The sequence below is a fragment of the Coptis chinensis genome, chromosome 1 (genome assembly GCF_015680905.1).
Source record: "Coptis chinensis isolate HL-2020 chromosome 1, ASM1568090v1, whole genome shotgun sequence".
NCBI classification, from domain to species: domain Eukaryota; kingdom Viridiplantae; phylum Streptophyta; class Magnoliopsida; order Ranunculales; family Ranunculaceae; genus Coptis; species Coptis chinensis.
Genome location: NC_141456.1, coordinates 88,222,232 through 88,294,320, shown reverse-complemented (window position 1 = coordinate 88,294,320; position 72,089 = coordinate 88,222,232). Strand labels below are relative to the sequence as shown.

Below are 72,089 nucleotides of genomic sequence, written 5' to 3'. Positions count from 1 at the left end.
GGTGCTGGGAATGGCTCTGAGTCTATGTAGCCATATCCTGCCTAAAATCATGTGATATGGTGTGTTATCTTTTACCACAACAAAAGTTATGATAAGAGTTACCGGACCAGGGGCTACAGGTAACTGGATTTCCCCAACTGTGAAGGCTTTGTGATAAAATGAAAAAAACAATAGTTTTACCTACAAGTAAGCTACGAAATTCGAACACAAGTAAAACTAAAACTGATTTCACTTTAATTATCAAAGTTTTCTACTCTCGATGTTATTGCAATATAGTTTGAATAGAAAATTCGTTCCACTCCTAGTTCTTTAGAATTCACGTTAACTAAGATTATCAGTTCTATCAAAGTCAATGAGAGTACGAATGGAAATTATACTAATCAAGATGCGATAATTCAACTACGGAAATACTAAATTGAGAATATGATAATGAATTAGGGGGATTTGATTCCACCTTAATTCAACTTAATCAACTAACGAGGAATTGTCGTAATCCGAATTATAATGCTTCTGCATAACAATTGGGTGTTTCTAATCCCTAATTGTTCATGGTAATCTCTACCAACTAACAACTAGCATGTGAAGCAATCAAACACATTCTCATGGTGAACTAATTACTTTCTAGAATGGAATAGAATATTATGAACTATTCTACGCTAACAACAATCAAGTTTTCATTAAGGCTTCTTCAAACCCCTCTAATAGAGGTTTTAGCCTTGAATCATTAAACTATCATTTATATATAAACAATAACAAGACATGATAAAAGAATATAAATTTACTTATTTGATTTAAAATGAAAGTCTAATCATGCAAGATTGAATTAAAACTAGTAATGATTATTAACTAAATCTATAAATTAAAGCTAAAATGATTTAATGAAATGAAACTAGAATTATCAATAACTAACTAACTTAATTGATCTAATGAATAATAACAATAAACTGATTCAAAACTGAATTCAAAACAAGGTAATAAAACTAATTAATGGAGTCTAAACTAATTTATTTTCTAATCTAGGTCTAGTTTTTTTAGTCTCCTCCTTTCTTCTTTTAAAGAGGAGAAAGAGATCCCCAATTTCGTGCATGGGCATGGAGCCATATTTTGGGCCGGAAAATCAGGCCCAAAACCAAATTTCTTCAGTCCAAAGAAGGGCATTCAGTTGGAAATGATGTCAACACCATTTTCGTCCACTTTTACTCCTCTTAATGGATCAAGGCTTGGACCGTTGGAAAGCTCTTTATGATTCGGTCGTTTTGACGTATGGTAGGCCCAATTCTGAGGTCTGAGTCCAAAAATATGGCCTTCGGAAGTTCTGTTGATTTTTATGCACTATTTCTGCCCGCGTTGACTTTGACTTTTTGGCTTTGACCGGGCTTTTAAAAAGACTTTTTCTCCTTGAATCTTAGCCTTTAATCATAGAACTTTTTAGCAACCAACTCTTGCTCCTTTATCTCGCAAAAGTGACACATTTCTATAAATAATTGACCCCAATGCCTGAAATACATAAAAGCACGTAATCAGCATTAACTCTTATTTATTACTCGCATAATTGGTCTAAAAGTATTACTGTTAAGGGGTTAAAACTACATTTTTGGGCTCTTATCAAAGCCCCCCCAAACAGCATTTTGCTTGTCCTCAAGCAAATATGAGAAATTAGAATAAGTGACCAAAAATGGGGTTCTAACTAATCTCGTTTCGCCGAGTGCGATTGCATTGACCATATGCAACAAGGCTTTAAACCATTATGAATTCCCTAGTGGACGAGTTATAGCCTCGTGAGAGTTTTCCAGTGAAGGTACTCACAAACTTCATCTATACTACAACGACTAAGAAATACAACTACTGTTTATTCGTTATTCTCAAGTATCTATACATTTCACTAGCAATGAATGAGAGCAATGAATGAGAATAATCAAGTCGAAACCTAAGCTAATATATGCATAATAATCAATCATCTACGAATAAACATATATATAATGAGCAATGCTATGAAATGCACTAATAGGTCCGTTTCTGAAACTTTGGAATAGCGTCCTTCAGTAGGTCCTCACATAAATGTCAAGACAAAAACACTCTAATTTTTCTGCTAAAGTTTCGCTACTCCAGTGTGTAGTGGGCACACTTTACCTTACAATCTCAATGACACACAAGGAAGCCGAAGTCGATCAAAGACATCTGTCATATATTATCACACTATCCTATTCCTAATTGAGCTAGAGGTTTTATTTAGGTGTTGTGGGGATTAGGAGATAGTTTAAGAAGGAAGGAAATGGATATTCAAAAAGGACAAGTCTGAGATAATAGAGTCTTCATATTATGTAACTAGAGAAAACCTTGTTCTTTACTTTTGCTTCTACACTTTGTTTCCATCCTTAGTTATTTTTTTCTTTTTCTTTGGCTTTTGACTCCTTTGATTCTGTTTTTGGAGTTCTATCTCTTTATTTATTTGTTTTTTTATTTTTTTTTATTTATTTGGATGAAAATTTTCTTTTCTTATTTGAAGCGACTAACAAATTCTTGATTTCAAAGGTCTTTCTCTTTTCTATTCTTCATCTCTATTCTCAAACTCATTCAAAGAATGGGTAGGCTGATTTTTATTTTTATTTTGTTTTGTAAAAGGTTAAAGGATTTGCAGTTTATGAAAGGCTAAAGAAAGGTTCAGAGGGGCGACTAGCGGAAAATAATTCATAGGTTTGAATTTCTGGCTATATGGATCCAAAGAGGGCCTAAATTCTAGCTTAGGATATGGTATAGTGATCAAGCAAGTGGACGTGTGATTTCTCTATCCGGAATTTACTTCTCACTTGTGTCATTTCTCAAATATTCCACTCATATAAGGCTTTTAGGCTATATTCTCATAGGATTTGTAGAATAAGTACTCTAGCCTAGATTTCAGAAACTTACTACCAAACAATCATAAATACTCATGTAATATATTTATAGAAAGATGCAAAAATTATTACCTACATATTAACCTAAGTTTCTAAAAACTATTCTAAAGCAAAAGCTAACGTAAACTTCTAGATTATTAAGAGCAGAGAGAAAGAAAACAATACCAATATTCCTATGTGTATAGCATCACTTTTTATTTATTTTTATTTTTATTTTTGAATTTTTGAATTTTTTATAGAAAACAAGTGCATATTGTACATATCTATATCCTAACAGATGCCTTAAATTACGCGTGTTTCTATGCCACCCCCAAACAAGAAGCATGCTTTGTCCTCAAAGTATTGAAATAAAAAGGGTAGAAAAATAGCATGGAAACGCGTGAAATTTTGGAACATCTACAAAACAAAGTTAAAACATACGAATATAGAAAAATAAAAATAGACTCAACTCTATATGAGTTCCACCCGTTATGGGGATAACAAGAATCAAATTGCTTAGGACATAAGCAGACACTAACTGAAATAAAAACTTGCCTCTTATCCAACATTTAGATGTTGTCAACCTCTTCTATAAAGAAATAAGGTTCCTTCGCATCCTGCCACGCCATGATGATTTGCTAGGCTTCACGCCATTTATCAGCTACGATCGCTAACCTGTTAAGCACCACTTGGTCGGATGGGGTGTAAGGTGCAACCTGATGAGGTTATATCATCCACCCTTGCCAAGTCATTGCACAGAAAGATTGAATAATACAATTGGTGGGTCTCACAATGTCAACCCCAACCCAATCCGTGAAGCGGGCACAAAAAATAGGGGAGAAACATAACATAATACGACAAACTAAAATAGGCATAAGAAGGTACTTATGCATCATGCTATGGGCTCGTGCTAAACTAGACATTAGGGTCTGGGGAATATCATAGAGTATACGTCCCCCATCTAAAGCAAGGAAAATATCACAAGTTTTGTCATTCGCAGAAGAATAATGTCATTCCTCTCTAATGTTTAGCATGATCCAAAACATAACAGTGCCCACATTTGTGGACAGGCTTCCAAGGGCGACGTTATATTCCCCTTGGTCCGCTATCTTAAAGATTTATGCCCCATAATGCTCATGCAAATTCTCATAGTTATAAAGGTACATATTATCGACCAAATAGACATGTGAGTCTTGTTTTTCAGCGGGCATAGCAAGTCCAAGAACAAAGGCTATCAAGAACTTGGTAATTTCCATTGGTTTATTCTCAATGGTGATCCGGTCTATCAAAGAACTTACAATTATCATAAAAATAAAATGTAAGTGCCGGAGAATAATGTTCATCTGGTCTTACCATTAGCAGTTCCCAGCCTACGTGTGTGATCACCTCGCGAAACCAAGCACCATAGGTGTCGCTTTAAAACAAATCTTCAAAAGACTGCTCCGGTATGATTGTAAGAGATGTCATCACAATAACTACTCTTTAGAAGAGCTGCAAATGACCCTAGAAAACTCTCAAAAAATCAAAAAAAATTAGGGTTTGCGAAGGTCGTATGAAGCGCTTTCAGAAATAACCTTTGAGGGGGATGCTGGTCGCCAGTCCAAATCGAGTTCAAGGCGTTCAAAGCTTAGGGCACGCCTTTAATTGGTCTTGCTAAGGCGCGGGGCGCGCTCTGTGTGTGCGGAGCAAGATGAAGGGAAAAACAAAAAGGAAAAAGGTAGAGGTTTAGGGTGAGAGATGTAAGTGAGATGTGTGGTTTTTGTGTGTAGAATGAAGCAAGTATATATAGGGTTTTAGTTTCTAAAACGAATTGACAAGTTGCCAAAAAATTTAAGGCAATTGCCGGAAACAAATTATTTCCAAAACCTAAAATGGAAACAACCCATATTCCTTATTCCAAAACAAACCTAATATCTTTTAGATAATAACAACTTCCTAACTCATTGAAATTTCATCCTACCACAATATCTAATCCTAGCCACACCAATATTGGCCACATTCTCAACCAACTCATTGCAAAATTACTTCTAAAATGGTGTATCAGATAAAAGCAATGCTAAAAACAATAATACCACCCCTAAACAATTCGAGAAGGTGAGATTCATTCAAAAATCATCGCATGCTTAGACAATAACCAAATTAAATTCAAATAGAAATTCAAATAACAATTAACTACAGAATTCAAATTTAACTATTAAATTTAACAACTCAATATCCAATCTACTAAAAAAAACAATAAAAACAACATAAAAACAACAAATTTATAGAATAGAGTTTAGGATGGAAATACAAACACCCCACCCCCAAACAAATTTTATAGAACAGAGTTTAGAAAATTTGTTTTAAACGTAGGTCTTTTAAAGTCAGATTCCTGAGACTTCATCTCTAACATATGTATATAATGAACATGCAGTTTACCATATATCAACAGCCAAAATAGTTGTGGATCTTGCCATAAATAATTAACATGGAATGCACCCCCAAGCAGAATCAAGCACCAAGATTTTCCAGGACGCAACTTAGTGAAATGAAAGCGAAGATTGATAGACCTAGAACGTAACCGAGCATACACCTTCTTCTTCATCTTTAAACGAAAGGGTGTTTGTAGAAGATATGTTGGATATGTATAAGTTTTAGAAGGAAAGAATGGAAAGAATGGGAATGTGGGTTTAGCACAAAACTCATTCATGGTGTAGGTAGGAACTGTCTCAATTCTGAAATTGAAGGTGTCAAGTGCCTTTTCCTTGGGAATTAGTTCCATATTAGGAGGATTTAGAAAATCATGAAGCACAGGAGAAACAAGAGGGTCAAGTGCAAACTCAAGGTTCCTTTGAAAAGGTGGAAGATGGGGAAAATTAGTGATGGAAGATGAATGAGTGACAAGATGATGTGAGGTGGATGGATGGGGCTCGGCTAGAGCTCTCAGGTCTAGATCATCAGAAGCCTTGAGATATACAAGACATTCCTCAATAGGTGGGTCAAAAGAATCACTGGGATAGAGGGTGAAAAATTCATCTTCCGTCATAGTGTCAAGGGATGAATGGATGTTGATAGGGAAGGACTCGTGAGGTGGCAAGGAAGAGTTGCAAAAGAGTCAAAGGAAATCTTCCTCGACTTCCAGGGAGTTCTCAACGAAGTTGGAACTTCCAAAGGAATTTGTGCATCTGATTATCAAGAAACGTGGTTTTGAAATAATCTTGAGCTAACCTCTCGATCATGAGAACCTCTCCATTTGAAGTCGTATCTGGAAATTGTTTCGTCATTTTAAAAACATTTATCTCAACAGAAAGATGGCCAAAAGACATGGACATCGAGCCATTGCGTTAATTTATAAAAGCATTGGCAGTTACCAAGAAAGGACGCCCTAAGATGATCAGAACAGAGTCGTTAGCGACTTCTTTATCGAGGATAACAAAATCAGCAGTGATAAGAGCCCAAAACTGTAGTTTTAACCCCTTAATAATCATACTGTTAGACCAATTATGTGAATAATAAGTAAGAGTTAATACTGATTACGTGTTTTTATGCATTTCAGGCTTCAAAGTCCATTATGTGCAGAAATGTGCCACTTTAGCGAGATAAGGGAGCAACAGTCAGCAGAACTTCCGAATGCCATATCTTTGGACTCAGACCTCGGATTGAGGCCTATCTTATGTCAAAACGACCGGCCCGGAAAGGGCTTTCCAATGGTCCAAGCCTTGACCCAATCAGAGGAGGAGAAGTGGACGAAAAGTCTGTTGAAGCGAACTGCAGCTGAAGAGGCCTTTTTGGACCGAAAGAATTGGGTTTTGGGCCTGATTCTCTGGCCCAAAACATGGCTCCAAGCCCATGCACGATTTTTGGATCTGGATGTATAAAAACAAAAGCTTCACTCTTTGTTAATGGTAGCTAGTTAGACCTAAATTAATATATAGAATTCTAGATCTAGTTTTAATTAATTAATTAAGTTTTAGTTCCATTACAATTCTTGTTTTAGATTAAATTCTTGAATGATTGTTCTTGATTGATTAGATAAATAAAATAGTTATTATTCAATTTCGTTCTTGTCATTTTCATGCTAGATCTAATTTAAATTCTTGTTCTTATTCCATTCCAGCCATTAAATTAGATTCATTATTGTTAATTAAGTAAATCTCAATTTCTTACATTATGTTTAGTTTAGATTCAATGGGAAATGTTAGTTTGATGACTCAAGGCTAAACCTCCATTAGAGGGGTTGATGAAGCCTTGATGAAAACTTAATGGTTAGTATAGAATTGGTAGTAGAATCTATTCCACTCTAGAAGGTCGTGTTTAAGCCATGAGAATGGGTGGACGACCTCACATGCTAGTTAGTATCCGGTAGGAATGCCATGAACACTAGGGATTAGACTCGAAATTCTTGCCGTGAAAGGAAAACGTAAGAATCGAGATCGACAATCTATACTAGGTTATTAAGTTGGATTCGAGGTGGATTTAATTCCCTCTATTTCTTTATCTAGAGTCAACAATCGTATTTCGTAGCTTCAGTAGATTATCTTTAGTTTATATTTTATCTTGTTATTTATTATATCTAGTTATTTAAAATAACGCGTCTTGTTAGCATAACATTTCGTAAAGCTCTCATTGACTTAGGGCTGATTTCTTAGACTTAGAAGACAATCCATGCTAGGGAACTAGGAGTGGAGCGAACTTCCTACTCCACTTAGTGCAATTCGTAGAGGCGAGAAGCTTTGATAATAGACTTCGTAAAAGTCCGGTTTTAGTTTACTTACGGATTGAATTCGTTCATTTAAGTAGGTAGACTATACATTTTATAGTTATCAAGCGAGGGATAGTAGAAATCTTGAACCTTAACAAGCACGCGTTTTCAACCACACCCTTAGGATACTTAATAGACCCGATCCGCTAATTGCAACATCATTTTAGTAGGTTGCATCTCCTATAGACCTATTTGTTTATATAAATAATATGGGAGTAAGTTAACACTCACCCCCGTGTCTAATAAAGCGGTCGTCGTGTGGGAATCTCTAATGTGCATTATCTGATGGGGCGACCGGGTGGTCCTTGTACTTAACGATTCCATTATGTTCTGATAAAGTTGGAAGCTATTTCGTTTAAAAAGCGTCTTTAGGAATATTTGTCTTACGCCTAGTAGTGCACAACTCTTTAAGAAACTTCGCATGATGAGGTAAATTTTTAATCGCTTCAAGAAAGAGAAGGTTTATCGTTAGATTTTTTAAAACTTCCCTAATCTAATCGAAATTCGTATCCTTGGTTAACATGACTAATCTCTGGGGAAACGGTGGTTTCTCTCTATATTTAGCGTATGTATCAACAGGATGTCTAACCTTGGCTTTTTGTTTCTTAGGGTTGTGGTTTAAGCGGGTACCTCTCGAGGGTAGGATCTTAGGTTTCTATTTGGTATCTAGTTCAATATCCGGTGTAGGGACTCTTTGGTGGGGTAACTATAAGCATAGTTCTGGCATTATCAACCACTCTGCCAGAACGGAGAGTGGTGATGGCATTTAGCTCACCTACATTTACATTTTTCTTACTAGTATTACTGTTTACCTCAAAGGCTGTGTTTGTTATTTTAGTATTAGGTATCGCTTGACCTGGAAACACACCTTTTGGTTGTACTTTCTCTTGTGCTAACTGTTGTAAGGAAAGTTGGATGGCTTGTAAAATCTGTTGTTGGGTTTGCATAAAGGCGTCGAAATGATCCGGTTGTAGAGGAGTGTTTGTTATATGTTGTGTGACAGGAGCTATGTCACGTTGATTATTAACAGGTGGGTTGTGATAGTTATGATTAACCGGAACGATATCTCTATTAGCATTATAATTATTACTGTTATAATTATTATAATTACCCTGACCTTGTCCTTAACCTTATCCTTGCCCTTGTCGTGGTGGAGCTTGGTTATAATTGTTTGCTGGCCTAACATTTTGATTATTATACCCTGGAGGTGTAACTTGTTGATTATTTCTCCAACTGAAGTTGGGATGTTATCTCCAAGGGGCGTTAGGAATAGGATAGCTATTAATTGAGCAAACATTATCTTGTTGTGATGTTTGTTGTTCATAAGAGAGAGGACAATAGGAGTCGGGATGCTCAAGAATCAAACAGAAATTACATGGATTAGAGTTGACATTCATGACGGGGATAGGCTTTTGTTTAACAGAAATAGCTTCTACCTTTTTAGTTAGAGATTTGATTAAAGTTTTAAGCTCAGGATCGAGTTTAATCTCAAACATACCGACGTCCTTAACTATTGAAGAAGAACTAGCATAGCGGGAGATATCGTTACTACCCCTCCCCCCCCCCCCCAGTTATTATTACGTTTTGTTTGATCTTCTAGAAATTTATAGGCCTCTGAGGCTTCTTTACTGAGGAAACTACCCCCATTCATTATGTCAAGGACCTCTTTATGGTGGTGTAACGGTCCCTTGAAAAGGCCGCGAACTAACGTGTCTTTGGCGGAAGTTATGATGTGGACACTCAATAAGAAGGTCGATTGAAACAATTCCAAGCCTCTAAAAAGGATTCATGAGGATTCCGTCGAAAAAAATGAATCTTGGAAAGCATTTCATTTGTCTTGATGGTAGGTAAAAATGTTCCATAAATAGTTGAACAAGTTTGGCCCATGAGTCCTGAGTAATTAGGCTTGGGCGAGTTAACCAAAGACGCCGCCTTGTCGGCTAGGGTGAAAAGAAACACCCCCAGTTTAATTTGTTCAGCACCAACCGTAGGATGATGGAATGTGGTAAGGACTTGTTCATTCCTACGCATATGTTGATAAGGTTTTTCATGGTCTAACCCATGAAAGACGGGTAACAAATTAAATATATTTGGGGGGATTCAGAAATCCCCCACTGGGTCTGCAAGAACGATGCAAGATTTAGGACTATAGTTCAAGGCTTTGTAAAAGTGAGAGAGAGGAGACTCTCTTTCTTCAGCTATTATTTCGGTGTGGTGTGTGGTATACTAGATAGGTGTGTGTGTTGATGCTCCACGATAGATTATGTTAGTCATTTTTTTCTCTACCGACCTTAATCTCATGCAAGGCTAACTCCAATATTAAATAAACATGACAACTTGATCAAAACAACCCTGATATGCTAGTATAAATCCTCTAACAGGGGATGCGAGGAGTGGAAGATAGAAGTACCTGAATGCCTCCTTACTTCGCTTATCAATAGCATCTTGTATACACGAGCTCAGTGTATTTAACAAGTTAGAAACACTGAATAACTTGAAGAAATGGAAGTTTGAACTGACCTGTGAAAATCGGGCTGCTCCAGAAGAGGGCACGAGTCCCGCTCAGAAATAGCCTTGATAGGGCGCTGAATTCAGCTAAAGGTCTATTTCGAGTTCGAGCTTCAAAGGGGCTTGAAGTTTACCTTGATAGGGCATGGGTCGCGCTCAGGTTCAACTCGAGCTTTAGGCGCTTTAGCGCTAGGCGCGCTCAGAAGTAGCCTTGTATGGGCGCGGGTCGTTGATAAACAAAAAAAATGATGGTTTACCTACGAAATGAACAATGAAACTCAGATGCGTAAGTAAACTAAACTTTTTACGAGTCTATATTTATCAAAGTTTCTACTCTCTTTCTATTGAACAGATATAGTGGAGTAGGAAGTTCGTTCCACTCCTAGTTCTTTAGCATGTGATGTTTTCTAGTTAACTAATCAGTCTTAAGTCTAATGAGAGTTTTACGAGGGGGAATTATACTACGATGCAACTACCCACAAGATACAAACTATAATTGATTCAACTACGGAAATACTACGTTGATTCTATAATAAGGAATTAGGGGGGATTGATTCCACCTTAACTCAACTTAACTCACTAACGACGAAGATAATCGTCAGTAATCGAATTGAGAATCACGCGGAGAACAATTGGTTCTTCCTAATCCCTAATTACACATGACATTTCTACCAATTCATAACTAGCATGTGAGCGATTAAACCCATTCTCATGGCTTAATTAATCGTTTCTAGAGTGGAATAGAAATTACGGCGACTTCTACGATAATCGGAATCAAGCTTTCATCAAGGCTTCTCACCCCCTCTAATGGAGGTTTAGCCGAGAATCATTCAATCATTTCCATATGAATCTAAACTAAACATAATATCAAGATTGAAATTTACTAATCTAAATTAAACAATAATTAAAATCTAATTAACAACTAAGAAATGGTAACCAACAATAATTAAAACTAGATCTAATAGATTGAAATAACAAAAATCGAAATGACAAGAATAATAACTATTTTATTTATCTAATGAATGATATTCAATGATTCAAGAAATTAATCTAAAACAAGAAATGAAATTCTAAAACTAAGTTCTAAAACTCATTAATGGATGCTAACTAATCTTATTCTAATCTAGGTCTAACTATCTACCATTAACAAAGAGCTAAGCTTTTGTTTTTATACTTTCAGATCCAAAAATCGTGCATGGGCTTGGAGCCATGTTTTGGGCCAGAGAATCAGGCCCAAAACCCAATTTCTTTAGTCCAAAATGGGCTCTTCAGCTGCAGTTGGCTTCGACAGATGTTTCGTCCACTTCTGCTCTTCTGATTGATTCAAGGCTTGGACCATTGGAAAGCTCTTTCCGAGCTGGTCATTTTGACATAAGGTAGGCCCAATTTCGAGGTCTGAGTCCAAAGATATGGTCTTCGGAAGTTCTACTGACTTTGTGTACTGTTTCTGCCTGCGTTGACTTTGACTTTTCAGCTTTGACCGGGCTTTTGAAAGGCTTTGTCTTCTTGAATCTTGGCCTTTAATCACAGAACTCGTTAGCAACCAACCATTGCTCATTTATCTCGCTAAAGTGGCACATTTCTGCACATAATGGACTTTGAAGCCTGATATGCATAAAAACACGTAATCAGTATTAACTCTTACTTATTATTCACATAATTGGTCTAAAAATATGATTAAGGGGTTAAAACTATAGTTTTGGGCTCTTATCAACCACCCCCAAACAGTATTTTGCTTGTCCTCAAGCAAATATGAGAAATTAGCATAAGTAACCAAAAATGGAGTTCTATCTACTCTCGTTTTATTTGAGTGCGATTGCATTGACCATATCTTGACAAGGCCTTAAACCACTAGGAATTCCCTAGTGGGACGAGTTATAACCTTGTGAGAGTTTTTCGATGAAGGTACTCACAAACTTCATCTATACTACAAGCGACTAAAAAGAAAACTATTGTTTCCTTATTCATGCTCCAAATTATCTATACATCTCACTAGCTATGAACAAGAATAACTAAGTCAAAAACCTAAGGTAATATATGCATAATAATCAATCATCTACAATAAACATATATATAATGAGTAATACTATGAAATGCAATAGCAGGTCCGTTTCTGAAACTCGGAATAGCGTCCTTAAGTAGGTTCTCACAATAATAGTCAACATACAACACTCTGATTTTTCTACTCAAGTTTCGTTACTCTAGTGCGCAGTGGGCACACTTTACCTTATAATCTCAATGACACACAAAGGAAGCGGGTCGATCAAACACATCGCCACTTACTATCACACTAACCTATTCCTAATTGAGTTAGAGGTCTTTATTAGGTGTTTAGGGGATTAGGAGATGGTTTAAGAAGGAAGGAAATAGATATTCAAAAGGACAAGTCTAAGATAATAGAGTCTTCATATTATGTAACTATAGAAAACCTTGTTATTTACTTTTGCTTCTACACTTTGTTTCCATCCTTAGCCATATTTTTTTTCTTTTTCTTTGGCTTTTGACTCCTTTTATTCTATTTTTTGGAGTTTTTATTTTATTTCTATTTTTATTTTTCTTTTCTTTGGATGGAAATTTCTTTTCTTTATTTTCTGAAGCAACTAACAAATTTTTGTTTACACAGGTTTTTCTCTTCTTCTTTCTTCCTCATTCTATTCTCAGACTTATTCTAAATTGGGTAGGTTGATTTTTTTTTTTGTTTTGTTTTTGTAACAGGGTAAAAGATTTGTGGTTTATGAAAGGCTAAAGAAAGGCTCAGAGGGGCGACTAGCGGAAAATAATTCCTAGGTTTGAATTTCTGGCTATATCGATCCAAAGAGGGCCTAAATTCTCGCTTAGGATATGGTTTAGTGATCAAGCAAGTGGACGTGTGATTTCTCTATCCGGATTTTACTTCTCCCTTGTGTCATTTCTCAAATGTTTCACTCTTATAAGGCTTTAGGCTATATTCTCACGGGATTTGTAGAATAAGTACTCTAGCCTAGATTTAAACTTTCTTGCTAACAATCATAGATACTCATGTAATATATTTATAGATAGATGCAAAGATTATTACCTACATATTAACCTAAGTTTCTAAAAATTATTCTAATGCAAAAAGCTCATTGAGACTTCTAGATTGTTAAGAGCATAGAGAAAAAACAATACCAATATTCCTAAGTGTATAGTATAACTTATTTATTTATATTTTTGAAATTTTGAAATTTTAACTAGAAAACAAGTGCATATTATACATATCTATATCCTAACAGGATGCCTTAATTACACGTGATTCTAATGCCCACCCCCAAACAAGAAGCATGCTTTGTCCTCAAACCATTTAAATAAAGAGGGTAGAAAAATACCATAGAAAGCGTGAAATTGCGGAACATCTCGCAAAACAAGGTTAAAACATACTAATATAAAATAAAAGCGTATGACTCTATAAGAGTTCCACCCATTATGGGGAGAATTAAATTGCTTGGGACATAAGCAGACACTAAATGGAATTAAAAACTTACCTTATCTCCCGGACATGCATATTATCTACCCAATAGCACCATGGGTCTTGTATTTCAGTGGGCATGGCAAGTCAAGAACAAATGCTAGCAAGAACCATAAGCGGTTCCGCCCTACGTGTGTGATCACCTCGCGAGACCAAGCACCATAAGTAGTGCTTTGGAACAAATCTTCGAAAGACTGTTCCGGTATTATTGTAGGAGATGTCATCTCGAAACTACGCTCTGGACATGATAAAAGAATATAAATTTACTTATTTGATTTAAAATGAAAGTCTAATTATGCAAGATTGAATTAAAACTAGTAATGATTATTAACTAAATCTATGAATTAAAGCTAAAATAATTTAATAAAATGAAACTAGAATTATCAATAGCTAACTAACTTTATTGATCTAATGAATAATAATAATAAACTGATTCAAAACTAAATTCAAAACAAGGTAATAAAACTAAATACTGGAGTCTAGACTAATTTATTTTCTAATCTAGGTCTAGTTCTTTTAGTCTCCTCCTTTCCTCTTTTGAAGAGGAGAAAGAGATCCCAAATTTCGTGCATGGGCCTGGAGCCATGTTTTGGGCCAGAAAATCGGGTCCCAAAACCCAATTTCTTCAATCCAAAACGGGGCTTTCAATTGGAAATGACTTCAATGCCATTTTCGTCCACTTTTGCTCCTCTGAATGGGTCAAGGCTTGGACCGTTGGAAAGCTCTTTCCGATTTGGTTGTTTTGACGTATGGTAGGCCCAATTCCGAGGTCTGAGTGCAAAGATATGGCCTCTCGAAAGTTATGTTGACTTTTATCGTTATTTCGCCCCCGTGTTGACTTTGACTTTTTCGACTTTGACCGGGCTTTAAAAAGTACTTTTCTCCTTGAATCTTGGCCTTTAATCACATAACTTTTTAGCAACCAACCCTTGCTCCTTTATCTCCCAAAAGTGACACATTTACGCAAATAATTGACCCCAATGCCTAAAATACATAAAAGCACGTAATTAGCATTAACTCTTATTTATTACTCGCATAATCGGTCTAAAAGTATTATTGTTAAGGGGTTAAAACTATATTTTTGGGCTCTTATCACTTTGTCCCCACTGAATCCATATAGGTTGGGCTGGTGGCAACCAACTTTGCATCCGGGATCGCAACTTTTTGAATGCATTATAGTAGAGTACATCTGGCTGAACGCACAGGTCCACCAATATGGTGCAAATCATAATCTCAAAGGGAGTGTGAGAACTAGTGCATCCTCATGTGGACTTTGGATGTTAAAGGCAGTCGGCTTGATGAAAAGAATGGCGGATCTTTTTCGCGGTATCGCATTGACTGAGCTCTTGTAGTCAACTCACCGTTCATGATCCTCATCTCCTTGGCGTCGCATTTGATATCAGCGCACCTTTGTCAATGACCAGTCCACCGTTTACTTGCTTTACCAGAAATCATATTTATCCGAGTCGGCCATTGGCGGTCTAGTACCTTGGGGGTTCGAACTAACGTCTTCGATCTCAGCCGGCATCTTTGCATTTGCTGTTTGTTTGCCACAAATTGCTTCAAATACCCCCTTTCAATCGGATCCACGTAGTTCATTTTTAGGGTCCTACGTGTCTCGGTGTTGTGATCCTTACTCTTATGGAACTTTGCAAGTGGGTTCTTTGGTCTCACGGTACCCGGGGGGACGGCTTAAGCGGAGCTAGCCATTTAAGGTAACTCGATTTTTATCAGTCCGGAACCTCATCGGCATTTTGTTCGAGGAGGAGCAAAGTTTTTGTCCATTAAGGGAAGGGCTTCCGGGTTCCTTCCACACGTGGCTTCTTTTGTTGCTTTCCATATTTACTCACGGCTACATTACGGTATTGCCTTCTGGGCGTTCGTCCCTTTAATGGGGATTCGGCCCTTTGGCGACCACGATTATGGTCTCTCTTTGATTTTCAAGGGAAGAATTTCCATTCCTTTCTTGAGGAATTCCAAACTGTCCGACGCTAGCTTTCGCTTCTTGGCGTCTGTTCAAGACATCTTCTTCCTACCCCGAATGCGTTTCAACCCTGTCAAGGAGTTCCTCTAAATCACGGGGTGGTTTTCTGGAGAGAGATCCAAATAAGACATTGTTTTCATCCAACCCTTGTTTAAAAGCTATTATAGTCATCTGTTCATCACAAGACTCTATTTGGATGGAAATTTCCATGAACCGTTACATGTAGGATCTCACTGAATCTCCATCCTTTTTCTTGATGTTGAACAGTGCATCGATCCATTTAGGTTGATGCTTTCGTTGCCACGAGTACCGCGCTCTATGAAGGTCCTAAATAGTTCTTGAGGACCTGATCGATGCTCATGTAATCGTGGTACCACTAGAGTGTAGATCCGACAAGGAGGCTTTGAATTCGACACATGACATGGTCATATCTCATATTGTCCTATAGTGGCACGATACCTAAATACGTGATACACCGGATCTGACTTACCACTAAAGACACTGAACTTCAGTTGTTTGTAACCACGGGGATGTGGTTTCCTCATCACCCGTGATGGGAAAGGAGATCTGCCAGCCCCCATTATGGCAGATTGAACGAGGGAGTCTTGCATTTTTCTCCCTTTACTTGTCATCCGATGCATCTGAAGGATCAGATCATTCTTCTCAGTTTCCCATCCAGCTTCTTTAGTAGAATGTTTCTTGGTCTGAGCTCTTTTTCTGTGTCGAGGGTCGACATCATGATTCTGGTTGGTTGACTCTGGTTCGGATGTTGTATCCGAGTCCTCATCTGAGTTCTTTGTATTCTCGACTCGGATGTCGCCGCGTCAAGCTCCCCACACCTTGGGTTCTTTGCGACCACCTACGGAAGGTTGTCATCATCGAGGTTGATGAGTGGATCCTTCCTTGTGTCGGATTGATACGGATGCCTCGCCAGAAATTTGTACTTCGATTCAAGATTGCTCCTTTGTTGTTCCAAAGCCTGTATTGCTTGGCTTTCTTAAACGGACTTCTGGATTGGTGGGACAACATTCTCACTATCTTGACGCTCCTCTTGATCGTTATTCACGGGGCTGCACGGGAATTGCTAGAAGAGCATGGGTCGTGGAAGGGGTTGTCGCGTTGTGGTGACAACGTTGTACCCCTCTTCAAGTGTCTCATGCTCTTCTTCTCTCTCATAGCGTCTGCGCGTGTGGTAGTGCCACCCTTTGTTTTCTATGCTCCTGACATTACAACCGTAAGAGTTTTTAGGCTAAATGAATCGTTTGAAACGTATATTTACCTGATTTTCGTCCCCACACACAGTGCCACTAGATGTAGGGGATTTTTCAAGTTTTCCCTGATCTTCCTCTGTGCCTTGTGATCTTGGAATCTTTGAATGAATGGAGATGGGATGAGATGATTGTAAGTTTAGAGTTAAACCGTCTGACGGCTACCTAGGTATCTCCTTGTTTATTTTGGAGAATCAAACCCTATCTTGCGTAGTTCTAAGAGCATAATCCCTATGGTTTTATTTAGGAAGAGCTTTGATAGTCCTAGGGTTGGGATTTGTCCTCACCGCTTGTGAGTTCCTTCCATCTTTGGACTCTATCTTCCTATTAGGAATTCCCCTCTTTATGGAAGTCTGAATCTAGACCATATCTTTATGAGAGGTAAGTTTCCTTGTTGATCATAATGTCTCATCGTGTATGGGAAGATTATATATACAAGGTAACTCCTAGGATATGTCTTCGCGATTCCTTCCTTATCATTAAAGATCGCCATCTTCGTTCCCCTTCGTTGGGAACTCTCTACATGGAGTTCTAATGGTAGGGTAAATGTTATGTTGGAAGCGTCGTGTCGTATTGGCTTGGCACATGTCCACTAAACACTTCGTCTTACGTCATTGAGATTACTTACTCACAAAACTGATCCGATGGTCCTTGTCTCATTCTAAACATCTATAGTCTTAGGTTATTTCCTATACATGTGTCATCTGTTCAGTGATGGGAAATCCCCCTACAATCAGCATTAGTCTTCATAATCATGTATCAATATTTTATATATATATATATTTTTTTTTTGTCTTTTTACATCAGATCCCCAAGACGTAATGTGACTATTTTAAAGTCAGATTCTCAAGACTTTTGAGTCCTTTATAGTTAGATCCTCAAGACTAGTATTCCCACCCACAAGGTTTCACATTGTAGGGATTCTTCCGATCTATCTCAACAGATGATTGACAAAAGTATACCTTGTACCAACAATTTTCTCTTAATGGCTGTAACCTAGGACAAGTTTCAGAATGGCAATTCTTATGCCAACCTAGCTTATGCACTCTCCTCTTACGCGCAAATGAACTTTTACCGAACCCTACACGAGCGATAGAAATAATCTTCCTTTGAATGTCAATGGGGAGTAATCCCACAAACTAACGGTTGGTGAACACTTAGGTTTCCATCTCAAAACTGATCTCTTAACAACATGCTTACTTCCTGTAGACATTTTATACTTTCGGTCTACTTGAGTTATGAGAATTTGACTCCGGGGCTTGCAACTCCTCTCAGTAAAGGATAAAGTTATGAAGTTCTTAAGGCCCAGTTATCGGTGGCACTTATACTAATGAGATCCTAATGAGTCAAGCTTACAACACTTGGCTTCCTCATGCAAAAAACTTAAACTAGATAGAGTAGCAGGTTCAACAAGACATAGAATGTAATCTTTAAGGTGTGTAGGTAACTTACCCCAATTTTTCGTTTCAACAGTGGTCTAATAAACCGGATCCTTGAGAAAAACGACCTCCACTTCTCCAGTAGGTAACTCTAGAAAAGGCTTTAGTCGATGAGCGTTGACTTTGAAACGAGTCCTTCTCTTTATGTCTTCTACTTCAATAGCTTCAAAAGCTGTGACATGTCTTACTACAAATGATCCGGTCTATCTAGAGCTCAACTTTCCAAGGAAAATTTCTAGACGAGAGTTGTAGACCAGAACCTTCAATCCAAGTTCAAATTCTCTCTTCAGAATTCTTCCATCATGTAATGCTTTAGCCTTATCCTTGTAAATCCTTGACTTATCATTAGCATCACTTCTCAATTCCTCTAATTCACGACGAAGGTTCCTCCTTTCTCCCGCTTGATCTAGACTGAAGTTCATCTCTTTCACTACACAATAGGCTTTGTAGGGGGGACTTCCCGTCACTGAACAGATGACACGTGTATGGGAAATAACCTAAGATTATAGATGTTCAGAATGAGACGAGGACCATCAAATCAGTTCTATAAGTAAGTAATCTCGATGCGTATACGCAGTGTTTAATAAGCATGTGCTGGCACATGGTCACCGCCTTCCAACATAACAGTTACCCCAATCGTTAGGAACTGATGTAGACAGTTCATGAACAGAAGAGAATTGAAGATGGAGATTTTTAATGATAAGGAAGGAATCGTGAAGACATATCTTAGGAGTTACCTTGTAGATATAATCTTCCCATACACGATAGAACATTATGATCGACAAGGAAACTTACCTCTCATAAAGATATGGTCTAGATTCAGGACTTCCATAAAAAGGAATTCCTAATAGGAAGATAGAGTCCAAAGATGGAAGGGAACTCTGGCAAAGTGAAGACAGACCTAACCCTAGGACTCTCAAAGCTTTTCCTATATAAACCATAGGGATTTCGCTCTTTGGAACTACGCAAGAGATGGGGTTTGATTCTCCATAATAAACAAGGAGATCGTGGCATTTTCGTCCGACGGTTCAACCCCGAGTTCATAATCATCTCATCCCATCTCCATTTATTCAATGGTTCCAAGATCACAAGGTACTGAGAGAAAGATCGGGGAAAACTCAAAAATCCCCTACATCTAGTGGCACCATTTGTGGGGACAAAACAGGTAAATATTCATTCTAGGCGATTGATTTAGCCTAAAAAAATCTTCTTGTTATGATGGCGAGAGCAAAGAAAACAAAGGATGGCATTACCACCGCGTGGCGTGTTGTGAGAGAAGAAGAGCATGAGAGACACACGAAGAGGGGACAACGCTGGTCACTACGATGCAAATAACCCCCTCCAAAAACCCATGACCCGACCGAGGCCTTTTCAGCAATTCCGGTCAAGCCCCAGAATAACGCTCAAGAAGCGTCAAGAAAGTGAGAATGTTTTCTTCACCAACCCAGAGTCTGTTCAGGCAAGCCAGGCAGTACTAGATCTGGAACAGCAAAGGAGCAATCTTAAACGAGAAGTACAACTGCTGAGGCATTTGTATCAATCTGACACAGGGAATGAGCCACTCATCGATCTCGATGATGACAACCTTCGAGGAAGGTGGTCGTGCAAAGAACTTCTGGCGTAGGGTCGACTTCATCAGCGAGACATCGAGGTTGTATCTGACAAACTTCGGATGAGGACTTCGGATCTGACATCGAGCGAGTCAACCGACCGGGATCGTGATGTCAACCCCGACCACGAGAAAAGCTTTCGGACCAAGAAGCATTCTACCGAAGAAGGCGCATGGGAAGCTGGGAAGAATGACCTCGATCCAAACGGATGCATCGGATGCGAGCAAAGGGTAGAAAAATGCAAGACTCCCTTATTCAGTTTGCCATAATGGGGCGGGGAAGATCTCTTTTAGCATCCGCGGTGATGAGAAAACCATATCTCGTGGTTCTGAGACAACCTGAAGTTCGGTGTCTTTAGTTGGAAACCAGATCACGGTGGATCGCGTATTCGGATATCATGCCACCATGGGACAATATGGAAGATATGACCATGTCGTATGTCAAAAATTCAAAGCCTCCTTATGCGGATCTACGCTCCAATGGTACCCTGAGATTACGGCGTCGAATAAGGTCCTCGGAAGAACTATGTAGGACCTTCCGTGAACAAATACTCATGCAACAAGCATCAACCTAAGCGGATTGATGCGTTCTTTATCAAGAAAAAGGATGGAGAGGCATTGAGATCCTACATGCAAGCGATTCATGGAAATTTCAATCCAAATAGAGTCTTGTGATGAGCGGACTACTATAATAGCTTTTAAACAAGGGTTGGATGAAAACAGCGCCTTATTAGGATCTCTCTCTAGGAAACCACCCGTGATTTAGAGGAACTCCTTGACGGGGATGGAAACCCATGCGGGGTGGGAAGAAGATGTCATGAATAGGCGTCAATAAGCGAAGAAAACTAGTGGGATAGTTCACGGGTTCCTCGAAGGGAATGAAAATTCTTCCCTTCAAAAAAAAGAGGAGGCGGAATTGGTGGCTAAAGGGCGAATCCCCATCAAAGGGGCCGAATGCCGGAGGGCAATACCAAAATGTAACCAATAGTGTAGATGGAAAGCAACATAAAAGCAGCGTGTGGAAGGAGCAGATCCGATGGCAAGTCAAATCCAGTGGATCCGCGTATTCAAGAATATCGTGCCACTATGGGACAATATGAGAGATATGACCATGTCATGTGTCAAGAATTCAAAGCCTCCTTATGCGGATCTACACTCTAGTGGTACCCAGATTACACGAGTGTCGGATCAGGTCCTCGAGAAAAGAACTATTTAGGACCTTCATAGCAGGGTGCTCATGCAATAAGCATCAACCTAAGCGGATCGATCGGTGTTCAACATCAAGAAAAAGGATGGAGAGGCGAGATCTTACATGCAATGGTTCATGAAAATTTTCATCTAAATAGAGTCTTGTGATGAGCAATTTTGCTATAATAGCTTTTAAACAAGGGTTGGATGAAAACAATGCCTTATTGGGATCTTTTCGAGAAAACCACCCGTGATTTAGAGGAACTCCTTGGCGGGGTTGAAACTCATGCGGGGTGGGAAGAAGATGTCTTGAGCAGGCGTCAAGAATCGAAGAAAGCTAGTCCGGATAGTTTACGGAATTCCTCGAAGGGAATGTAAATTCTTCCCGCCGAAAATCAAAAGAGACCATAATCGTGGTCGCCAAGGGGCGAATCCCCATCAAAGGGGCCGAATGCCCGGAGAGGGCAATACCGGGAATGTAGCGGTGGTGCGGATGGAAAGCAACAAAAAAAGAAGTCATGTGTGGAAAGAGCTGAAGAAGCTCTTCCTTGATGGACAAAAACTTTGCCTCTCGAACAAAATGTCGGATGAGGTTCTAGACTTGATAAAAATCAAAGCTACCTCAAATGGCGACTAAAGCTTAAAGCTTGGTTCCACGGGTACGAGACCAAAGAATCTTGCAAGTTCCATAAGAGTAAGGGTCTGACACGAGAACTGCGGGACCCTAAAAATGAACTACTGAGGATCTGATTGAAAGGGGTATTTGAAGCAATTTGTGGCAAACAAGCGGGGCAAATATAGTACGACTGAGGAGATCGATCACGTCGGTTAAAGGGACCCAAGATCTTGGACCGCTCAACGGCCGACTCTAGAGATAAATATGATTTACGGTAAAGCAATTAAATGAAGTGGACCCAGTCAGCGACATGGGTCGCGATATCAAATGCAAAATCGCTGGCGGATGAGGATCATGAGCGACAAAGGCGACTCTGAGGGAGCTCGAAGTGATGCGGTACCCGGAAAAGATTACGGCGCTCATTCTTTTCTTGAAGGACCGATATGATAGAATTGATAGTTTTACTAATGAATAAAAGCGATGAAACTCTAAACAAAAGTAAAACTAAACACTAAACTATACCGTTATTATCAAAGATTTCTACTCTCGATACTATTGAAGTAGAGTTGGAATAGAAGATTCATTCCACTCCCTAGTTCTTTAGCACTCAAAGTTTCCTGGGACTATCAATCCTACCAAAGTCGATGAGAGTTTTATGAATTATACTATAAAATGTTACGAAAATACTAAAGTTTGAATCTAGAATAAGATTTAGGGGGAATTGAATCTACCTTGAACCTGACTTAAGAAACTAGCATAGATTGTTGTAATCGATTCTTACGTTCTTGTTGGTAGTAATTGGTCATTCTAATCCTAATTATGCATGGCATCTCTACCAATTCATAACTAGCATGTGAGGGATGTCCACCCATTCTCATGGCGAATCAGCGACCTTCTAGAGTGGAATAAACTCTTATAGCGATTCTATACTACCACAATCAAGCTTTCATCAAGGCTTCATCAAACCCCCTCAATGGAGGTTTAGCCTTGATTCATTAAACTATTATTTCCAAATGAAATTGAATAAGACATAACATAAAGATTCTAACTTTTATTAATATAGCGATTATAATCAATAATTCAAAACTTAATTAAATAACTAAGAAATGAATAACAACTAATAACTGAATTTAGATCTAAGTAATTCAATAAGTCAAACCCGAAATTATCAAGACTAACTATTTTATTTAATCTAATGAATAATAACAATCATTCAATAATCTAGATTAAAACAAGGAATGAAAACTAATTAAAATTCTCAAAACTAGATCTAAGAACTAAGGTTTAATGGCTACTCTAATGGCTCCTTTCTATTCTAAGCTCATTCCTCCTTTAGAGCTAAGTCTTGTGTGTGGAAATGGAGGAGACCAGATCCATATTTTCGTGCATGGGCTGAGGGTCCATGTTTTGGGGAAAAAATCGAGCCTAAAAAATGATTTCTTGATCTGAGGGCCCTTTCAAGGTGGCTTTGACTTGATAGGCTTTTCGTCCAATTTTGCTTCTTTGATTGGGTCAAGATTTAAATCATTGGAAATCTCTTTCCGAGGCAGTCGTTTTGACATAAGTTCGCCCAATTAGGAGGCTGAGTCCAAAGATCACGATCTTTTGGAAGTTGTACGACTTTTGTGTGTTGTTTACTTTGTCTTGGCCTTTAATCCGAACTTCTTAGAAACCAACCCTTTGCTCCTTTATATAAGCCAAAGTGGCATATTTTGCACATAATTGACTTCAATGCACGAAATACATAAAAGCATATAATTAGCATTAACTCTTATTTATTACTTCGCGTAATTGGTCTAAAAGTATTATTGTTAAGGAGTTAAAACTACAATTTTGATTTTGTTATCAAACCACCCCCAAACGACATTTGCTTGTCCTTAAGCAAATATGAGAAATTAACATAAGTGACCAAAAATAGAATTTAACTAATCTTGTTTCACGAGAATGCGATTGCATTGACCATATCACGACAAGGCGCTAAACCACTAGGAATTCCCTAGTGGGCGAGTTATAACCTCATTGAGGATTTTCTAATAAAGGTACTCACAAACTTCATCTATACTAGCGACTCAGAAATAAAACTATTGTTTCCTTATCTATGTCTCGATTATCTATACATCTCACTTGCTTAATGAATACAAAATAATCAATTCGAAACCTAAGCTAATATATGCATAATAATCAATCATCTGTGAATAAACATATATACAATGAGTAATACTATGAAATGAACTAGCGAGGGTCCATTTCTAAAACTTGGAATAAGCGTCCTTAATTAGGTCCTCACATAAATGTCAAGACAAAACCACTCTGATTTTTCCACTCAAGTTTAATTTACTCGATTAATGCGGTCGCGCGATAAAAGATAAAATGAATAGTCTACCTAATGAAATGAGCGATGAACTCAAAAGCGTGAAGTAAACTAAAACTTTCTACATGTCTATTTTTATCAAAGAATTCTACTCTCAATCCTATGAGATATATAGTGGAGTAGAGTGATTCGGTTTCCACTCTCCTAGTCCTTCCGTGTTAATGTTCTCTAAGTATAAAGTATTCTAACTCACAAAAGTCTAATGAGAGATTTCACGAAAAGGCAACTAGACTACGATGCAACTACCCACAAAGATGCACTAGTCAACTATCCAGAACAACTAAGGGAATGCTACGTTTGATTCTATGATAAGGAGTTTAGAGGGGATTGATTCCACCTATTTCGACTTAATCCTATTTAACGACCGAATAAATTTCGTGAAATCGAATGAAGCTGCCAGCGAGACAATTGGTTCTTCCTAATCCCTAATTACACATGGCATTCCTACCAATTCATAACTTGCATGTGAATGATTAAACCCATTCTCATGGTGAACTAATCGTTTTTAGAGTGGAAAGGAAATTACGGCCGATTCTACGATAGTGGGAATCAAGCTTTCATCGAGGCTTCGACCCCCTCTAATGGAGGTTTAGCGAGAATCATTACTGTAATCATTTCGATTAAATTTAAACTAAACATGATATAAGAATTGAAATTTACTAATCTAAATTAAACAATAATTAAAATCTAATTAATAACTAAGAATTGAATAACAAGTAATAAATGAATCGGATCTAACACAAAATGTAAATGACAAGAATCGAATTTAACAACTAGCTATTTTATTAATCAAACTAATTCAGTAATGATTCTAATAGTTTAATCTAAAACAAAATTGGATTTGAAATTAACTTAATTAAAACAATTAAATCTAGATCTAGAAGCTATTTCTAATGGCTACTTTTCTATTACAAAGCTATTTTTCTAACCTAAAATCTACTATTCTCCGAAAAAATCTACCATTAACAAAAGTTAAGCTTTAGTTTTTATACTTTCAGATCAAAAATCGTGCATGGGCTTGGAGCCATGTTTTGGGCTAGAGAATCAGCCCAAAACCAAGTATTTTCGATCAAAAAGGCCTCTTGGCTGCAGTTGGCTTCCAGCAGACTTTTGTCCACTTTTTCTCCTCTGATTGGATCAGTCTTAGACCGTTGGAAAGCTCTTTCGAGGCGGTCGTTTTGACATAAGGTAGGCCCCGTTCAGAGTCGAGTCAAAGATATGGCCCGGAGTTCTGGCGACTTTGTGTCTTTTTTACGCCCAGCGTCGACTTTTCGGCTTTTAGTAGGGCTTTTAGAAAAACTTTGTCTTCTTGAATCTTGGCCTTTAATCGAACTCCTTAATGCTTAGCCTTTGCTTCTTTATCTCTGGCTTAAGTGGCACATTTTCTGCACCTAATGGACTTTGAAGCACAAATGCATAAAAACGCGTGTCGGTGTTAACTTTCTTGAGTATTACTCACATATTGGTTAAAAAGTATGACTGTTAAAGGGTTAAAAAACTACAGTTTTGGGCTCTTATCCACACTTTACCTAACAATCTCAATGACATACAAAGGAAGCGAGTCGATCAAACACATACGCCGCTTGCCTATCCACACTAACTTATTCCTAATTGAGATAGAGGTCTTTATTAAGGTGTTGCGGGGATTAGGAGATAGTTTAAGAAGGAAGGAAATGGATATTCAAAGGACAAGTCTGAGATAATAAAGTTTTTCATATTATGTAACTAGAAACCTTATTCTTTACTTTTGCTTCACACTTTGTTTCCATTCTTAGCCATATTTTTTCTTTTTCTTTTCTTTGGCTTTGACTCCTTGATTCTATTTTTGGAGTTCCTAACTCTTTTATTTCCTTTTATTTTTATTTTTTATTTGGATGGAAACTTACTTTTCTCTTAAGGCGACTAGCGAATTCTTGAGTTGCGGTTCTTCTCTTTTCTATTCTTATCTCTATTCTCGGACTTATTCAAAAATTGGGTAGGTTGATTTTTTATTTTGTTTTGTTTTAATAGCGAGGGGTAAAGGATTTGTGGTTTTGTGAAAGGCTTTCGAAAGGCTCGGAGAGGCTGACTAAGCGGAAAATAATTCATAGGTTTGAATTTAAGCTATATCGATCAAAAAGAGGGCTAAATTCAAAGCTTAGGATATGGTATAGTAATCAAGCAAGTGTACATGTGATTTCTCTATCGGATTTTACTTCTCCCTTGTGTCATTTCTCAAATGTTCCTTATCATATAAGGCTTTAGGCTATATTCTCCACGGGATTTGTAGAATAAGTACTCCAGCCTAGATTTTAGAAACTTCACTTGACAATGTAGATACTAAGCAACATATTTATAGATAGATGCAAAAGGATTATTACCTACATATTGCTAAGTTTCTAAAAACTATTCTAATGAAAATTTCACGATGAAACTTCTAGATTATTGAGGCGTAGAAAGAAAACAATACCCGATATTCCTAAGTGTATAGTATACTTTTTATTATATTTTAAAATTTTGAATTTTTTAACTAGAAAACAAGTGCGTATTATCGTATCTATATCTATTAGATGCTTGTAATTCTTGGCGTGTTTCTATGCCCTACAAACAAAAGCATGCTTTGTCCTCAAAGTATTTAAATAAATAGGTTAGTGGAATACCGTTGAAAAGCGTGAAATTTTTGTAATATCTACAAAATAAAGTTAAACAATCTTAATATGAAAAAAAAGCGTAGCTGGCTACATAAAAGTTCCACCATTATGGGGTTAATGAGAAATAAATTGCTTGGGACATAGCGGACACTAAGCGAAATAAAAAACTAACCTTAACTCACTTGTTTAAGCATTTTCGCCATTTCCCTCGAAGAGCGGAGTTCACCCATCTGCCGTACCATGATAACTTACCCGAGCCGTAGGTATGCCAAATTGACTTGTCTTTATCATGCAGTGTTACTGTAATGCGATGGGGTGTAGGAGCAGCGAATGAGGGTTGCACTTACCCATCCGTGAAATCGTTACTTCGATAGTGAGAACCGCCCGGTGGTGCAGGTCACCGGCTGACTTGACCACTTTTCAAATCTCTAAGTCTTTGAGGAATGTAATGCCTCTAAAGTCCTTTAGTGAAAAAAAATTGGACTAATTGCCACTTTCATAACCAGGGTGGACACTTCAAAGGAGAGTGTAAAAGCGGTCCCAACACTCATAGTAATGCTTTCGTTCTCCCGGCTTGCTTAAAATTAAATTATCGCTCTTATACATTAGTTTTGAAATGGGATAAAAATTGTCCCATATCTTAGATAAGTTTACTGCATGAAACATTGAACAAACACATCCAAGGCGTTGAGACTTTGACACCCAAAGGGCGTGCATATTTGCTAGTATAAATAACTCTTTGTAACTTTTTTTTTTGGTAACAAAATAACTCTTTGTAATTGTTATCCCAACTTTTATTTTGCAATGGATATTCTTCGGTGTAAACCCAACGTCCCAACCGACCGACCCATATACACTAAAGTCTGAAATGTTCTAAAAAACCTTCTTTATGCAATTTCTAAGTTCATGATGGTCAATTTGACATTATCTATTTAATGGCGACTGAAAATGAGAGGATCTATCTCACTTATGGAGTGTCATCAGCGGTGTTGGTCCCCTTTCCAGCCAATTAATTTTTGATAGTCCTCATTATATTACAAATTTTTTCCAAGTGGCATGTTGCCATTTATTAGAATATAGATGGTGGAAACTTTTGGAATTTTGGATCTAGTAAAAGTCAACAAAAAGTACAAGACTGGTCAAACACATCTATCATCTATATATAATTATGAACAATTAGAAGGGGGGTATTGGACTAATGGTACACAATCTTCAAAAACTAAATACACAAAAGCTAATGGTCATTCTTAGACTTATTTTTCAAATGCAAACTAAAAATCATGCACTTATCTTTCACAACTTCACTCCTATATTCTTTGAACTTGTACTCTTCCTACTTGGAGGAGGATGGCACCTTTCCTTCACTGTAACATTGATTACACAAGCTAAAATATAATGAGATTTCATCTCCTTGAAGTGTGACCCAATAACGGGATAATGGCACACAGGAGCAGGCGGCATGATGACCATGCGAGTCCTATCCCTGTTTCAAGCTTCACCATAGTGGTCATGATTCCAAAAACCCCAATCAAGAATCATCAAACATCACAATGAACTCAATGATGAAATGAATTACGATACATCGGCTTCTCCATGTATCTCTAACATTCCACTGGTTCCATGGATGGGATGTAAACCCTCAACAACTTAATGTATGCCAATGCATCAAACTCTCCGAACCTCGCGAAATGCTTTCATTCACTGACCGCCACAAGAGAGCATCAAAAGCAATTCTTTTTTATTTATCGGAGGGCAAGAACAACAAAGAACATGCCCAAATCCACTCTACCCGAACCCGAGGCATCCAAGACAGACAAAATCTTCTCATTGATTTTTTTTGGGGGGGGGGGCCGAAAAAAAGTCTATGTGTGTGTGTGTGTTTTTTGTTTTTGCCCCTATTGGAAATCCCCAAATTAATTTGGAAGATGTTATTGGATTAAAGCGGTTATTGGAGTATGACAACAACTTTAATTAGTTATGGGGTATGAGAGTGTTTATATGGGTGTGTCCAATATCACCCTAATCATATGCATAAATTAAGTTCGCTGAAGAAAGTCTTTTGTTTATGTTTTTATATTTTGTAACAACCATGAACTCTTACATATAATACATTAGCAGAAAAAAAAAGTATTTTACATATAATTTTATGTCCTTCAACTCAATACTTAAATTTATATATTTGGGGAAGTATATTTACAACCGTAAAAGCAGAAGCAACATATTTTCAATGCAACTTTTGTTATTCGAGTATAAACACGGCATATATACACCACACCATGAGTTTATTTATATCAAACTAGGGACACATACGGTAGTGTAATTGCAACAATGGCAGCAACCATAATGGCACCCACCACGGCCTCCTCCACCATTGTAACCACCCCCCACTTTGCTTTTAATTACATTCCAACAGGGGACGCCTCCACCGTATCCACCCCCTCCACCGTATCCACCACCACGTCCACCACCGTATCCACCCCCACGTCCACCACGTATCCACCCCCACGTCCACCACCGTATCCACCTCCACGTCCACCACCGTATCCACCCCCACGTCCACCACCGTATCCACCCCCTCCACCGTATCCATCCCCTCCACCGTATCCACCTCCACGTCCACCACCGTATCCACCCCCACGTCCACCACCGTATCCACCATACTTAGCATCCTCTAAACTCTCATTGTTCTCTGCCAACGAAATAGCACAGGAGTTGTTAATGAGAATGATTAATGCATTACTTAATTAATATAAAATCTTAAATAGATAATGTATGTACTACAATGAAATTATGAGAATGAACATATAACTTAATTAGACATTACTACATTTACTACTAGAAGGTGGCATTTAAGGTATGCTAAGAGCTAGGCAATGCTAATAGGCCGGCCTCAAGCACTATGTCTTTCAGTGTGGTATGTACTGTATTACTTGTGTATAGCTTTCGAGTTACTACTGTTTTGCAAATGTATCTTGCAACTAGATTATTGTTAGTGTTCCTAGCTCGTAGACATATTTTAACATCATGGAAATTTCAAAAACTAGGTACAAGAAAGAAGGTAATTGGTTTTATTAATACATTACGTATTTAATGTCAGACTCACCAACTTCAGCAGTTTGACTATCAGCTGCTGCTACTTTAGAAGAAATAACCAGAAGAGCAATAGCTAGGAGGAATCCCATAACAAAAAAGGTTTTTAAATGAGACATTTTTTTTTGAAATGTTGAAAGACAACAGACACTTCAGAGGATGAGTTGAGTATGTGTATGTAGTGTGCTTCTAATTTATAGAGGATTGAATAGGGGATGAATGACGCACCATGTGGGGATGTTGGAATTAATACATCATCCACTTGTGTAATATAATTTATATCTTGTGGGTTTCCCTTGTTGAGAATTGCATGCAAAGCCAATTCAATCTGAACTAAGTACTCAAGGCCATATAAGGCCAAGTCCAATGGTACTCCATCCCACCAAATATCATTAAAATTGTGATCCAATATAATATATGGTGCGACAAAACACTAACCCGTCAATATTATTGCTATCAAATTTATTTTTCTATCTGTGAGGAGGACCCGGGGGGCAAAATAGAGAGTTGGGAATTTAATTTAATCAGAAAATGTCAATTTCCCTATACTCTTTTGTTGATGGCAGCTAGGATAGTTGTCAAATTTAAAGTTTTTTTTACACGTCTATATAAGTGGCGGGTCGGAAAAAAATCATTGAGCTGAAAAATGCAAACCCGCTACCTGTATCCACTATTCTATTGTGATTTTGTGTTGTTGCGCACCAAACTATTAGACTGACAATGGATGTGCGTTATATTCTTGAAATCTATGATTAAGTAGTGAAGTTGTCGTGATCAGATAGATTGAAATGGATTCTGATTGAATAGGGATATGCTGGTTATATCTTGCCGACATGGATCAATTAAAGTAATCCAGAAAAGCAGCAGACATGTGTTTTCTCCCCTTCATTAATTTTGTCTCTTTGTGAAATTTGTTTTTTTGCCGGTTTCCAGTTCTACAGTGGGGACATGGCAACAAATGAAAGAGAGGGTGTGAGTTGGGGGCCCTTCAACTTCCATGGTGTAGGATGTTTTGAATTTTGATTGTATATAGCCCTGAAATTGGGTTATGTACGTTGTTTTGACTTGTGGTCGTTTGTAGCCCTGAAATTTAATTTAGTTATATACCCTTGAGATTTACTTTGAAGGAGCCTACCCGCTTCAAGCGTGGATAGAGCCCTTCTATTTGATCACCACGTAGCACCTATGTATAACTTCCTCAATAAATACCATCTGAAATCAAAATTAAGTCATTTCTCTCTTTTTCTCCCTAGTTTTTAGTATCTATATTTAATACCGAGACCTTTTTTTTTTTTTTGCTTTCGATAACCAATCCGAAGACTTCATCACCATCTCATCAGTCATCAAAGACTTCATCACCATCTCATCAGTCATCACTATCTACTATCTGTTATTCTCTTCCGTCTCAACCCATACTTAGAAAGTGAATCTTGTGTGTTATATTCATTAAATAAATAATACAATTTCAAAGTAAACTCAATTTCTATTGCAACAAAAAGAGTGGTGAAATGAAAGAGTCAGAATAAGTGTTTTTTAAATGATAATTAACATACTTTTTCTTACTCCTCACAACATAAGAATTACACATGAGAGATTTAAAATTAATCAAGTTTATTCTTACTCACAGACAAGAAACTTAGCGAAATTATTAATTGCCGTATGAATGATTTTACAACCCAATAAATAATACAACCCACCATCTGCAATCTGCATTCTCAACAATGGATTGAACATTACCACTAACTGACTAATTGAGAAGTAACTAATCGAATTCAAGTTCTCTCATCATCTCTTGATTTCTAGGCTGACAACTACTTCGTTGGCAGCTTTTGGCCGCCATCTATGACTTGATGTACTTTCTACGTTTGGTATGGCTGTTTTGTTTAGTTTGACCATTGCAAGTGTAGGCTTTCTTTACTTTACTTTTCTTAACGCTTTCAAACCAAGCCGAAAGGCGTGACGAGAGTAGCTGTCTAACAGAGACATTTCTTTTTGCATTTACTGCATTGTCGAAATTGAAATTCGCCTTGATTTCTGTACTGCTTTTACCCTCTTAAGTAGTGAATTGCAGATCAACCCATGTTGCTACAAGAGGATGTCTCACTACTTGCTAAAAGTTATTAGCATTTTTTAAAGGGAGTCTATGGCTGCACGATTGTTGAAACGCAGCAGGTGACGTATACTCTTTAAGTGTGATCTTCCAATTTAAGAGTTAAGCCACTGCAAATAACCACATATCCAGCCATACTTTGAAATATGTTCCCTTGTAGCAATGGTATCAAGTGCACGGTGTACCTTGTAGGTTTGCATATCATTACCTTTTGCTAATCAATTAATTACGCATATGAGCTTCAATTGCCCTTGCAACCTTAAAAACACACCTTAACGTTTCCATGGTAAACACCTGCATTTTCAAAGTTCAAACAACACATGCTCGACATCTTCAAACAGAACAATTAATCATTAGCTGCTACGGAATCAACAACCAATCCACAGTTATAATTTAAGAATTTATATCAACAAGATGCACTTACATTTGTTCTGATAATTGTAAATACAACCACAAGAACAAAACTGCCCCAAAGCCTCGACTTTTGAACACTAGTAAATATCGCCAAACAAACAATTTCAAATCCTACCAAAACCGCATGAACTCGTACAAAACCATCACCTCCTCGGCTTCTTTGATGGCGACTTCTTCGAAGAGTTCCCACGCTTCAGACTTGCATGTGTCAGCATCCTCTTCACCATCATCATCACCCCTCTTCTTTTTTCTTTTGTTCCCTTGCTCTTTGACTTTCTGCAAATATCATCAATTCAAATCATTATTGGTTGTAACTAAAAAGTTCAAAAATAATTTGTGCAGAGTAGTGAGGATCACTCATTGAGGCATGCATTTCCAAACGAGACTTAACAACCATTGGGGCACTCCTAGAATGGTGTTGAAAGATACTCCAGCAGGCTCAACAAATTTTCAAGAACTAAATCTGGTGACACTATCAACAGATCTGAACCCTAAGATGTAGCTCGTTAGAATTCACAATCAACAAGAACTGTTCATTAAATCATTGGGTTTTCATTACGACATTGGTTATTTCTAGTTCAATGTTGGAACTGATTTATACTTTCCCACTAACTACGAAGAGAATAAAAAAAACACTTAAATAAATGATGATAACGACAGTAATACCGTTAGAGCCAGCCTTTTAAGCCTGTGCCACAGCTCGAGAAAAATAGAACTTCCTCCTCTTGAGCAGGAAACTTCGGGAAGCTTTTTTCCTGAAACAAAATGACATGTAACAGAATATGCTTTAGTGATCAGTATAATCAAAACAGCTTCTGGGTGAAATGTGATTCTCCACATATAAAGACAGTCATGCATACCGATAAGCTTCTCTATCTGGATATACCACTCCAACTCATATTGATTTACTAGTGAAATAGCAACTCCAGATCGCCCTGCACGAGCAGTTCTACCCACTCGGTGAATATAATCCTGAAACACACTTTGAGAGATCAGCAGAAATAGGAACATCAAAGTATTTGAGGCGCGGATTGCTAACTAAAGATAAAGAGCAAGAATGTGCAAGTAATACGAAGCAAGACATCCTGTGTTTATCAGAGGCAGGTTTTGCAGGTTGGCCTTTTAAAGTGCCAATCTTCATCTGGTATTAAGGCCATTCACTATATGCAAACCACGCAAGTAGCAGAAGTGCACGAAAAACACTCCAGGAACTAGGTCAAACGAAGGATCTTGAGACTTTATACTTGTTGCCCTACTCCTAATTGCCAAACTATCCTAATGTCAAAAACCCTGATATCAATGAACTCACCTTAGAATTGGCCGGAATATCATAATTGATAACCATGTCTACAGAAGGAATATCAAGCCCTCGACTCGCAACATCAGTGCAGATAAGAATGGGACACTCCCCTGCCTTGAACTTGTTTAAGGCCCCAAGTCTCTTTGCCTGTCAAATGTTCCAGATAACAATATGAACAGAAGAGGTATTGAATATAAAAATTCCATGTTATGTAAACTTTTGACGTTATGCACACCATGTTATACTGGTTTTTAACACAGTATCACTTTAAAAGAATGTGTGGGAGAGGGGGGCGCAAGAGTACATATACATCCATAAATAGATAATATGCCAACATGGGATGGTAAATGGCAATTTAAATGTCAAAACACACACACACCAAAATTGAAAAAAAAATAAGAATATGATGTAAAACTTGGCACGACCTAAATAATGGTTTTGAAAAGAATATGCACCACCAAGGACACCGTCCAAATTTGTGCATAGAAATTATAAAAGTACCTGACTCATTTGACCACTAATTGGGATGGCACGAATCCCAAGTTTGAGAAGAATCAAAGCCCGAAGGCAGCGTTGACTCACAAGTGCGAGTAAACACCATTGATGTACTTCCAGGTATATCGCTTAAAATAAATACAAGGTAGCAGTCCTGCGTGTGATTTTAAATTAAATAGAGGTTAGCACAGAAGAATACAGTTTCTGGGATATGTGACAATGAATACTTTGGGTTGGGATCACACTGAAAATCACAAGCCCCAAACCAAGTCAATTCTCAATAATTGGCTCAGTACACAGCTTTTAATGCCCAATTAACCCAAGATCCTGCAAACTATAGTGGAAAGAAGAAAACCTTGTACCGCTTGGGAACAAAGCGATACTGCTGCTTCAGAGTGTCAACAGTGGAATATTTAGAAGCTGCCTCGATCTGAATAAACCAGAAAAACTGAGAATTAGGCCGTAACTGATACAATTATGCAGATAGTGCAACACCAAGCACTAGTTGTGCAAAGATCATAAACTCCTCAACCATAAAGAACACAAACAGATCACGTAAAATAATACGGTAGAAAGAGAACACACCATCACAGGATTCCATGAGACATGCCCTTTGTAGTTTATTGGACCTAGAAACACAAGGTAACAGATTAGTGAAAGCTGATGGTTGTTACCCAAAGACATTAAAAATAATAATTAAAACCATAGTCACAAAGCTTGAAACTATGAACTCAAGGGTTCCCTTTGTCATTACAAGAATTAGAGCATTGCAGATAGAAAACAGGAAAACTTGTCAAGACATGTACATCTTACCTTTTTTGTCATGGTAGCAGAAAATAAATGTCTTTCACTCTCTGGGAATGGCCTTCAAAATGTTATCAATTGATTCCTCAAATTCCTCATTCAATAATCTATCTGCCTCATCCAAGACCTGCCAAATACAAGCAAGTCATAATTAGTAGGTAAATAATAGATTCGCAGATGGAAATTAAGTTCCTGTATTAAAAAAGTTATGCAATGCCATTTAGAAATTAAAATAAAAAAGGAAAAGCACTTGAACCAGTAAGTGTTTGGAATGTTGTTCACACACATACCACTACAAAAAAAAAATATGGGACTTGGCTGGACAAAGGCGATACAATCTTCTAGGGACAAGAAACCACTATAAATTGCTTTCGAAATTAAGGGTGCAATTTTTTCATGTACAAAACATCGTTTGTTAAAACAGAACTCCTAGGGACAAGCAGTCATTTGTTTCGACTTACGGTTTTTTTTTAAAAAAAGGTAAAATTCTCTACATTTTATTATCCTTTTTATCTTACTTTCATAAGCCACGCCCCTCCTCATAGCATCTCAAAAGCCCCAGGCAATACTCCTACCGTTCATCCTCCCTCCTTGAAGGCTAAATGGCCGATAGAGCGCATTCCAAAGGTGAAAGGCTTTATTGGAGGAAGCAAAAAGGTGGGCACTTTTATAATGAAGAAAGATATGTGTACCAAATTATTCTTGACATCAAGGAATTTCTCTCCAATTGTCCTTCTGGGACTTTGACCATTAAAGGGCTTCAATATTTTGTAATGTAGGGTGTCCTGCTTACTGTAAAGCAAGAGGTGGGATTGAAACTATAAGTATTAAAATTTGGTCTGTGTTCCAAGCACCAATAAGTTGATGGAAAACTTTGCGCAGTCAATAGAATGTCATGTTTTAGATGTCATAAATTGTACCAAAGAATAACAAGGGACATCATCCAAAATAGACATATGACAAAAGAATGAAACTGATTATCCGGGTTAATGATTTAACCTTCAAAAAAAAAAAATATTGGGGAAGAAAAGTTAATAACTAAAGCTCATAACAGAAAACAGAAAACATACCAAGTATTTCAATGTCCATAAAACTAAAACCTTTAAAGTATTGGACAAGTGGTCAATGAGCCTCCAAGGAGTTGCCACCTATTAAGAAAAAAATGTGAAGGAAAATAGACACCTTATGAGAATATGCAGATCAGGTATGGATCCCATGGGAAAGGTCCTCCACAACCAGTATAGATAAGCAATATGATTAATATAATAATATGATGTAATAGAAGTTAATCAGCTCATTTTCACTAACACTGCTAAACAATTACAAATAACTAGCCAAAATGCCGTGCTTTGCACATGGATAATAAATAAAAGCAAATTAAAGAGGATGCAAACTCCACTACATATAGTTGGTTTGTCAACCATTCATGCAAACTGCAAAGAATAGATTACAATAGCATATTAGCATCTATGCAACATTTCTATGTATTACAAAGGGTCATACTGAATTCACAGAGGAGATTACAACAATAAGAATAAGAGTGCATGCGTTAGTCACTCTGACGTCCTCGTTTCAGTAGCAATGACAATGTTGCGTGAGTTCTCTTATGCAGTAACAATGATGGTGTTCTCTAGTTGGTATATGAAGAAGCTACAACCATCTGCTCATTGTAACCACCTACCCCTCACAAGTGAAGTCAATTGATATGGCTGCATTGCCCATACACATCAAGAACTTGTCCTAACGCTTTACAAACACGCTAAAATTCTGGCAATTTGCCTTGGGAGCCAAGATCTAAGAAGATGAGAGCCTGCTGTCAGTCAAGTATCAACAATTCGACGTCTCTACAACATGGAGAGGGTTGAACTTCGGAGAAAATAAATATGGCAATAAAGGAGCAGCCCTCTCAACATGATAGAATATGGTGGGATGATGGCGTAGCTTGATGAGGTGAAGTGTAACACTTTCAATGCCTGTTGTTAAACTTTCTTGCTTTTTATAGCCCAAAGAGCTTGATCTACAGTTAGCGCTTGGATCAACTGAAAGAAACCTATGGTAATGGCCTACCAACATTTCATGCTTACAGAAGAGGAAATGTTTAAAATAAACAGTCAGATATATTTGTTCTCACCGATCAAACACAATCTAAAGTGTTAACAAAGAAGAAAGTTTATTTCTCATGAAAATAAACCAGGAAAAAGTGGAATTGACATATTTATAAGGTTTTTCTAAATTTACAAAGAGCTTGCTTGCAATTACACATATTTCAAAATGCTTGGATGAAAGAAGCCTATACATGAAGGCCTCTCACAGGCTTTGTGTTAATGGATATGATTTTACCAAAAGCAGGAAAATTCCAAAGAAAAAACCAATTAAAAAGTTTAGACCTATGGTAATATGTCTACCTGGCATAATCAATCTGCCTACAACTAACCTGATGACCTTTTTTCTTTAAGATTATTTTTTTTACACAAAAAAAAAAAAATAAAAAAAAAAAAAAAGTAGCAAAGGATACGTACCTCTACAACTTTGCTTTGTTGTCTCTATGAAACTCTATGGCCCATTTCTTTCTCCGTCCCATCACAATGCTGCAATCAAAGGAAGAGAGCAAGCTCAATATTTATTAAACTTAATTAATAGTCAAGCTAAATAATAATTAAACTTAAGAGTACGTATTACGACATTTAAAATTTTGTTTCAGTCCATACTTCAGATTTCAGACCTTGCTTCGTCCTTCAATATCATTCTTATAAGCAAGGCATACAGTTAACAACTCCATAACCCCATACTTCCAAATCAATGAATCTACAACATTGGAATCAATTCTAAACATTTCACATGGTGTTATTCCTAGATGTATTGGCTGTGTTGCATGGGTACGCCTCTCCTTCCGCCGTGTCGTACCGACACCGACACCGACACCGACACGACACAGATACGTAGTCGGAGTGGTCGGAGGGATTTGAGAAAAAAAAAACAGCTTTTTTCATAGTCAAATTAGGAGAAAAGTTAGAAATTGTTTGCATACTTTTATTTTAATAATCTGTTCTTTCTCTTCAGGTTTCCATTAATGACTTCAAGGTTCAAGCACCTGGTTTTGAGGTGAACCTGGTTTTGAGATCTATCGGATGAAGAAGAAGGGTTTTGACTTTAAACAAAAACTTTCTGTTGTGCCAAAGCACATCAATTTTTGCTGTCTTCAATTATCTAATTTAAGGCTGGCCGGCTGGGCCAGACTACAGTGGCCCAACTTTGGGTTTTTGTTGTTGCCAATACCCCACATTTTTGTTGTAGATGCAAACCAATCCACGTTTTTTTGGAGGCAAATCAGCCACGTTTTAAGCTAACATTTTGATATATTTTGCTCTTTTTTTTTTAAGAAACTATTTTGACTTGACCAAAGATTTAAGCATTTAAGGGGTATAATTATTGACTTGAATATATTTAGCTGCTTGTAAGTATCAAAAATTGATGTAAGGTTTATGACAATATTTTCATTAAAGAAATTTGATGTAATTATACAAAAAAAATTATAGAAATTGTATGGAAATATATAATGTATATATTCTTTATGGAAATTTGACATAACTATAAAATTTTAAGCGAAAGTTGATATCATTCAAATCTACTGAGATATTTAGTAAAATTCAAGTGAAGGTCAGTATAGTTTCGAATTTCTATTTTACCAATTGTCTCGTTTCTCTGAACCATTAATCTTATTTTTTTTTTGTTAGAGTTCTTGTAAGCAATCACAAAAGGGGTATGGAACCCCTCCTCACCTATATAAGAAAAGTGTGAGGAAGGGCTGAAACCTAACTAATAAGTCGTCCTATTTTCTCCCTCAATTTTCTTCTTGATTAACTATAATAATATTTCACTTTTTTCATTAGGGAATTGTTATAAGAACTGCACGAAAACGAACTCCAAAAAAACTAAAAATGATTAGTTAGAAGTTTTGGTGTAGATGTTCTCCACATCATAGAGATCAACCTCACAAGAATTCAATTCATTTGAAGATGTCTAATATCGTTAAAAAATATTTAGTAAACTATGGAATTATCCACACTCTCGAGATTCTTAAAATTTGAAATAGGTGTTGGCAAAGTTAGACATACTCAATTATGGAATGACTAGCTCCGCCCAAATCAACCCTCAATTAATTTCATAAGTAACCTTTGATAGCGGAGTTCAATTAAAGACATAATCAAGTTAAATTATAGTATGTTCAAGCTTGACTTCCGGATATAAGTTGTAGCACAACCAAGAACGATCGATATTATATTTTTTGCTATCAATTTAGATCCGTGTTAGAGTTATATTGTAAGCCGTTAGATATTGTAAAATGCAGGACTATTTTCCTATATAATCTATGGTCCATGATCCATAATCCACGAATACTACGTGTTAGAGTTGCTATAAGTTGTTCCTATATAATCTATGGTCCATGATCCATGATCACGAATACTATATGTCAGAGTTCTTGTAAGTTTTTGGACAGTTGGGACTAAGGGTGGAATTTGAGCCGAGCGGCTCGGGCTCAGCGTTTGTTTAACTATATGAGCCGAGCTCGAGCTCAAATTAAAGCTCGTGTAACAAATGAACTTGATGAAGCTCGACTTGTTTAACTCAAATAGCATATTTGTAGAGTAAAATGACCAAGCCACTCAGGCTTGGCTAGGGCTCAGCTCGTTTAAGCTCGGCTCGAGCTTGCTCATTTAACTATATGAGCCGAATTAGAGCTAAATTGAAAGTTAGTGTAATTAACGAGCCGAGCTTGAGCATGGTAAAACTCGGCTCGTTTAGCTCGAATTCCACTCTTAGTTGGGACACTTCTAATTAAGCTATAAACATATTATTTTCCTATATAAGAAAAACCAATATAAAAAATCAATAACTTAGAAAAACCAAACACAATCATTTGTTATTGGGTGTACACAAAGATGAAATTAGTACTAGAAGGTGGGAGCATAGGATATCTCCACTTCTAAGTAAGTAAACAACTAATTTTTAGCCTTAGATGAATTATGATCCAATGGTTGCCCAGAGCCCATTTTGTTTTGCCCTAAATCTTATCTTGTTTTGCCCTAAATCCGGCCTCTTTTGTTTTGCCCCATAAAAGCCGTAAAAGCCAAAGTAAGAAACAACAAATAGTATTTGATCTTTCTATTTGAAGCCGCCAAAAATGGAGACTAAAAACAACAACCAAAGTTAAAGTTAATGCCCTCTTCAATTTTCAATTGCAAACCGACCCTACCACTAACAAAGCTTGAGTAGTTCTTAAGGTATTTAATAACTAAACTCAAATAAATGTCAAGCTCAAGAGCACCAAAGAAGAAGGAGGAGAGGAGATGATAAGCTTATACTTTCTCCTCTTTGGAATCACGTTGAGAAGATAAGCAAGGCTCCAGGTGGAGGAGGAAATTACAAGGTTAGATGCAAGTTCTGTTCGAAAATATGGAGTGGTTCATATTCAAGAGTTGAAAACATTTTCTTGGAGAAGGAGGTTTTGGGGTTAAAGAATGCCTTCGATCCACAAACACGAAGATCTTCAAAAGCAGAGCATGAAAATGCTCTTAAACGCATAAGGCTATGTCGAATCTTATTAAATCGGCTTCCAGTTCCATTACCGCAAGTTCCGCGATGGAACGGGTATGAAAAAACAAGAATGTGCGACACTTCATAGGGAAGTCATTCAATCTCAAAGAAAGGGACGTTTTTGGATCAGTATGATTGCTAGAATGTTCTATGCTTCAGTCTACCATTCAATCTCGCCCGTTCTCCATATTTTAGAGATGTGATAATGTATGCATGCTCACACACCTGAAAGGTTACACTCCCCTTCATATGATAGTCTTCAAACAACACATCTTACTAGAGAAAAAAAATATTGAAAGGATGATGAAAGCAAACATCAAAACTTTATGGAGTAAAAGACTGGGGTTAGTCTTGTTTTACGATGGCTAGACCGATGTGCAAAGAAGGCCACTTATAAATTTTGTGGCGGTTTCTCCAAGTGGTCCTATGTGTTTTAAAAGTCAAGATGCAAGTGGGGAGTATAAAGATACAAACATATATGGGTGCTTTGTTTATGAAAGAAATTACTTTGGAATTGGGGTGAGAAGGTGGTTCAAATCATTCTTGATAATGCACTGTTTGTAGAGTTTCTTTGGATTAGTTGTTGAAAACCTGACATCCAAGTATATTTTGGGCGCCATGTGTGGTTCACACTTTGAACTTGGCACTCAAGAATATATGTCGCCCGACTAACACTTCTTGCAGAAAATCACCGTGTGTTTGAATTATGTAAGTGGATTCTAGAGATTGATGAACAGTGAGGGCGATTCGACACTTCATCAATAACCATACACTAGCTCTCCCATTTACAAAAATTTGCAAAGCTAAAGTTGTTGGCGTGGCTTTAAACACGATTTGCATCGACAATCCGGATGTTAGCAAGATTCCGGAAGGTCAAAGATGGGTTAGAGCAACTAGTTATGTCGAGTTTTGGAAAGGATCACGGGGGTGGTCCAAATGCCGAAAGTCAAGCAAGATAAAGGAAAATATATTGAGTGATCGGTGGTGGGATAAAATTGATTACATTCTCGAGTTCACTAATCCCATAGTTTCAATGTTAAGAGAATGTGACCTGCACATTTACTTTGCATCTCGTGGTAATGCGAGATGTGGGATTCGATGATTGAGAAGGTGAAAAAAGCAATTTTCGACATGAACAAAAAGATGTGATAAGAGATAAAAGTAAATTTTATAATGTCGGTGGAGGAGGTGTTGATTAGCGGTGGACAAAAAGTAACACCCCATTGCATTGTATGGCTCATAGCCTCAATCCAAAGTATTACGATGATGAATGGTCGATCATGCGGGTGTTGGTAGAGAACCTCCTCATGTGGATAGAGGTTTCAATTAATCGTGAAGAATGTTTAGAAGACTTTTTTCCAAATGGCGCTTCAAAGAATTGTTGCTTTCGTAGCGAGTTTGGAAAGTTTTACTGTTGGGGCTAGGAGACTATGGAAAGTGGGAGGTTATGACCCAAAGAAGTTGAGAGAATCCTTTAGTGTGGTGGTCAACAAATGGGTCGAGCACTCCACCTGTTGCAAGCTTTGGCAGCCCGGGCTTCTTTCCAGCCATCTTCATCTTCATGTTCCAAACGCAATTGGAGTACCTTTTCTCACATTCATACATTGAAACGCAATGGGGATGGATTCTAAAAGAGTGGATAGCTTAGTTTTTGTGCATTCCAATTTGCGACTATTATCAAGAAGATGATGAGTACAAAGACAGGACCATCCAAGTCGTGGGATTCATTGGGTCGAACTTGATGCTTGATGGACCTGTTTTACAAGATCTGAGAGTTGTACTTAGATGATGAAGACTTGGACCCCTCATCCTTTGAAGAAGGAGAGGCAGAACAACACATTTGAAGGTTTAAACCAAGAACTTATCAAGTAAGTTACTTAATGTTTTATGATTTTATCATATAATGGCGATCTTTTATGGATTCTTTTGGTGATAATTTTGCTAATGTTTATTTTGTTTTGATGATCAGAGTGTCCGTTATCTTACATGTTGGCGTTGAAGGCTTGATAAGTTGATATGTATCTTTTTTGAAGAAGGCGGTTTTATCCTTTTTTGGTTTTCTTCTTTGAAGCACCATATTGCAAACACACAGTCAAGTGGGTTAGTCATTCTAGAATCTGGATAGTTTTAGTTTTTGTTTTTTGAAAGGGAAGAGTGGGAGACAATTATGAATTATGTTAGTCTTTTGCTCCTTTACTTTTGAGTTTGTGTTGCATACTTGCATGTAACAACTAACATACAAGTATACAACTAACAATGTTAGTCACTTAGTTGTTACATGCAAGTCTAACAACTACAAGTATGTAACATTGTAAATTTGTAAGTATTTAGTATTGTAACCACGTTCTTCGTTCTTCCGATGTTGCAATGTCATGAATGTATCATTTTGTTATATAAAATCACTTGGTTTATTTTCTTATGACGAGGTGAACAAGCCGTCGAGAAGTCGAGAACTTTATGTATGAGAATGTTAAACAACCAAATGCAATCTTTGCGTCCATGTTTAAGCCTTTTTAGGTATGTGTTTTAACTCTTAACACTATGCTTTTAAATTTCATTGTTTTGAGGATTGAAATAAAATAATAAATATATTTAATAAAAATTCAAAATAAAATATTAGCCGTGTCCCCGTGTCGATATTTTAGAGCTTGCCGTGTCCAATCTATGTATACACATTGTCCAAATCGGACACTTTCGTTCCCGCACCCACGCAAATACGGGGTTATGGAGTTGTTAAAGGGTTTTGGATGCATTGGCATAGACAGCCTCTTCTAATGAAGTCTAGCAAGTATAATTATATACTGGTTAAAAAAGCAACTAACTCCTACTTGATCTGCAAGAGAAAGCTGCTTCAATTCCTTCCAGTTAACATTCACACCTTGTATCTCTCATAAGCACAGGAAGGAAATAGCAAATAAGACACCCTGCGACCAATGATGAATATAATTGCCTATTATCTACTGAATTTTCAAAGGTACGCAAATTGGACCCTTTTAACATCAGCAACCAGTGACCTGGCAACTGTGGCTTAGTGGACGAAAAAAATGTGTACTTTGTTTGGTGAATAAGGTCATTCTATACTCGCCAAGGGGGATTCTTGTGCCCGATCATCCACCAACCGAGTCCAAAATCATGAAAATGCTTTATTTTCTTGTCGAGAACCAATGATGTAATTATTATGGATGATAACATGTTTGCCCCTTGGTTTCTGGACCCATGTCCGATTCTTAAAATACAACCCTCCTTAAGGGAATGCCACTTGTGGCAGCAAATACGAATCGACCCGGACGGAAAAGTAAACATAAAAAATCACGCACTATTCACAAGAAACGGATGAGGCAAAGCCACAAAGGTGGCGATTTTAGAAGTTGTTTGCTAATGATGTGATCGGATCATCCCGATTTGGTGACTTTCTTGACGATCGACCAAATGATGAACCTAAGTATATCACTTTCACCTCATGAGTTTGGGAGAATTTTTGCTTCTCTATTTATTCATTCTAATGAATAGTAGCGCCATAAGGACCGAATTTGCTCTCCGGTTATTTATCTCCATTTTCCTTTTGTAATTCTAGCATCATGAACTTATAAATAAAGTGGTTCAAATTGTAAATCAGCGACTACGGTTACCGCAGGTGAACAATCCCAAGGATCCATCTCAAGTATATCATTTTTCATCTTGAACTCCGGTCGAGAATGAGGAATAACATTTCTATTTTAAAAGTTTGTTCTTTCCTTTTTCGTTATCTTAAAAGCGAGAATGGTTTATTTATAATAAATGGACAACTACCGTATACTCACTCCATCAAACATTTCTCCCATTCCAATTCAAATCAAACACACTATACAGCAAAATATAAAATGTGGGAAAATAGCAAGAGAAAAAAAATTGAGTACACATCCGGCCGGTTTTATTCAAAGCCCAAATGAAAGCGGGTTGGTCGTTAGACTTGGCTTTTTCCGGACCATGGTCGACCACGGAGTTCTTCAATCCACTTCTTCATTACTTGCTTCGCTCCATGATAACTATAAAATGAATAATTTACCTACGAAATGAACTATGAATTCACAACGTAAGTAAACTATAACTGAACTTTTACGAGTCTATTATCAAAGCTTCTACTCTCGATGCGAATTGCACTAAGTGGAGTAGGAAGTTCGTTCCACTCCTAGTTCTCTAGCACGGATTGTTCTCTAAGTCTAAGAAATCAGTCTTAAGTCAATGAGAGCTTTACGAAATATTAAACTACGATACTTAATTAAGATGATTACTAGAAATTAACTACAAATGCTATGGAAATACTATTGTTTGACTCTAGATAAAGGAATTAGAGGGGAATTGAATCCACCTCGAATCTAACTTAATGACCTAGCATAGATTGTGGTATCTCGATTCTTACGTTTTCACGGCAAGAATTCCGAGTCTAATCCCTAGTTTTCATGGCATTTCTACCAAGTACTAACTAGCATGTGAGGTCGCCCACCCATTCTCATGGCCGAAACACGACCTTCATAGTGGAATAGATTCTACAACGTTTCTATACTAAACAACTAAGTTTCATCAAGGCTTCATCAACCCTCTAATGGAGGTTTAGCCTTGAGTCATCAATCTAACATTTACCATTGAATCTAAACTAAACATAATGTGAGAAATTGAGAATTACTTAATTTAGCAATAATGAATCTAATTTAATGGCCGGAATAAAACAATGACAAGAATTGAATTTAGATCTAAAATGGAAATGACAAATTAGAACTTGATAAAAATACTACTTTATTTATCTAATCAATCGAACAATGATTCAGATTTAATCTAAAACAAGAATTTAAATGGAACTAAAACTTAATTTAATTAATAAAACTAGATCTATAATTCTATATCTTAATTTAGGTCTAACTAGCTACCATTAACAAAGAATGAAGCTTTTGTTTTTATACATCCAGATCCAAAAATCGTGCATGGGCTTGGAGCCATGTTTTGGGCCAGAGAATCAGGCCCAAAACCCAATTCTTTCGGTCCAAAAAGGCCTCTTCAGCTGCAGTTCGCTTCAACAGACTTTTAGTCCACTTCTACTCCTCTGATTGGGGCAAGGCTTGGACCATTGGAAAGCTCTTTCGAGCCGGTCGTTTTGACATAAGGTAGGCCCAATTCGAGGGTCTGAGTCCAAAGATATGGCATTCGGAAGTTCTCTGGCTGTTGCTCCCTTTATCTCGCTAAAAGTGGCACGCGTTAAGCATATAATGGACTTTGAAGCCTGAAATGCATAAAAACACGTGTCGAGTATTAACTCTTACTTATTATTCACATAATTGGTCTAACAAGATGATTATTAAGGGGTTAAAACTACAGTTAAGGCTCTTATCAAACCACCCCCAAACAAACATTTTGCTTGTCCTCAAGCAAAGATGAGAAATTAGAATAAGTGACCAAAAATGGAGTTCTAACTACTCTCGTTTATTTGAGTCGCGATTGCATTGACCATATGCAACAAGGCCTTAAACCACTAGGAATTCCCTAGTGGACGAGTTATAACCTTGTGAGAGTTTTCCAGTGAAGGTACTCACAAACTTCATCTATACTACTGGCGACTAAGAAATAAAACTATTGTTTTCTCATTCATGTCTCAACTATCTATACATCTCACTAGCAAATACATAAGAATAACCCGGTCGAACCCTAAGCTAATATATGCATAATAATCAATCATCTAAAATAAACATATAACAATGAGTAATACTATGAAATGTAATAGCGGGTCCGTTTAGAAAACTTCGAATAAGCGTCCTTAAGTAGGTCCTCACATAAATGTCAAGACAAAAAATCACTCGATTTTTCCACTCAAGTTTAAGCTACTCCGGTGTGCGGTGGGCACACTTTACCTTACAATCTCCAATGACAACAAGGAAGCGAGTCGATCAAACACATCTGCCACTTACTATCACACTAACATATTCCTAATTGAGCTAGAGGTCTTTATTAGGTGTTGCGGGGGATTAGGAGATGGTTTAAGAAGGAAGGAAATGGATATTCAAAAAGGACAAGTCCGAGATAATAGAGTCTTCATATTATGTAACTAGAGAAACCTTGTTATTTACTTTTGCTTCTATACTTTGTTTCCATCCTTAGCCATATTTTTTTTTTCTTTTCTTTGGCTTTTTACTCCCTTTATTCTATTTTTGGAGTTTTGATTTATTTCTATATTTTTTTTTTTTTTTTCTTTGGATGGAAACTTCTTTTCTTTTATTTAGGAAGCAACTAACTAATTTTTGTTTACACGTTTTTCTCTTCTTCTTTCTTCATCATCATTCTATTCTCGGACTTATTCTAAATTGGGTAGGTTGATTTATTATTATTTTTTTTTATTTGTTTTGTTTTTGTAACAGGGTAAAGGAATTGTGGTTTATGGAAGGGCTAATGAAAGGCTCAGAGGGGCGACTAGCGGAAAATAATTCATAGGTTTGAATTTCTGGCTATATCGATCCAAAGAGGGCCTAAATTCTCGCTTAGGATATGGCATAGTGATCAAGCAAGTGGGCGTGTGATTTCTCTATCCGGATTTTTACTTCTCCCTTGTGTCATTTCTCAAATGTTTAGCTCATATAAGGCTTTTAGGCTATATTCTCCACAGGATTTGTAGAATAAGTACTCTAGCCTAGATTTGAGAAACTTCTTTCTAACAATCATAGATACTCATGTAATAAATTTATAGATAGATGCAAAGATTATTACCTACATATTAACCTAAGTTTCTAACAATTATTAATGCAAAAAGCATGTGAGACTTCTAAATTGTTAAGAGCATGGAGAAAGAAAACAATACCAATATTCCTAAGTGTATAGTATAGCATTTTTTTTTTTTTTTTTTTTTTTATTTTTTGAATTTTTTGAAATTTTAACTAGAAAACAAGTGCATATTATACATATATCTATATCCTAACAGGATGTCTTAATTACACGTGTTTCTATGCCCCCCAACAAGAAGCATGCTTTGTCCTCAAAGCATTTAAATAAAGATGGTAGGAAAAATACCATTGAAGGCGTGAAATTCGGGAACATCCGCAAAACAAAGTTAAAACATACAAATATAGTAATAAAAAACTTGACGCGAACTCTATAAGAGTTCCACCCATTATGGGGTTAACAGAATTAAATTGCTTGGGACATAAGCGGACACTAACTTAACTAAAAAACTTACCTTGCACCCCAACATCTTACTCGTCATCCTCCTCTTCTATATGAGGTTCTTTCGCATCCCCGCCATGCCATAACAACTTGCCACGCCTTCCATCGTGTATCATCAACTAGTGCTAACCTCTCTAGTGTTATTTGGTCTGATGGGGTGTAAGGGGCAAACCAAATGTGGTTGCACCTGCCATCCCGCCAAGTCATGGCTCGGAATGATCTTACCATTATCGATTGGTGGGTCTCATGATTTCGACCCTTTCCCAACTGCGGTAATCGCGGTACAGAATATGGGTAGGCAAGCGTAATAAGGCGGCAAACCAAGACAGGCATAAGAAGGTACTTATGCCTCAAGGAATGGCCTCGCTTCGTAGTAGCAACTAAAACTTCGGGGAATGTCATACCGACGACGTCCCCGGCTAAAGCAAGGAAAACGTCACCAATGGGTATTATTAGCGTATAAACCGCCGTTCCCCTAGAATGTTCATCATGATGAACAACATGGTTGTGCCTACATTCAGCGATAGGCTACTCGTATGGCGATGTTATATTGGTCTTGGTCCATGATACGAAAACACCCTCCCCATAATACTCATGGAAATAGGCATATTCATATAGGTATGAGTTATCATCATATATCCCCACGTGCATATAGGTCGGTAATGGCAACCCCAAACCAAAGCTATCAATTGCTTATCAATTCCATAGTCGTGCCATCAATAGCAAGGGAAAATTTTTGTTCTCCTTCTTGGGTACAAAAAAAGTAATATTATTATAGAAGAATTCAGTTAGCTTAGGTGAAAAGAATCGTCATCACTCACCGAAGATGCCGCCATCCTAATCGCACGATCCGCCGCGGAACGATGCTCCATAGGTATCGGTTCCCATCAAGTCTTCAAATGACTGTTCGGGAATCACTATAGGAGGTGTCATCTCAAAACTACTCAGTAGAAACACTCGAAAACCGAAGAAACCTCGGAAAAATTTGAATTTCCCCGCGGCTTATGGGAGGAGGCGGCTGGCGCTACATTATAGGCGCGAAGTCGCTCTTAGGTTTTGAATTACAAAGATGTTTGGCGCAGTCGTCGCTTTGAGCTTGGAGATTTTTCATGAGATTTTTCGATTTTTATAGGGCGAAGTCGCTCTTTACTTGGCGGCGGCTCTGAACAAAAATTTATGGAAGTGTATAGGGCGCAGCGCCTACTTAAGGCGCTGGCATCGTAGAAATCGTAAACAAACGAGTTTACAAGAAAAACAAGAAAAAAAAGCTTGGAGTGAAAGTGAGAGATGATTGTGGGGTGTAGTATGGGTTGTGAGTGTAGATTGATGGAAGTTTAAATAGGTTCCGGTTTCCAAAACGAATCGGCAAGTTGCCAAATTGTTTTAAGGCAATTTCGAAATAGAAAACTGCCAAACCAAAACGAAAACTAACCATAGTTTTGATTTCCTAACAACCATGGTATCTTTTAAACTTGGTTTAGAATAGTAACTTCTAAACTCTACTACATATCATGCTACCACTACAAAAATCATAGATATGCCGATATCGGCCTAATTTTCAACTTTGACTCCAAGACAACTTTACGAAAGATGATCAAAATAAATTATATTAAAATAATATGAAATCCAAGCAATCTAAAACAAACAACTTAATATTTAAAATCTAACTACTGAAATAAAATTCCACTAACAAAACAATAAAAAAAAATGAAATAACAGACACCTAACCGATGGTGAACACCTAGGCGTGTGAAGAAGATGGTCCCCGGATGGAGATCGGTTCGGTGGTGAAGAATGGCTTGAGCCATCCGGCTGCTGGCGGCGACGCTCATGCCTCTCGGACTCGGTGACCGACGGAACTCATCCACGAGTGGCATCGCGTCGTAGCATCTCTATCTGAACAAGCGTGCTTCCATCTCGATCTTGAGTATCGCATCTTTGGGCTTGGTGATTACGGTGGATAATCTCCAAGTTAGACAAGATATCTTCCCCGACCCCTTTCGAGCATTTCAACTCTCGTCTGAAAGTTCGTTTGCTTATTTCGAACAAATTTGTCTATGTCGGATATCTTCACGCATACGATAACCGCATCGCAAAACCAGTTTGCGACATTATCATTCGTTCTAAATTAGAAGTATGACTATCGAAATTATCCTCAACCAACCATGTCATATCTTCCCCTTCATTATTTGACTCAACTTCATTCTCTGCGGACAACGGCCAAGTCTCTTGGATGCATTCCTTATAAATACTTGCATTAGAATGCAATTTGATCTTAATAGGAGCAGATTTAGCGATAGCTCTAAATGAGAGCATAATCTTAGTGATCAATACGGAAGAGGTGCCATGCTCTTTCCCACTCCTCTAATCACATTCAAAATTAAATCGAGGATGCAGAAATTACACTCATTCGTTTGCAAAATCCGGAGAACGTCGCGGACATTAATCGAAGTCCGATGTCGCCGACTTTGTCTTTCCCGAGGGGCGTTCCTACCAATCCACCGAAGCTACAGTTTGATTGGTTCTCGTCGTCTGGCGAACGAATGAGATATCGTATTGTATTCACCCTCTATGACCGTATCTTTCATCAAAACAGGAACCTGCAGATATCTTTGATTCCTGAATGGTCGTATCTAGGTTGGTTACAGCGCATGATTCCTAATAGCTCGACCCAATAACCGTCTCGTTACTTCCTCCTCGTTCCTGCTATCCTAATGAAAATCCTATTTCCCTCAATTCTCGTTTCTTATAAAACTGTTCTACCAAATCATAGTGATAGAACTCATCCGTCGAATACCACAGTCTGTTCCAATCCCTCTTAATCATATTGGCGCCGTAAAATGGTGCGAAATGGTCGGCCCTCAAACGCGTGCTCCGCAACATTCTTTTCGTCGTGGCGCCATTGAAGTTTCTTAGATAACTAATGGTTTTGTAGCCCGAGGGGGAGGCGAAGTTTGATAAAACAACGAGAAACAATGGTGGTGGCGGTGGTGGTTACGTGGCAGGTTTGAAAACTTGAATTGGTGGGTGTTTTCTTGGTGGAAACGGTTGGAGATTGTGTTGGTGTTTCACAAAAGGCGGGTGGTCTTTCTATTTTGATGTATTCTATTTTTATTTTTATTTCTTTATTTATTTTTTTATTTTTGGTTGCTAGGGTTTAATTTGAATTAGTGAAAGGCGGTTTGAGAAGATGAAGTTGCGATTCTATTTTGGAGGATGCTAGGTATGCCAGATAGGCGCTGAGTTGGGCCCAAAGCCCAATTCGATTTTTCGACTTTCGTCGATTTTTAGCGCAACTTCAAACTAAATTTCCCGCTTCGTTATCGGTCCGATTTTTGCGAATGAGATATGGAAATGATCAGGAGAGAATTTCCAATCCAATGATCCATAAACTACTCTATTCCGACCGTGGGTGACATATAAGATAGTGGAAAATGCCTCGAAGTGCGTGCATGACGTAAGTTATGCGAACGAATGAACACTAAATTAGATGACGTCAACCCCAATGAACTATACTAATGGACCTAAGCAACACAAATAGAAAGTTCGAGCAATCCGGATGGAAAGACTGATTTCCCACCCCCAAACAAATTTTTAAACACAAAATTTGTTTTAACATGGGTCGTTTAAAGTCAGATTCCCAAGACTTGTTGGATTGCTAGTTCTCTGGGTTTAGATATATATCTATATCTAAGAATGAAAACAATTATTATTATTATTATTATTATTATTATTTATTTATTTATTTATTTTATTTATTTATTTATTTATTTATTTATTTATTTATTTTTAATAGGAAAAACATTAAGCAAATAAAGACATAATTCACACCATAGAGAAACATGACTCAAAAATCCAAGAAAACATGCAAGAGTGGAAAACGTGAAATATGTGAATCGTGGACTTAGGATCCGGTACTTACAGCCACACACTCCATAGGGAGGGCCCGGTTACCTTAATGGTGCACTTACCATTAAATGGAAGTGAAAGGAAGTACACCAATGACAAGGGTCATTCCTCATATATAGGGTCCCGTAAAAGGACTTCCTCTATATCGGGGGCAGTTCGTGAAAATGTTTTAATCGTTGACCGTTAACTTGAAAGGTATACTTGTTGTCCTTGGGATTTACCAAGGTAATTTCCCGTAAGGGGTGACTTCATAAACTGAAAAAGGGCCGCACCAACGGGTTTTAGTTTCCACAGGGGAAAATATGTAGACGGGAGTTGTAAAGCAAAACCTTTTGTCCGACCACAAACTCTTTGGCAAGATATGCTTATCATGAACACGCTTTCATGTTAGCTTTATAATCCTTCATGAGATCGTAAGAATCGCTTCTGGATTTCTTCAAGCTCATTTAATTGTAACTTGCGTTTGACACCGCCTCATCAATATTGAAGTTAAGGCTTTTATAGCCCACGAGCACGGTGCTCTAATTCAACGGGCAAATGACATGGTTTCCCAAATACAAGTCTAAAGGGAGACATACCTATAGGAGTTTTGAAAGCAGTTCTATATGCCCATAAGGCATCCGATAGACGCTTTCACCCGATCTTTCCTATCGGGGTTTCTTCGTTGTTTCTAAAATCTTTTTGATTTCCTATTAGAAACTTCTACTTGTCCGCTAGTTTGTGGATGATAAGGAGTTGTTACTTTGTGTGTAACTCCATACTTTTTCACTAGGGATGCAACAACTCAAGGTTGCAAAATGTGTTCCACCATCACTAATGATGGCTTTAGGAATGCCAAACCCACGAAAAAATATATTTTTAATAAAAAAATACAACGGTCTTATGGTCATTGCTACGGCAAGCTAGGGCCTCTATCCATTTAGACCGCGTAGTCCACGGCAACTAGAATATAAATATAACCGTGGGAAACAGGGAAAGGGCCCATGAAATCAATACCCCAAACATCAAAAATTTCTACTATCAAGATTGGATTTAATGGCATCATATTATGCCATTGATTCGCCCAAGTTGTTGGCAACGAATACACGCCTTCTGCAATGCACTTGGGCATCCTTAAAAGGGTAGGCCAATAAAATCCACATTGAAGAACTTTAGCGGCTGTTTTCATTCCACTAAAGTGGCCACCACACTTTTGTCATGGCGTAACGATAGAACTTCATTATATTCCCACCGGGAATGCAACGACGAATAATCTGATCCGCACAATACTTAAAAAGGTAGGGCTCATCCCAGTAGTATAACTTGACTCTGGCCAAGAACTTCTTACGTTCATTTCTTGACCAATTATAAGGCATAACATCAGCCGCTAAATAATTTACAATGTCAGCATACCATGGTGCTGAAAAAATAGCATAAAGATGCTCATCAGGAAAAGAGTCCGGTATGGACTCAGAATCACTACTATCGTCATTTGTAAGTCTAGATAAGTGGTCGGCAACTACGTTTTCGACCCCTCTTTTGTCCTTTATTTCTAATGTGAACTCTTGCAGGAGAAGAATCCATCGGATTAATCTCTGCTTAGCATCCTTCTTTGCAAGAAGGTACCTAAGGGCTGCATGGTCCGTGTAAACTAAAGTTTTAGAACCAACCAAATAAGGACGAAACTTATCTAAAGCATAAATGACAGCTAAGAATTCTTTTTCAGTAGTTGTATAATTCCGTTGAGCGTCGTTTAATGTTTTACTAGCATAATAAATAACAGTGGACTTATTATCTAGTTTCTGTCCCAAGACAGCACCAACTGCATAGTCACTAGCATCACACATGAGTTCGAAAGGTTTAGACCAATCAGGAGGCTGTATAATAGGTGCAGTGGTTAGGCCGACTTTTAAGGTTTCAAAAGCCTGTTTACAGTTAAAATTAAAATCAAAGATTGCATCCTTCAAAAGCGAGGTTAGTTAAAGGCCTATCTATTTTCAAAAATCTTTAATGAAACGCCTATAAAACCCCTGCATGGCCTAGAAAGGCTCTAATCTCACCTGACAAATCCGTGGTTTAGGTAAGGTCGCTATCTTATCTAGTTTGGCTTTATCTACTTGATGCCATCACTAGATACAATATGACCTAGTACTATGCCCTCTTTGACCATGAAATGACACTTTTCCCAATTTAAAACGAGGCTCTTTTCTTCACACCGTGTCAAGACCTTAGACAGGTTAGACAAGCATTCGTAAAGGAGTCTCCATAGATAGAAAAATCATCCATGAACACTTCCATAAAGCTCTACCATGTCACTAAATATATGAAGCATACATCATTTGGAAGGTACCAGGGGCATTACAAAGGCCAAAAGGCATTCGATTATAGGCATATGTTCCGGGGACATGTGAAGGTTGTCTTTTCTTGGTCATCAATATCAATAATAATCTGAAAATAGCCGTAGAGTAGCCATCCGAAAATAATAAAAGGCATGACCAGCTAGACGTTCTAGCATCCGATCTATAAATGGTAAGGAAAGTGATCCTTTCGTGTCATAGCATTTAAATGTCAGTAATCAATCTGATTCTCCATTTCATAGGACCTTGAGTGACAACATAGTCACCCTTCCCGCTACGCACCATGGTAACTCCCCGATTTCTTAGGAACTACATGAATGGGACTTACCCATTCACTATCGGAGATTGGGTATATAATACCCAGATCAAATGTCGCAAGACTTCTTCCCCTAACCACCGCTTTCATGGCAGGGTTCAAGTGATGGCCGAGGTTCGCGAGAAGTCTTCGCGTTATCCTCCAAATGGATACGATGAGTGCAAACATTAGGTCAATTCCCTTAATGTCGGCTAGGGACCAACCAATCGCAGACCGATGTTCCCTAATCACCCTTATTAAACATGTCTCTTCATCCTTAGTTAACAGAGAAGATATAATTATCGGGTGACTACCATCCGGATCAAGTTGAATATATTTTAACTCCGGGGGAAGATGTTTAAGCACTGGTGTGGACGGAATGTCCGTTGATGTTTCATAAGTGTCCTTATCTTGCGTAATGAAGACTTGCTTAGGTAGCAAGTCTTCGTAATCAGTATATGGAGCAACCGATGGGTCTACCATTGGTGTGGACTCCAAGATGGTGTTGACTTCCTCTAAGTAGGAGTCATTTACAAAATCTGAAGTTCCAAAAGAAAGGAATTTGTACATATTGTTTTCAGGGAACGTGTTGTTAAAATAATCTTGAGCTAAACTCTCGATCATGCTAACCTCCCCATCTACGCATCGAATCCGTAACTGTTTCATCATTTTAAAAACATTTACCTCGGCGACGAAAAGATGGCCAAAAGATAAGGACATCTTTCCATCGCGACAATTTATAAGCGCGTTGGCGGTTGCCAAGAAGGGCGCCCTAAGATGATCGGTCTGATCATTAGCGACTTTATCGAGGATAACAAAATCGAGGGATAGTAGAAATCCAAACCTTAACAAGCACGTTTTCCACTACACCTTTAGGATACTTAATTGACACGTCCGCTAATTGCAACGCGTTATTTTTGTAGGTTGCATTTCCTCGTAGACCTATTTGTTTATACAAGTAATACGGAGTAAGTTAACACTAAGCCCCGTGTCTAATAAAGGCGGTCGTCGTAGGGAATCTCCTAAGGTGCATTTTACGATGGGATCTAACCGAGTCTTTGTACTTAACAATTCCATTATTTTCGGATAAAGTTGGGAACTGTTCAGTTAAAAAGGCATCTTTAGGTATGTTTGTCTTACGCCTAGTAGTGCACAACTCTTTAAGAAACTTAGCGTGGTTAGGTAGCTTTTTAATAGCTTCGAGAAAAAGAAGGTTTATCGTTAGATTCTTGAAAACGTTCCTAATTTCCTCAAAGTTTGTATCCCTGGTTAGCATGGCTAATTTTTGAGGGAACGGTGGTTTCGCTCTATATTTCGCATATGGCTCTACTTGCTGTGTAACCTTGGCTTTCGGTTTCTTTGGTTGTGATTTAACTGGTACCTCTACCGTGGTAGGCTCCTCAGTTTCTATTGCGGTATCTAGTTCGATATCTGGTGTAGGGAGTACTGATGGGGTAACTATAGGCGTAGTTACTTTGTTATCAACCACTCTTCCAGAACGGAGAGTGGTGATGGCATTTAGGTCACCTACGATTGTAGTTTCCGTACTAGAATTACCGTTTACCTCAAAGGCTGTGTTTGCTATTTTAGGGTTTGGTATCGCTTGTCCTGAAAACCGCCTTTTGGTTGGGCTTTCGCTTGGGCTAACTGTTGTATGCCCTGATTTATGGATTGTAAAATCTGTTGGTTTGATTGAGTCATTGTCTGGAAAAGTTGTTGGGTAACTTGTATAAAGGCGTCGATACGATCCGGTTGTGTAGGTGTAGTGGTCACGGGTGGTGCGACCGAACTATCTCTCGTTGATTATTTATGGGTGGGTTGTGATAGTTATTATTATTAACCGAACGATACCTCTATTGGTATTATAATTATTATAATTATTCTGACCTTTGTGCTTGACCTTGTCGTGGTTTAAGCTTTGTTGTTATAATTATTATAATTCCCTTGACCTTGTCCTTGTCCTTGTCTAGGTGGAGCTTGGTTATAATTGTTTGCTTGCCTAACGCTTTTGATTATTATTGGGTGACTCGGAGGTGTTACTTGTTGATTATTTCTCCAACGGAAGTTGGGATGTTGTCTCCAAGGGCGCTAGGAATAGGATAGTTATTAATAGAGTAAACATTATCTTGTTCCGGTGGTTGTTGTTCATAAGCTAGAGGACAATAATCGTCGTGGTGCTCTGGACTCAAACAGAAATTACATGGGTTGGAGTTTACATTCATGACGGGATAGGCTTTTGTTGAGCGTAAATAGCCTCTACTTTTTAGTTAGAGATTCGATTAGATTTTTAAGTTCGGATCGGTTTTCTTCTCAAACATACCGGCCTTGACCAAGAAGAAGAACTAGCGAGAGGGGGGATATCATCACTACCCCCCCAATTATTATTTCGTTTAGTTTGGTCTTCTAAAAATTTGTAAGCCTCCGAGGCTCCTTTACTTAGGAAACTACCCCCATTCATTATGTCAAGGACTTCTTTATGGTGGTGTAGAAGACCTTTGAAAAAGGCACGAACTAACGTGTCTTTAGCTAAGTTATGGTGTGGACACTCTATAAGGAGATCGGTGAAACGATTCCATGCTTCAGAAAATGATTCATGAGGATTCTGTCGGAAAAAATGAATCTTGGAAAGCATCTCATCCGTCTTTAATGGTGGGTAAAAATGTTCCATAAACAAATTGAACAAGTTTAGCCCACGAAGTCCACGAGAATTAGGCGCTTTGGGCGCTTAACCAAGACGCCGCCTTATCGGCTAATGTGAAAGGGAATACCCTCGGTTTAATTTGTTCCGCACCTACCGTAGGATGATGGAATGTTGTAAGGACTTGTTCAATCCTACGATGTCTTGATAAGGTTTTTCATGGTCTAACCCATGAAAACGGGTAACAAATTAAATATGTTTGGGGATTCAAAAATCCCCAATCGGTCCGCTAGAACGATGCACGATTTAGGGCTATCGCCAAGGCTTTGTAGAAGTCGGAGAGAGAGTCTCTCTTTCTTCCCCATTATGTCGGTGGTGTGTGAAATAGTAGCTAGAGGTGTAGTGTGTGGTATACTAGATAGACTTGTTTGTTGCCGTGTAATTACGTTTTGTTGTTTTGTTCGACTGCACCTTAATCTCATGCAAGACTAAGTTGAGCTTAACTAAACATGCAATACTCCAAACAATTCGATATACTAGTAGAAAACCTCTAACCGGAAATGCGAGGTATGGAAGAAAGGAATACCGATAGCGTCCTTGCTTCGCTTATGAATAGCGTCTTGTGTAATGCGTGTTCGTTCAAGTATATATAAGAGATTAGAACACTGAAAAATATGAAAGATCAAAGTTTGAATCAAAACCGCCGAAATCGAAAAAATTTAACACGTACGCCTCAAGGCCAGATAGAAGCGCTTCGCCGACTTCGAAAATTGTCAAATTACAGTGTTTTAGCGTGGGTCGCTCCCAAATGGGGGGTCGGTCGGTGTAAATTAATTACAGTGTTTGAGCTGGTCGCTTTTGTATGAAGCGCTGGCCTTCGCTGGTAGACGAAATTCCAAGAACTTAGCGGGTCGGTCGCGCTTCCTTTGCTGGCGCCGCGGTATTTTCTCGCGGAATTTGTCAACGCTGAAATGGGCAACCACAGTATGAAACAAACAAGGGTGGGTGGGTTTAATGGGACTTAAAAATGACTACTTCTACAAGGAAAACAATGCTAAAGTGCAACTAAGATGGCAGCGGCGCCATTTGATAACAGTAAAATGAATAGTTTACCTACGAAATGAACGATGAATTCAAAACGTAAGTAAACTAAAACTGAATCTTTTACGAGTCTGAATTATCAAAGCTTCTACTCTCGATGCGATTGCACTAAGTGGAGTAAGAAGTTCGTTCCACTCTTAGTTCCCTAGCATGGATTGTTTTCTAAGTCTAAGAAATCAGTCTTAAGTCAATGAGAACTTTACGAAATGTTATGCTAACAAGACGCGTTAATTTAACTAACGAGATATAATAAGTAACAAGATAAAATATAAACTAAAGTTAAATACGAAAGCTACGGAAATACGATTGTTTGAATCTAGATAAATAAATTAGAGGGGAATTGAATCCACCTCGAATCCAACTTAACGACCTAGCGTAGAATGTTGCACCTCAATTCTCACGTTCTTACGGCGAGAATTTCGAGTTCTAATCCCTAGTGTTCATGGCATTCCTACCGGATACTAACTAGCATGTGAGGTCGTCCACCCATTCTCATGGCTAAAACACTCTACCTTCTAGAGTGGAATAGATTCTACAACCAATTCTATACTAACCACTAAGTTTTCATCAAGGCTTCGTCAACCTATCTAATGGAGGTTTTAGCCTTGATTCATCAAACTAACATTTCCCATATTATTATAACTAAACATAATATCAAGATTCGAAATTTACTTAATCTAACAATAATGAATCTAATTTAATGGCTGGAATGAAATAAGAACAAGAATTGAAATTAGATCTAGAATGGAAATAACCAAATTCGAAATTGACAAACTAACTATTTTATTTATCTAATCAATCAAGAACAATGATTCAAGAATTTAATCTAAAACAGGAATTGAAATGGAACTAAAACTTAATTAATTAATAAAACTAGATCTAGAATTCTATATCTTAATTTAGGTCTAACTAGCTACCATTAACAAAGAGTGAAGCTTTTGTTTTTATACATCCAGATCCAAAAATCGTGCATGGGCTTGGAGCCATGTTTTGGGCCAGAGAATCAGGCCCAAAACCCAATTCTTTCAGTCCAAAAAGGCCTCTTCAGCTGCAGTTCGCTTCAACAGACTTTTCGTCCACTTTTGCTCCTCTGATTGGGTCAAGGCTTGGACCATTGGAAAGCTCTTTCCGAGCCGGTCGTTTTGACATAAGGTAGGCCCAATTCCGAGGTCTGAGTCTAAAGATATGGTCTTCGGAAGTTCTGTTGACTTTGTGCACTGTTTCTGCCTGCGTGGACTTTGACTTTTCATCTTTTGACCAGGCTTTACAAAGGCTTTGTCTTCTTGAATCTTGGCCTTTAATCACCGAACTCCTTAGTAACCAACCATTGCTCCTTTATCTCATCAAAGTGGCACATTCCTGCACATAATTGACTTTGAAGCCTGAAATACATAAAAACACGTAATCAGTCTTAACTCTTACTTATTACTCACATAATTGGTCTAAAAGTATGACTGCTAAGGGGTTAAAACTACAGTTTTGGGCTCTTATCACCGACGTTATCTAGTTTCCATAACCCTAACCATTTGTCACTCAACGACGGAACTTTTTTTCTCTTTTTTGAGGATCGACGAATCAAATGATATTTCTGTTCTAATCTCTGCCTCTTCTTCTCCCCTCCGAATCAAACTTTTCCTTGCCATAATGGTTCAGTTCCTATTATTATCAATGATACAAGTCGGATCCTAGATGTAGAAATATAAGAAGGTGGACCACCCTCTACATCGAACAAAATGAGATTGTCGATGATAGAACATATTCATTCAAAAAATGAATTAACCAAATTTGCCTGATGTAGAGGCAATCAAGAAAGCTGCGTATTGGAATTGATGTTAGTGACTTTATTAGCGGAAAATTGATTTCATTGAAAAAGAAGGTCTTTATGTTTATGAAAGTATTCGACTAGAAGTAGCTCTATTGAAAGAAGGGGAATCGGAGTCGGTTAATATAAATAGGTTTGGACAAGCTTTTCAGTCCTTTCGCTTTCCATTTCTATCTCTCTAGGCGGAAGACCTCTAATCTACCAATCAATCTAGCTAGCATCCTATGACTTTTGTTCCAGAGGCCAATAACCCGAAAGGAAGTATTTACATCTCCTGTCAATACCAATAGGTGTAAGATAGAGGTTTAAAGCTCTCTTGGCAGCCTCTACCGAGAAGACATGTACGGAAAGTCAGCCTCCCTTTGGTCGAGATGAAGCTTCACACCAACGTAATCGTAAGCTTCCTTCTCCCTCAGCTTGAGAGCTCCTTTCTACATCAAGATCTGGCCCTGCCCCAAGGTAGGTGGGAAATTCATTCCGCCTCGATCGACTCAGCGATGGTGCGATTCCCGCATATGTACACCATAATAGCTAAAGGCAACCCGTCCCCCCCATATTGTATTTGAAGTTGAGGATTTCGCTTCGATGTAGTCGGTGAGAAGCTAAGTTCCATTTTTAGCTTTAGCGAGCCCAGGATTGCCTCGAACAGACTAGTCTACGCCAGGCCAGCACGCCTTTCCCCCACCGACCGCCCTCCTTCCGAAAAGGAAAGCAAGCCCATAATGAGAGTCGATACCATAATGTGCTTCACACTCCCCTCACTAAATATAAAATGAACAAGAAGAAGAAACGATCAAGATCAACATCGGGTAGACCCATAGGAATAAACCGACATCAATGTCGGGTACATAAAGAATGAAGTGAAGAAAGTACCATCACAAGTCACCTCAAGAATGGGACTCAGAGTACCGACTAAGGGGATAGAATCGATCCGAGAACCGTGTGATTGAGCACCGAAGGAGAAGAGATCTCGTAAGCCAATTGAAAGCGACATCCCGTGAGTGAAAGTACCCAAAGAATGAGTTAGCTATATGCCAGTTTATCCCGACCAGAAGCATAGGAAATGCGATCCGTCACCTATCGATCATCCGTCTTCCTCAACTCTATCTAACCTGCCTAAAAAAAAAGTAGGAAAAAAGCTTCCCTTCCGGGTCGGTCGGACCCCCAGCCTAATCTTTCCAGGTTAACTTCCACGATAGAAATGCCCGAACTCCTATCTCTCGGAGATCTTTACGCTTGGGCCAATCTCATCCATCCTAATATCGGATCAAGCTCTGTAATTGAACGAGACGACTCCCTTCCCCGCAACCCTCGGGCGATGTGGAGAAAGATGACTCGTCCCCTCACTAGGATAAGATCGAAGAGAAGGAACTATAAACATCAACAACAACAATTGGGTACATCGGGGGAATAAACCGATATCAATGTCGCGTATCTCAAGAATGGGACTCTGCCGACGAGAGATAGATAGACCGAGAAAAGTCGATTTGAGAACCGTGTATCGACAAGTGTACCGAATCTCGAATGGTCACTTTCAATCGCTCGCAAGGCGGAGTAAACACGATTCGAATCGTTACCGGTCCGGGAATACATTAAAAAAAAAAAAATTATGGGTACTCTCCGCGAGGCCTATATTCTCAATCGGGCTCACAACATTGAAAAGAGGGAGGCGGTGGGTGGTCCAAGAAATGAATGATTTTCGAAGATGGGTCTAAAATCAGAAATAGACGCAGGTAAGCGAGAGCTAAAGCGAAGCGAGAATAGAGGTCGCCTCCGCCTTCCCTCCCCTTACTCTAAAGTTGTTCTAATCGACCGGGCATCTTAAGAGAGCGGTAGTCTTCGCTTTCGAAAAGACATAGTGAGTGCCTACCACAGGAGCTATGTGTAGTCACAGGTTTACTTCTAGATGTAGGATCTCCGACTCCATTCCTAGAGCTTGGAGCCCCCTCCTCTTCAACTTCAGAGCTGAACTTGCCCGAAAAGAACGATGTTGATCCCCGAGCTGATTTGATGTTTTATTTCGTTTGACGAAAGTAAGTTTCTGATTGATTTGGTTAGTGTAGAAGTCAGCCTTCACGGACTTAAATGTCTTGGTACCTAAATATACCGGAAAAGGGGAAGCGGGACCAACTACTCGATTGGGCTGGAGATCCGGTTGGTGTATCATCATCCTTCATTGGACTTGGACTCTACAGGCTTGATGATTGCCTACCTAAATAAACCGACTTTATTTGAAAGTAGCTTCGATACAGGAAGAGCAGCTAGAAGCCTTAATGAAAGCTATAAATAGTGCTATAAAGCAAGCGAGACCCTTGTTGATACGGTTAGCCTTTCGCGATTCATCAAGCTGTGAAGGTGTTAATAATATCTCTGACTCGGATGAGAGAGAAGGGAAATAATTCAATTTGGAATTGAATCAGAGAAGAGGGCACGGTGGGTATATAGGAAACCTTAGGAATCACTCTAAGCCAGAAGATGGTTCAGAGGCGGCGGAGGATCTCTGAAACCAATTGATGGAAGAATCAAAAAGTCTCGTGGGTTGGGCCCTTTTCGTATACAATTTGCATCGGTGAAGGACAAAGACTTGGCCTTCAAAATGGTACATGGCGTGACAAATATTTCATTTTGAAGGAGTGGAAGGGAGGGGGTTTTAGACACTTTCGACCGATAAGGTAAGGAGAGGATCCGTGCCTATTCTTAATCTTAAGAGAGGGGGTAATTTTAATATTTCCCGTTACAATAAGTTGTTTTTTCAACGCGCACCGGTACAACAAACAAGTTAGCCGCACACTTGTTGAATTGAAGGAGGTTGCAGCTAGATATTGAATCCTTCATTCCCTTTTCGGTTCGGACCAAGCACGAAAGAATAAACTAACCAATCCGTTTGTTCTCTTTTTGATAAGTTAGCCCTTCAAGGGTTGACACACCGGACTGGTTGGGGAAAGCTTGCTTATAGCGGTTTTGAACTAGATCATTTTCAGTCAGTATTCCGGCTGAACCGAACTTTAGCCCTTCACTATATGCTTTACCTACCGTAGTTGGACTACTTTCGCTAACAAACTCCAGGGTCTACTTTGCTTACAAGGTTTAATGGTCCCTCTCTACTAGGGCGGAGAACCTTGAGTTTATATAGTCCGACAGAAACCACCTAGGAGGGAGGAAACTCGGGCTTAAAGGGGCCTTTTTATAGTCTTAACTACTATCCGGCGAGCCCTCGCTAAAGTGTTAAAAAGCAAGTCGAGATCCTCACAACCCGACTTATAAAAAGTAAAGGATTTCCGAGCTGCTCCAAACGGTAAGGGCAACCCAAATGTGCAATGTTTCTTTTATTTATAAAAGAGCACTATCCTGTGTTGCATGGGTACGGGTACGAGTGTCCGATTTGGACACGGGTACGACAGTACGGACACGGCAAGCTCTAAAATATCAGACACGGGGACACGGCTAATATTTTATTTTGAATTTTTTATTAAATATATTTATTATTTTATTTCAATCCTCAAAAACAATGAAATTTAAAAAGCATAGTGTTAAGAGTTAAAACACATACCTGAAAGGCTTAAACATGGACGCAGTATTGCATTTGGTTGTTTAACATTCTCATACATAAAGTTCTCGACTTCTCGACAGTTGTTCACCTCGTCATAAGAAAATAAACCAAGTGATTTTATATAACAAAATGATACATTCATGACATTGCAACATCAGAAGAACGAAGAACAGGGTTACAATACTAAATACTTACAAATTTACAATGTTACATACTTGTAGTTGTTAGACTTGCATGTAACAACTAAGTGACTAACATTGTTAGTTGTTACATGCAAGTATGCAACACAGCTCAAAAGTAAAGGGAGCAGAAGACTAACATAATTCATAATTGTCTCCCACTCTTCTCCTTTCAAAAAACAATAAACTAAAACTATCCAGATTCTAGAATGACTAACCACTTGACCAAGTGTTTGCAATATGGTGCTTCAGCAAGAAAACCAAAAAAAGGATAAAACCGCCTTCTTCAAAAAGATACATATCAACTTATCAAGCCTTCAACGCCAACATGTAAGATACGGACAGCTCTGCATCATCAAAAACAAAATAAACATTAGCAAAATTATCACCAAAAGAATCCATAAAAGACTGCCATTATATGATAAAATCATAAAACATTAAGTAACTTACTTGATAAGTTCATGGTTTAAACCTTCAAATGTGTTGTTCTGCCTCTCCTTCTTCAAAGGATAAGGGGTCCAAGTCTTCATCATCTAAGTACAACTCTGCATCTTGTAAAACAGGTCCATCAAGCATCAAGTTCTGACCCAATGAATCCCACGACTTGGATGGTCATGTCTTGTACTCATCACCGCTTCTTGATAATAGTCACAAATTGGAATGCACAAAAACTAAGCTATCCACTCTTTCGAAATCCATCCCGTTATGTTTCAATGTATGAATGTGAGAAAAGGTACTCCAATTACGCTCGAACACGAAGATGAAGATGGTCGGAAAGAAGCCCGGCTGCCAAAGCTTGCAAAAGAATGGAGTCCTCGACCCATTTGTTGACCACCACACTAAAGGATTCTCTGAACTTCTTTGGGTCATAACCTCCCACTTTCCATAGTCTCCTAGCCCGGCAGAAAACTTTCCAAACTCGCTACGAGCAACAATTCTTTGGGCGTCATTTGGAAAAAGTCTTCGGAAGCATTCTTCACGATTAATCGAAACCTCTCTATCCACATGAGGAGGTTCTCTACCAACACCGCAATCACCCATTCATCACTGTAATACTTTGGATTGAGGCTATGAGCCATACAATGCAATGGGGTGTTACTTTTTGTCCACCTGCTAATCAACACCTCCTCCACGACATTATAAAATTTACTTTTATCTCTTATCACATCTTTTTGTTCATGTCGGAAAATTGCTTTTTTCACCTTCTCAATCATCGAATCCCACATCTCGTACACGAGATGCAAAGTAGGGCGGTCTGTGTCACATTCTCTTAACATTGAAACTATGGGATTAGTGAACTTCGAGAATGTAATCAATTTTATCCCACCACCGATCACTCAATATATTTTCCTTTATCTTGCTTGACTTCTCGCATTTGGACCACCCCCAGATCCTTTCCAAAACTCGACATAACTAGTTGCTCTAACCCATCTTTGACCTTCTCGGAATCTTGCTAACATCTGATTGTCGATGCAAATCGTGTTTCAGCCACGCCAACAACTTTAGCTTTGCAAATTTTTGTAAATGGAGAGAGCTAGTGTATGGTTATTGATGAAGTGTCGAATCGCCCTCACCGTTCATCAATCTCTAGAATCCACTTACATAAGTCAAACACACGGTGATTTTCTGCAGTGTTAGTAGTTGGCGCTTTATATATTCTTGAGTGCCAAGTTCAAAGTGTGAACCACACATGGCGTCCAAAATATACTTAGATGTTGTGCTTCAACAACTAATCCAAAGCTTTTACAAACAGTGCATTATCGGTAATGATTTGAACCACCTTCTCATTGAATTTCATGTAATTTCTTTCATAAACAAAGCACCCATATATGCTTGTATCTTTATACTCCCCACTTGCATCTTCAGCTTTTAAAAACATAGGACCACTTGGAGAAACTACCACAAAATTTATAAGTGGCCTTCTTTGCACATCACCCGACCATCGAAAACAAGACTAACCCCAGCCTTACTCCATAAAGTTTTGATGTTTGCTCATCATCCTTTCAATATTTTCTTTCTCTCTAGTAAGATGTGTTGTTCGAAGACTATCATATGAAGGGGGAGTGTAACCTTTCAGGTTGTGTGAGCATGCATACATTATCACATCTCTAAAATATGGAGAACGGGTGAGATTGAATGGTAGACCTGAAGCATAGAACATTCTAGCAATCATACAGTCCAAAACGTCCCTTTCAGTGAGATTGAATGACTTCCCTATTGAAGTGTCGCACATTCTTGTTTTTTTTATACCCGTTCCATCGTGAACTTGCGGTAATGGAACTGAAGCTGATTTAGCTGCATTCGACATAGCCTTATGCGTTTAAGAGCATTTTCATGCTCGCTTTTGAAGATCTTCGGTGTTTGTGGATCAGCAATTGCATTCTTTAACCCCAAAACCTCCTTCTCCAAGAAAATGTTTTTTCACTCTTGAATATGAACCACTCCATATTTTCGAACAGAACTTGCATCTAACCTTGTAATTTCCTCCTCCACCTGGAGCCTTGCTTATCTTCTCAACGTGATTCCAAAGAGGAGAAAGTATAAGCTTATCATCTCCTGCTCCTCCTTCAGCTGCTGGTGCTCTTGAGCTTGACATTTATTTGAGTTTAGTTATTAAATACCTTAAGAACTACTCAAGCTTTGTTAGTGGTAGGGTCGGTTTGCAATTGAAAATTGAAGAGGGCATTAACTTTAACTTTGGTTGTTGTTTTTAGTCTCCATTTTTGGCGGCTTCAAATAGAAAGATCAAATACTATTTGTTGTTTCTTACTTTGGCTTTTACGGCTTTTATGGGGCAAAACAAAAGAGGCCGGATTTAGGGCAAAACAAGATAAGATTTAGGGCAAAACAAAATGGGCTTTGGGCAGCCATTGGATCATAATTCATCTAAGGCTAAAAATTAGTTGTTTACTTACTTACAAGTGGAGATATCCTATGCTCCCACCTTCTAGTACTAATTTCATCTTTGTGTACACCCAATAACAAATGATTGTGTTTGGTTTTTCTAAGTCATTGATTTTTTATATTGGTTTTTCTTATATAGGAAAATAATATGTTTATAGCTTAATTAGAAGTGTCCCAACTAAGAGTGGAATTCGAGCTAAACGAGCCGAGTTTTACCATGCTCAAGCTCGGCTAGTTAATTACACGAACTTTCAATTTAGCTCTAATTCGGCTCATCTAGTTAAATGAGCAAGCTCGAGCCGAGCTTAAACGAGCTGAGCCCTAGCCAAGCCTGAGTGGCTTGGTCATTTTACTCTACAAATATGCTATTTGAGTTAAACAAGTCGAGCTTCATCAAGTTCATTTGTTACACGAGCTTTAATTTGAGCTCGAGCTCGGCTCATATAGTTAAACAAACGAGCTGAGCCCGAGCCGCTCGGCTCAAATTCCACCCTTAGTCCCAACTGTCCAAAAACTTACAAGAACTCTGACATATAGTATTCGTGATCATGGATCATGGACCATAGATTATATAGGAACAACTTATAGCAACTCTAACACGTAGTATTCGTGATTATGGATCATGGACCATAGATTATATAGGAAAATAGTCTGTTTACAATATCTAACGGCTTACAATATAACTCTAACACGGATCTAAATTGATAGCAAAAATATAATATCGATCGTTCTTATATCTGAGTCAAGCTTGAACATACTATAATTTAACTTGATTATGTCTTTAATTGAACTCCGCTATCAAAGGTTACTTACGAAATTAATTGAGGGTTGATTTGGGCGGAGCTAGTCATTCCATAATTGAGTATGTCTAACTTTGCCAACACCTATTTCAAATTTTAAGAATCTCAGAGTGTGGATAATTCCATAGTTTACTAAATATTTTTTAACGATATTAAACATCTTCAAATGAATTGACACTACACCATAATAGGATATTTGCAACACACACCTTTTTTGCTTTGCAACGGTTATTTACCGTTAGCAATTTACTAACGTTAAATAAGCGTTGGCAATGTTGCAAAGCGTTGGTTTATTTGAGTGAATTTCATAAATTAATTACTAACGCTTAAAAATCGTTAGATAAGTGTTACAAATTAAAATTTCGCGAAATAGGGAAACAAAAAAAATTCGCCGCTCTATTATTTCGGTCTAAGTATAAAACATAACTTTCTTTCTCTCCTCTCTCTCTCACCGCCGCATTTCAAGATCCGATCTCGCACTCCTCAAATTTTTACTTCTCTCTCTCCAAATCCTTGAATCCGTACAAATCCTTTGCATTCAAATTTGTTTATAACTAAAAAATTGATTTTTTAGGGTTTTATTTTCTACTTATTTTTCCAGATCTAGTTTCTTTCTTTGCAAAAAGAACGCAGATCCGAAATCAATCAGGTTTTACAACTGTTCTTACTTGGGAGTTACAGAGTTAGGGACAATGGTTTGGACTGGATTTTTATTGATAGTGTTAGAAACCCTGTTTTCTTAGATTGGTAAGTTAATGAACAGGTAATTTAAAGCTTACATTTGGGAATTCTCTTTCTTCTTAATACTTGAAATACTTGTTTTTTGTTATGACTTGGAAAATTTGTTATGTTTTTTGCACGAATCTCGTCCATTATTACTTCATGGACTTACTTGAGAATACTATTTGGTGAGTGAATCGCTCTTGGCTCGAGAATGTGATTCTAACTTCGGTTGTAACTTCGGTTAGTGAACCAAGACGAGTTGGTTTGGAGAATCTATGGAGATGGCAAAACGAGTTGTCATCCCCGAAGTTCGGATGGAATTGTTATGAAGAAAAAATGAAAGGCGATTTTTCCAGAGAAAAATTGGAAACAAATATAAAAAAGGTTAAAGTTGTTCTCAAGGTAAACTAACTAACTTATTATATTTTACATTTTCTTTCCTATAATCATTATTATTATTTTTTTACCAGAAAACTTGCAATTGTAAAAGCGAGCAAAGAACAAAGCTACTACTGAAACAAATCAGTAAGTATGCTTGCATTACTATAAAATTTAATTTGACTGCTTGAAATTTATCACATTGCATAGTGTACAACGTAACAATTGCATGGACATTTGTCTTGGAATCCAACAAAGTGGGTACGATGTGTTCGGTAAATGACCCAAACCACATAAAATTTGTACAAAATGGAGTGTCTTATTATATGATGCAACATTGTTCTTCTTCCGACTATAACTTGTTGGTCTAATTGTGTGTCGTGCCTGGTTGGTATTTGACAATGAAAGAGTGCACATTGGAGACAGGTAGAAGGGCTTGTGATGTTGCTTCTGAATGGGACGATTTGGTTTGGACATCCTAAGTGACGAAATTGTCTCCCGAACAACTTACTAGGTATATATTATGTTGTTTCAAAATCTTTTCTTTCTTTCTATTTTTTTCGTTAAAATCTGATATACAAAATGCGATATCACGATTTAGAAAATTTCCACTTAGTAGTGTTGTATGAGTAACTTTTGTTCGGTATGTTTTGCTTCAACAAACTGAAGAATTAAGACTTGAGAGCAAAATAACTTAAGCAAATATGTTTTATGTAGAGGGAAATGAGAAAACCGGGTCATAGACGGCTACCATCTCTAACTATTCACGAAAAGCCCTGGCCCAACCTTTTTGTTTTCGTTGTTAGGAATATCCAGTTTTTCGTCCGGAATCTCAAAGGAAAGTGACAGAGTCCTTTGTTATAATCATAGGTCTTGGAGGAGTTGGGAGCCATGCGGCTTCCATGCTTTTGAGATCGAGGGGTGGAAGGCTCCTCCTTGTGGATTTTGATAAGGTACCTTACCTTGTCTATGTTACTTTTATTTAGATATTACACATACTAATTTCGTATGCATGCATACTACTTTTATTTAGATATTATACATACTAATTTATGTTTACTTGAGAAGGTATCACTTTCATCACTAAATTGACATGCTGTGGCGACGAGGGAAGATGTTGGAATTCCAAAAGCACTCTGCCTTGAAGCACTTTTCAACAATATTTCCGAGAGCCAAATAGATGCAAGAGTGCAACTGCTCGGCGATCGGGCTCGCAGAAGAACTTCTTCGGGACATCCCGATTTTGTTCGGACTGTATTGATAATATTGATACAAAGGTAATATTTGCTGTCATATACCGGTGGATATACTTTTCTAGCCATGTACCTAAGCTTTTTGAAAAGCACATTAGCTTAAAAGCTGGCCTTATGTGGGGCTTCACCCGATTACATGTCCGTTTTTTCTGTTTCCTTTCCTTTTAAGCTTTGCCCTTCCCGTGGTTATGTATCTTTGATATGATGTGAGTGCTCGGGATCCAACATCATGTTGACTTTTGTATCTAGAAAATCTCAACGATAATCGTAAAAATAATTCTATAGGAAAGGTACCATCCACATGTGCCTGCGGGCCTCACCAAAAAGAATGCCTCCGTGCTCATGACACTTTTTCAGTTTAATGCGTGAGGATTTGACAAAGTGTGAGCCCGTGCAAAGATGCCTTTGTGTCGAGGGGATGTTAGTGGGCACGCGGACACATGCATGTCTTGTTAAGTGTTAAGTAGTCCTTTATATAGTTGTATTTGTACCCCAATCACGATTGCTAAGTTGTTTTGCCAAAATAGGAATTAAAGTGAAAACTTTCTATCTAAAGTTGAGCACCTTTAGAGTTTAGACAGACGCAGGCTTCCAGAGCTATTCATATATTAGTGATTTCGTTGTATGCGTGTATTAAGTATTGGCATATCTGATTATATCCTTGCTTAATTCCCAATTGTTTCGCCACAAGCCGTGTGATCGGTTAATGCGACCGAAACCCAATTCTCGCTTTTATCCTTGTTTGAAATTGTTATGACTTGGAATTCCGGACTGATTGATTTGGCCGGATATGTACTTGTGTTTTTGTAAAATAATTGGCTCATTCCGGACGTAGCTGTAGTACACTAGAATGTGGGTGATTGAATCCCATTATGTAACCCAATCAAGTATGGATTTTGTATCTTATTGTCATTTTAGTGGTTGATAGGTTGTTTTACTGGTTGCACTTCTTGCTTTGCATGTGTACACGGGTTTGAAAGTCATCTCTGCAATTGGTGTTTGGGGCTAGAGCAACCAACAAGAATTCGAGTTGCTTGATTTAAGAGAATCGATAAACGACCCACTATCTCAAGACCAGTATTATTCTTCCCTCGGTTAATAATGGAAACGTTCTGCTTTAAAAATTTTATCTTTTGCTACTACATGAGTATAAGTAAAATGTGTACTACATTTCAGCATTGTATATATTCATATTATTCACAAAAAATTAGGACTATGGTTGGTAAAGTTATTATCAAATATATCATGTACTCATGTAGTTGCCACCTAACCAACCATGAGAAAAGAGGAGACTTGTACATGATAACCGTACTTCCCTGTCTTCAAAACGACCCACATCTTAATTATATCTACTAAGAGGAAAAAAAACACATTTTGCCCCCGGTACTTGAAGCAGTCCACAAAATACAACAGTCAAAGAAAATGCATGACTCGACCCATATAAGTTACTTACACTCTCCATCACATTGTTTTGGAAAACATTTTTTCATTGGCAAAAGCGTTTGTATGGTTTTCCAATGAAAATGTTATTCTGCAGGTAAGATACCGTTTTGAAGAAGGATCACGGTATTGAAGGTGGAATACCTGTGGTCTTTTCATTAGAGAAACCCAAAGTAAAGTTGCTTCCATTTAAGGGTTCTTCTTGGCGATGAAGAAAATCCTTCAGATTATCGTGAATACCTTATGCTTGCAATTGGGATTTCTAGGTTTATTCTCTCTTTTCCTTTGGTAGTTACTTTCCTATTTGTTCTTATGACCATTATATATTTGTTTTTTTAGTGGAGTCTCAATCTGGATTCTACAACTATATAGGTATATGAGTATCTCATATATACTAGTCAATATTAATTATAATATAGTAACATTGTTTTTAAGTAAACCGATTCATCTTTTAAATATGCAATTGTAAGATCTATAGATAAAATTTGGCATTCATGCGTCATGCCACATGTGAATTGTTAGTCACTCCCACGAAAGGAACTGAAAAGTATGAATAAAAAATTGTTTTAGATTTTAAGGACAAGTGACTAACTTTAAATCATTTTTTTACTTTGCTTTTAGTTGTTGTTAGAGTCTCTCAATTTTCTTCTTTTTAAACCGATTCGATCATACTTGATTGTATCAAAGATCGAGGCATGCATTGATCTGAAAATTGAAAATTTATGTTGGAAATTGTGTATTTAATTATGCTGAAACATTACATGTTTGCACAAAGGATGGAAATGCTTTTGATAGAAGTGTCAATCTAGATTGAAGTACAATCTTCTTTTGTATAGCCTTCATATTTTTGTGTGAGCATCTATGAAATGTTAACGATACTTAAAACAAGCATACTAAGCATACTTATGTTTGAAATCAACTGAACACAAAACCAGAAAATTAATTACTAAAAGTCAATTTATCAAGTATTCAGTCAATAACATTCTCAGAATGTGTCCTGTTTCATTATCATATTATTATAGCATTTCTGTGACCAATGTTTTATAACTGCGTGCTTCCA

The 72,089-nt window shown here is 37.9% G+C and overlaps 2 long non-coding RNA genes, 1 other non-coding gene and 1 pseudogene across 4 annotated transcripts; 1 reads left to right on the top strand and 3 right to left on the bottom strand.

Moving 5' to 3' along the window:
- Positions 1 to 29,216: 29,216 nt before the first annotated feature.
- On the bottom strand, positions 29,217 to 29,971 carry LOC147525681 (uncharacterized). The gene is made up of 3 exons (XR_015193000.1): positions 29,815 to 29,971; positions 29,335 to 29,400; positions 29,217 to 29,235 (listed from the first exon to the last, which is right to left on the bottom strand). It is a non-coding gene; the product is annotated as an uncharacterized LOC147525681 (long non-coding RNA).
- A 2,270-nt stretch (positions 29,972 to 32,241) lies between these two features.
- On the bottom strand, positions 32,242 to 34,804 carry LOC147525680 (DEAD-box ATP-dependent RNA helicase 10-like; annotated as a pseudogene). Its single transcript, XR_015205880.1, has 7 exons — positions 34,706 to 34,804; positions 34,476 to 34,586; positions 34,127 to 34,274; positions 33,635 to 33,772; positions 33,186 to 33,297; positions 32,992 to 33,080; positions 32,242 to 32,601 (listed from the first exon to the last, which is right to left on the bottom strand). The product of XR_015205880.1 is annotated as a DEAD-box ATP-dependent RNA helicase 10-like (transcript).
- Positions 34,805 to 36,309: 1,505 nt separating this feature from the next.
- LOC147525679 (uncharacterized) lies at positions 36,310 to 38,109 on the bottom strand. Its single transcript, XR_015193001.1, has 3 exons — positions 37,953 to 38,109; positions 37,444 to 37,512; positions 36,310 to 37,003 (listed from the first exon to the last, which is right to left on the bottom strand). It is a non-coding gene; the product is annotated as an uncharacterized LOC147525679 (long non-coding RNA).
- Positions 38,110 to 56,769: 18,660 nt separating this feature from the next.
- Positions 56,770 to 56,873, top strand: LOC147525678 (small nucleolar RNA R71). The gene has a single exon (XR_015206496.1). It is a non-coding gene; the product is annotated as a small nucleolar RNA R71 (small nucleolar RNA).
- The last annotated feature ends 15,216 nt before the right edge of the window (positions 56,874 to 72,089 follow it).